Genomic DNA, 72,089 nt, shown 5'->3' on the forward strand with positions numbered 1-72,089 from the left:
CTGACTGAGGGGAGACAAGCCTTCCAGTCACTGTTTCCGATGAAGAATAGACTTGATTCCCTTGAGCGACGTTCTAAACTGCTTCTATTGTAGTTTCGTGTGGTTTCCGGAACAAATTATGTTCCCCCAACGAAAGCATAGAAATTCATCAGCTTGAGAAAAAAATTATGCATTCAATGAACACACATACATTTATATATTTTTATATATCTGATACAAGGCCTGAATTATTCTCATCCTATGACCACACCATTTTTACTGGTAAAGTGTGGTATAAGAAGAGAAGATAAACTCATTCAATGACTACACACAATACATAGTAGTAAAAGAGTGGTATGTGAAGAGTAAATAGACTCATTAAATGGCCACACACATATTAATAATAAGAAAGGGGATATATGGCGAGAAAATGTCATCAATGATGACCAAACGAAGTTGTTTAACTGCAATGTACCCCGACGTCAAGGCGAACTCCTTTACATTTAATGAACGAAAAGTTGCAAACAGATGTTCGAAGAGGACAGGAACTTAATGTTGAACACAAAAATGTTTCTAACCCTTGAAAATGGGCAATAGATGAAATACAGAAGTATAGATATTACTAATATTTGAATAATACTAGAAATTGAAAGTTGGAAGACAGTTGGGACATTGTTAGATATTGAAGAACTGTTGGAAAATTGTTCAGACTAGACATCTATGCAAAAATGATATTTATTTTTGTAATTAAAAAGATGTATTTGCTGAAATTATCATCAGGGGAAAACTCTTTATTGAAAATCTATCCAAAACCCGTTTCGGAACCGCAGTTTGTGAACTCATAATGTCATCCATTCACGAGTACTATACTAGACCTATCCTGCGCATGCCGAGTGAGCTACATAAAATAGCAATGACAGTAACGTGTGAAGCCTAGACGGAATCATATCTCAGATAAGTCCATCATTTTCTATAAGAAGCTGTTACATCTGTTAAATATCAGCTTCGGTAACCAAATATGATCTCTGCAATCGCCTCCAATCAATAAAACTTCTCCTTATCATGCGAAACTTGCGCATCCGTCCTTTGAAATCTTCAGACGGTGAACATGTACACATTGTGTGTAATCAACTGATGTCCTAATTGTAACATTGTTTCTTCTTATGAAATAAATGTGCATACCTAAACAAATATTGTGCATGGTGCAAAAGAACGTTGTCCGTATGACTTCGTTTTCATAGTGGGAATAATGAGTATAATATATATATATATATATATATATATATATATATATATATATATATATATATAGAGAGAGAGAGAGAGAGAGAGAGAGAGAGAGAGAGAGCATATTATCGTGCAGGTTAGAAAATAACGTGCCGTTTCTTGTCACAATAAATGCACGCAGGAAGATTTTTTTGATCAATCGCTTCAGAACTTGATTCACAATAGTAGTGCCAGACTGAGCTTTTGAATTACTCTTATGAGACTGGTATGGTTGTTTAAGCCCCAGAATTGCTAATATAAAGACGTATTGACAAACGAATATTTGTGAATTTAAGAATAACTGTCCGTTGTGCGAGGATCATCTTCCAAAGTTTACCATTGGGCTCATCAAGATTGTTCTTGACATCACTGTGGATGCAATGCTTTAAGTCTTCAACGAATATGAGCTGTCTGAATGTATCGTTATCATCACCAACCGTCTTGGCTGAACACCACGTATCAAACAGTTCTTTTTCTCCTGCAAATTAGACATGTTTTCTTTTTCAGTTTCTTTCCTAAATTTCTTAACGTTTTGTCGATATGTTTCAAGTATGAACTTAAAATCCTTCTAGATTCATCTCTTGACCACATCGTCATCAGCATATTGTTGCACAGGCAGTGAAGTGTGGACTAAACGAGCTATGTCAGTAATTACATTCTGTAACAATAAAGTTCAATGCTCTCTTATCCACTTAAGATGGTCAGCAATTTTCTTAAAATGACGAAACTACTGATCTGCTTGTTTTTATATAAAGGTAGGTACTAACCTAATATTTTTAGTAATATTAAAACCGGTACTTGTGTTTAAAAGCGAGGAATGCTTTTCGCCTGGCATTTCTAACTTTATAAAAATCTAAATTGCATTTCTCTTCATTATCTTTCTCTTTTTATCTGTACCTTTATTTCCCTATCTTCTTCTTTCTCCTGTATCTCCCTTTCCTCTCTGTGAATTTGTATTTCTCATGATCTCTCTCTTATTTTTCTCTTTGTTTCGTCAATCATGTCACTATAAATATAAATTTTCGGCATTCTCTCTCTCTCTCTCTCTCTCTCTCTCGCCGTCTCTCTCCATCTCTCTCTCTCTCTCTCTCTCTCTCTCTCTCTCTCTCTCTCTCTCTTCATCTGGCTCTCTTCTATATCATTTTCATTATTTTTTATTTGCCTATATTCTTTCTGAGTTTGGATTTCCATCATTTCTTATAAATGTGACGTTTTAGTCACAAGTCCAAAATAATATAGCATTATAGATCTTAAATGTGCTGATGTATCAATAGTTGTTTATATATCGATGTGCCCGCATTCTTGCTATATCACATTGATGTAAAAGAATGTCTTTGAATGAATTCGCAATGATCCGAAAATGGTGTTTTAATCAGTACAGGAGATCAATACGTACTTACTACATAACAAACACTTAAATGATGGACAAAACAAGTGTTCTTAAATCATTCTCAAAGTTAGGATTGTAGGATGCTTTTATGTTTTGTTAAGGCCACTGTGGAGATTAATTTTTGTATCGCTATGCTATTTTCTTCAATTTAAAATATTAGTAGCAGCAAAAGCAGTAGTAAGGGGGTTTGATCCATATCAAAGATAGATTAAGTGCATATCATTTACGGTGACTGTTATTTTAAGATAAACAGATGATGACATAATGCATTAAGCACGATGCTATGGAGGGAACAATATATTTTTTTTATTTCTGTACTAATCTTTATCTTATGCTGTATTTTGTCTCAGTTCTCTGAAAAATAATGTAGCAATTTTCCCCTGCATCTTAAGTCGGCCGCTTTGATAAATATCCCGTATTGAGAATGAGATGGTCCATTTAGGAATAGACTCTTTTGGTAAATTGATAGTTCACGTGGTATCATTCTATGTAAAAGCCTGAGTGCAAAACAATATTCGTACAGTTTGGTAAAGGGCGACAACAATTATGATCCGGAAATCAAGATTGCTGCCTGTGCCGACTGCCCCCCCCCCCCCCCCACTCCGACCGACCCTCCAGCCTTGCCTCCTTTGGACATTATAATAATAAATATGCTTAACGCACACTTAGGCGTGAGGGGTGAGGCATCTTTCCTCCCCTAATTACTAGTTCAATAAACCCACTCGTAGGGAAGTAAAACAGAGTCACGACTCTTCATACAGTCCTCACATGAGTGCGTATTGGGTCTATTGGGTCTATTCTTACTCATGGCAGCCTTACACTCAGGTCGATCGGGACCCTATAGTCCCACGATCTGACGACTAAATGAAATAGTGCTCTAAGAGCACAGTAATGCCTGTGGGAGGAGGCTCAATTCCTTCCCACGGGATTAATTAAATAGTCCGTATCGGACATTAACTGGACTCTCAAGCCTTGATGGACGCAAGCGTCCTTAATTCCATATGTCAGTCAGTCAGCTGATTCGGGATGCCCCATTGATGAAAACGACCTTATCGAAGTACCTGTAGAAGGAAAACCTCTTAATACACAAAATTTGAACAAAGGCAATTGATCCAACTCTTGAGATATGTGCATATTTATCCGTCGCACAATGCATCTATATTGTCCTTGGCTGACTTATCTTTGTTTAGATAGAGGTAATATCCCACCTACAAACACGGCAACTCAGAAACTTAACAAATGAAGATACTATTCCTAGATTTGGTAAACAATCACTTCGGGAGGCAAAGATCCTACATCACTTTAGACAGTCTGCAAAAATTACAACTTGCACACCATGAAGGTAAGGAAGACGATACAAAAATTGGACTCTATTGCCCCGGATCAACCATTAAAACTAACTCTTTAGTCTGGTTTTGGGCGACAAAGAGCTGGGAGATTCCTTTCCAGACTCAGACGCACAATCAAGTGTTACTTGTTTAGGCTAGAATAAACAGTAACACAAGAAACAGTGAAAACAACAAGCTTTGAAAAATATAACAAATAATTTATTTCCATGGAAAAATACTGTAAAAATGAAAAAATACGAACGTACGGTTTTAAAAATCAATTAAAACAAAATCACCCAAGAATAATCCACGAACAAGATTTTTTAAGTCCTAATATTGAAATGTTCTAATGATTCCAAGTTCGAGTCCCGACGAAGAATCCAAGATGGAAGCTGATGATGTGTGATGTTGCCTGTACTGTGTTGACGTCTACAGTTCCTTGTAGAAACATAATAATTATTCCCCCGGTCATGGAAATCCAAATAAAATTGTTAAGAAAAGTCCTTGTTCAAGAGTTGTGTATGAATACAATAATGTTTCCAGAGAAACGAAATAATATTCTAGAGTCCAAATAATCTGAAGAAATATTAACACATAACTCAAAAACTGAAAACCTTCAATACTCTCTCTCTTTCTAAACATGACAATTAATACTAAGTATTTCCCAATTTCAGAAATGACTAATTGCGAAATAGAGGATGACGTGATCATGTTTACTTGTAAAGGTCACATAGCTCCTGTATGTCCTTGATAAGAGCCAATCGTTTTATTCAGAGAAAAAGTTGTAAACTTGACCCTCAGTGAAGGCCAGGAACTAAGTCACACATAGGAACAAGTGTTTCTGTTCTTAGGTATGAAAGGAAAAACTCAGGTCAAACTGGAAAATATCAAATTCATAGTAAACAAAATTACTTTACATTGACATGTAAAGAAAATAAAAATATTCATAAACCCACAAACAATCAAATCAAATCAAACAGAACTTAAATCAAATATAAATTAAATCAAATATATGTAACACAAGCTATGCCCACAAACTAAAAGATCCATCTTTGCGCAACCAATACAGAAGCTAGAATAAGCACAGGGAACTGATATATTATATATTTAGAAGTGGCATGTGTTCCTTCACGCGGACGAGATGGAAAATTTCAATCCTGCAAACCCTTCACCCAAACCAATTTGGTAAAAATATAATATACTAAAGCATAAATAATAGTTAACATTTATGCATGCATATATATATATATATATATATATATATATATATATATATATATATATATATATATATATATATATATATATATATATATATATGATGATATAAAAATACACAAGATAACACCAAATTAAGATATAAATAAAAAGTAAGCTAAAGCATACAACTACAACTCTTCTAACAAATAAATCGCAAGCATGCAAACACAAATAACATCAATTGCACTTAAGCATCTTATTTTTTTCATATTATATCATTTTATAAATGTAAACAAGCTTTATTCTACTTCTTCCTAGGCTCAGATAAGAAACAAAACGACTAAACAAATTGACTTATATAGTGCCAGTCCTAACACAAAAATAGCAATACAACAAAACCACACGTAATCACACATCACAAGGACGATAACATCTTTGGCAAAGCCACACTAAACCAAATTAGCATATAAGGGAAGGGGAGAGGAAACTGGTTCTTAAACTATATGTCAAAAGAGCAAGGAAAACTATCCTAAGTTCTAATTAAGGAAGAGATATAGAAACCAGGCTCATTATTTTTATCATGACAGAGGGACTGAAGTATATATATCCATATATTTCTGTGTAGCTGCCAACGTCACGACAGTTGTGATCTATTTACAATATTATCATTTCATGTAGAAGAACCTCGATTGTGTGATACACAACTACAATTATAATTGGTGTTATTGCTTGTACTGCTTCTGATACACTAGTATTATCTATTACAATGAACATTAGTCGATACAATCATAATTCTGTGTTATTGGAACTGACGACAACGTATCCATCGTTCCTGATTTCATAAAAAATCTACGCCCGATCTTAAATTTTAATATAATACATAATATAGGGGCATCGATATATGCGGAGGTAAGATATTTAGGTGCTCGTAAAATATGTTGTCTTTGTAATTATGTAGGTCAGGATATTAACAGTTTTGAGCTTGGTTATTTTAATTTGAGATGAATTTTTCTAGCATATATTCAAAACACACACACACACACACAGACAGATATGATTGATTCATTGATTGATTGATTGATTGATTGTTTGTTTTTTAACGGCGCATCAGCACTTTTAGGCTATTTAGCGCCAAACAAAGTGTTATTTGTATAATCTTTTAAAACTTATAAAAGGTTCTATATCGACCAGCAATATAAAAGAACAAATGGTTGAAATTAAAAACGGTAAGATGGTAACGGTGCAAAATAAAGCTTCCCGATCAACGGGAGATGTAAAAATGATGAATAGGTATTAAAATGGGACGGTATATATATTGCATAAAACTGCACAAGGTGATACCATAAATGTCAGAGTTTAGAGTAAATATTTACGGCTTTCAAGAACTATATAATACGAGTGATGTTTATAGTATCAAAAAGTTCTTTCATGTCATGCACAATGTAATAACGATCGCGCGTAGGTTGTAGGTCAAAGCACTCTATCACAAAGTGCTTGACAGTGAATGGTTCATTGCAAAAAACGCACTCTGGTGGGTCTTCACCTTTTAGCATGTGGGTGTGGGTGATATAAGTATGACCAATTCGGATTCTTGCAATGACTACCTCCTCCCTACGAATGGTTCTGTAGGAAGGAGTCCATTCTACTAAACTTGGTTTGATTGCGTGAAGTTTGTTATTTACAGCATCATTCCATGATGCCTGCCACTTCTGACGTAAGAACTTTCTGATACAAGGTTTAAAATCAGTATATGGTATTTTAAAATCAGATGGTTCTTGAGAAAGGGCCATTTTAGCAGCGCGATCTGCTTTTTCGTTACCTTTAATACCAATGTGGCTAGGTAACCAACAGTATATTATATTGTGGGAGACACTCAGCTCGGTATCTTTTACGAGTATGTTTTTCAATAATGGGTTCTCCAGTTTTCTATTGTGTAGCGACTGGAGTACTGATAGCGAGTCGGAGAAGATGATACTGTTTAAAATACGGTTCTTTTCTATATGTTGCAGAGCAAGGTCTATTGCTCTGATTTCGGCTGTAAAAATTGATGCTCCATTTGGTAAGCGAACTTGCGTTGTGTGATTTCCACAAACAAAGGCTGCACCAGCCTTTTCCTCATCCTTTGATCCATCAGTGTAAATTCTGTTGTAGCTTTTTAAATTCGGTGAGGAGTTCATGGTAAGAGTTGTGGAAGATAGAAGGGTTTGTTTCGGACTTTTTCCCATCGTGTAGCGTAAAACGTACTTTTCGTTGTTTAATTAGCCAGGATGGTGTGTCGGAGATGGATGTTTTCTGAATTTTTGAAAGATCTATATTTGTAGTGTCAAGGCTGGATGATATTCCAAAGGAAGGTATGGCGTTTGGTTTATTTTCGTATAAAGTTTTGTATTTGGGTTGAAAAACAGCCGAAAAAGCAGGATTCAGAGGGTTTGGTTTTAATTTCAGAGCATACTGTGCGGAAAGCATTTCTCTACGATACGATAACGGTGGTTCATTTGCCTCAGCTAGAAGGCTTTCACACGGGGATGTTTTAAATGCTCCCAGAGCCAGTCTTATTCCCTGATGATGAATTGGATCAAGCATTCTAAGATACGATTTTCTGGCTGAACCATACACAACGCAACCATAGTCCAGTTTGGAGCGAATAAACGTTCTGTATAAATTTAGGATGACTTTTCTATCAGCACCCCAGTCAGTGTGCGCTACTACTTTAAGTAGGTTAAGTGCTTTTAAGCATTTAGCTTTTAAGTTCTTTAGGTGTGGAATAAAGGTCAGTTTTCTGTCAAAGATTATACCTAAAAATTTGGTTTCCTCAACAACTGGAATAGGTGTTCCATCCAGCGTGAGGTTCGGTTTGTCGTGATGTTTTCGTAGCTGACAGAAATGCATGCATACCGTTTTTGATTTCGAGAATTTGAAACCGTTTGCATTGGCCCAATTTTGAATTTTGTTTATATTTTGCTGCAGTTGTCTTTCAATTGTATGCATGTGCTTTGACCGATAACATATTAGAAAATCATCAACGTATAACGAGCAATCCACACCAGGAGTCAAACACTTGGTGATGTTATTAATTTTGATATTAAAGAGCGTCACAGATAAAATACTGCCCTAGGGCACATCCTTGTCTTGCTCGTGCAGATCTGAGAGGGTAGAGCCCACTCGTACTTTGAATTCTCTGTCTGTGAGGAAGTTGGATATGAAAGAGGGCAGATGTCCTTTTAGACCTAGATAGTTCAGGTCATTTAGTATCCCGTACTTCCATGTCGTGTCATAGGCCTTTTCTAAATCAAAGAAAACCGCTACTAAATGTTCTTTCTTAATAAATGCATCGCGAATGAATGTTTCTAGTCTAACCAGTTGATCATTGGTGCTCCGGCCATATCGAAAGCCACTTTGGAAAGGAGATATTAAATTGTTAGTTTCCAAATACCAGACAAGCCGAGAATTGATCATTCGTTCCATTGTTTTGCACACACAGCTTGTGAGTGCAATTGGTCGATAGCTGTTGGGGTCTTCGCTATCTTTACCGGGTTTGGGGACTGATATTACAGTTGCTTCTTTCCAGATTTTTGGTACATTACCAGTAATCCATAAATCATTGAAGAGTTTCAAAAGAGATGTTAAAGATGATTCTGGAAGGTGTTTTAAAAACTGGTAATGTATTTCGTCAGGCCCAGCGGATGTATCATGGGTCTTATCTAAAGCCTCCCTAAGCTCCGATAGTGAGAACAATTGATTATAACTTTCCGAGTTGTTGGATGCGAATTTTAAACGTGACTTTTCTTTTTGAGTTTTAAGTTTTCGGAAGGCTTCTGAATAATTAGATGATGAGGAATTTTTTGAGAAACTGTCAGCAAGAATATTTGCAATGTCACGTTTTGAACTAAAGTTATTATTATTCAGTGTCAGATGTCGGAGTGGGTTTTGTTTTCTCTTTCCGCTTATTTTGCGTATAGTGTCCCAAACTTTCTTAACAGAGGAACGACAGTTTAAAGAGGAAACATATTTCTTCCATGATGCTCGTTTACTCTCTTTGATTGTGCGGCGAGCTTTCGCCCGGAGGATACGATATTTACTTAAATTCTCGGGCGTCGGATGATTGTTAAATTTTTTCAAGGCTTCTCGACGTTGCCGTATGGCTTCCTTACATTCCTTAGTGAGGCAAGGTTTTAGTGTTCTTTTACAGTTTGTTGAGGATTTGGGGATAGATTCTTCTGCAATGTCGGTTAAAATAGATGTAAAATGCTGAATAGGATCGTTAACATTGAAAACTGTATCCTCATTCAGCCTAGTTTTACAGAGTGTTTCGAACTTGGCCCAGTCGGCCTTCTTTAAATTCCATTGTGGAATTACTTTATCAATTGTAGAGTTATGATTTACAAGGAAGATTGGGAAGTGATCGCTACTGTGAAGGTCATCAGCGACCTTCCATTCATAGTCCAAAAGCAGCGAAGGAGAACAAATTGTCAAATCGATGCATGTGTATGTACCCATGCCTGGGTGTAAATATGTAGGTGTTTTGGTATTATATAGACACAGATCGTGTCTAGAAATAAAGTCTTCAACTTTGTGACCTCTGTCACTTATATGATTCGATCCCCATAAAATGTTATGGGCATTAAAATCCCCGAGTAAAATAAATGGCGCGGGAAGCTGTTGAACAAGGTCGTCTAATTCGTTTGGTACTAGGTTAGTGTTTGGTGGTAAGTAAATAGAGCAAAATGTAATCACTCGATGTAGAGTGACGCTTATAGCAACGGCTTGTAAATTTGTGTTTAAAGGTATGACGCTATGAGGGGCTCTGTTGTTCACAATAACAGAGACTCCTCCTGAGGCCCTGTCAACATTTTGAGAGTAGTTGTTAAACAGGGAGTAGTTTTTAAGCGTGATATTATCTGTATTTTTCAAAAATGTTTCCTGAAGACATAATACTGCAGAATCATGTTCATTTAAAAGCAGAAGAATATCATGGTAGTTGGATTTTAAGTCCTCTACAGTTCCATTGTATGATGGTGTTCTTCATTACAAGTTTATATTGAAGATTCTGGAGCTAGGTTAGACCTTTCGCGGAGGCAATGTCTTTGATAATTTATCTGGAGGAAGTACGGGGGTGAATTTTTTGTTGTTAGGTCTGGAGCCACCTTGAGGACATGGAGCAGATTCTTCTGCATCCATATCCTCAAAGTCTCCAAACCTATTGTGCAGTTTTATTGGGTCATCAGACCCTTTTTGCTGCCTATTTGCTGTCGACTTTTTCTTACTGTTTGGTGATTTTGATGGTGGAGGATTGTTGAACGTTGTTTGCGTCGATGTTGAGTTTTTTGGGGGTTTGTAATGCGATATGTTCGAGACGGAAGGGGATTCAGGTGGGTCTGTTTGGGTTTGGGCGTCTTTCGTTGCTTTTTGATTGCTCTTTACTATGGTTGAGAAGGATGGGCCGGGGAGTGATGTTCTAGTTTGTACAAGCTTCCTGGCCTCTGGATACGGGATGTTGGATGTGTATTTGATCCTTTGGATTTCCTTCTCCTGTTTCCATATATCGCAATCTTTTGAATTTGCATGGTGTTCCTTGCCGCAGTTGACGCAATGCGGAGTGGCTTTGCACTCGGATTCCCGATGAGAAGGGTCTCCACATCGTCCACATACTTGGTTTCTGGAACAGCGGTCTTCATGATGACCGTATTTTTGACATTTGTAGCATCGGAGGGGATTTGGTATGTATACCTCAACCCTAACTTGTAAGAACCCAACTTTGACAACTTTAGGTACCGTTGGTCTGTTGAAGGTGAGTATAATGGTGTTGGTGTCTTGCAGATCGTTGTTTCGTTTGATACGAATCCTACGAACTGCAGTGACACCTTCACTTTTCATCCCCTCTACGATGTCTTTGTCGCTGACTCCAGCCAAGTCACGGCAACGAATGACGCCTTTTGATGTATTTAGAGATGTGTGTGCGAAACAAGTCACTGGGATGTCATGAAATACCTTAATTTTTTGAATGTTCTCAGTGTGTGCTTTACGTTCGCACTCCACAAGCAGACCACCTGATTTAATCTTTTTAACGCTTTTTGGTTTGCCGACTAATCCAAGTATAGTCTTTTCGATTATAAATGGCGATAGTGCGGCTAGGGGTTTGGTTTCGTCTTTTGATTTGATGACCATGAAGCGAGGAAACGATTCCACACTACATGGTTCATCATCTGAGTCAGTTCCCGTTTTGGTACGCTTATTTTGATTTTTTTGATTTTCCATTTTGGCTTGAATAAAAATTCAGCACCCGTGCTCCCCACCCACCAAGGAGCCCAACAAGGGGACACTTTTGAAGTGCCAGGGATACACAGATGCCATACTCAGTTGATAAAATTACCTTTGGTTGACCCTGAAGTCGCCAATTTCTAAGGTCGGTAAAATTACCCCCCGATTGACCCGTTAAGCCACCGCCTTCTAGGAAGTCTTCTAAGACTTGGAAAAGGGAAAGATAAAGGAAGAGAATTTAGGGGCAACGGTGGTATCAAGAGAGATACAAGGAGACAGATAAAGAAGGTGAGAGAGTAAATAAAGACCTCCTAGGGCTCGGCGTGACCAGCCGATTTGTCGGAACCGGGCCCATCCCGACCACCCGTCTAAGAGAAGTAGAGGCCAAAGTAGTGTATTGCAGGGAAAGCCTCTGCTCAACTACCAGGATCCTTTCCTCCCCCGACACGGGACGCAACCCACGGCAAACAGGTTGCCTCTACTTAGTCGCCTTTTACGACACGTAGCGAGGCACGTCGGGCCAATTCTACAACCCCGGACCCGCAGGGGGACAGACAGATATATATATATATATATATATATATATATATATATATATATATATATATATATATATATATGTGTGTGTGTGTGTGTGTGCGTGTGTGTGCGTGTGTTGAGAGAAAGAGGGGAGATTTGTACCGTCAAGGTGTAAGAATGGACATGCTGCATACACAAAAAACTGAATGACGTACCTTGTATGATTTTACTATGAATGTTTTATAAGCACCATACAATGGGTTTACGTTGTTTTGGGTTGTATTTGATTTCATATTTTCTACATAAGGAGAGAGAGAGAGAGAGAGAGAGAGAGAGAGAGAGAGACAGACAGACAGAGAGATAGAGACTTGGCTAAACAAGTGAATGATGTGACCTCAAGTTATTTACAATTGCGTGTGCTTATGACAGATTACATTCCTGGCTCGAAAAAAACAAACAAAACAACAACAGACTTCTACAATGGCGCTCCTGTAAGATTAGACTGTTCCTTGTTGTTTACTTTAGCTCAAAACCTTACCGATGAGAGAGGTTCGTTGATTCAAGTTACCCTTAACGTTTTGTTTGTACAGGGGCGCCTAGAGAATGAAGTAAATATGACATCGCATTAAATTGCATAACAAACTGGGTGATTAATACACACTATAACTTGTTTTGTATTTTGTAACGACAGTAAAATCTTAACGCTAGAGAGAAAGAGAGATAGAGAGATCCTATTTTTTATTTGAAAATTTGTATCGAATTCCTCACTAGAAAGGTGAAATAATGTATTTTGGTTCGTGTGTATTATAGAAATAAATAACATACTTTAACCATATAATTTATAAGGAATAATGACATGTTCATTGCTGTTAGGGTTGGACAATTTACTATTTGGGGTGGGGTGGGAGTTGAGGGTCCTGGGGAGTTTTAGTAAAAAAGTCAGTCCCCAAAATGCTTGAAAAAATATTCTTGCTTTGATTTGCAGAAACAAAAAGAAGTAAACTATTATCCATGATATTAGTAGAAATAATCATCTTTAGATAATACAATAATTAAAAGGTCGTTGTTCGAAAGAAAATCCTATGCACCTCCCCAAATCAGAAAATCCAACGATTTGTTCGTTACCGTTCTTTGATTTACAACTGTTGATATGATGAGAGAGAGAGAGAGAGAGAGAGAGAGAGAGAGAGAGAGAGAGAGAGAGAGGGGGGGGGAACGAACAAAAAGATTTGTTTTAAAGGTTCACAAACTATGTGCTTAATTAAGGCCTTTATTTGACTTGACTTATGGCCGAAATTTCGTGGCCTTATGCCTCCGTCAAGGGATATCAGGATCAACCTACCAATTACACTGAAAAGGGAAACGGGGAAGGTTTCAGACAGCAAAATGGTTTCTTTTCTACGCTGCCATTAGAGTGTGACCTCAATAGGTTGCAGTCGTAATGGAAGACCAGGATGTTTTTCCTGTGTTTGTTTGACCCTGTTAAACATTTTCAAGTAACTCATATTGATAAGGATCAAATTCATTTTCCCAGGATGGTATTTCTGCTGTGTTAAATAACTTTATAAATTACTTTCTTTCTTTGTTGATACGTTGAGTTGACTTCATTAAACATTTTTAGTCAGTTTTAAACGTTTGCACTGATATATGACACAATTATGAAGCTTTTAACCGAATCTTATATATTGAAGATAAGCTCAATTTGCCATACTTTGCGATTAATCCAGTGTTTTTAAAGGGTGTTAATGTCTATTACCAGATTTATGGCTAGATCTTTTCATTAATTCAGTTTACTTGCAAATACGATTTGATTCGATTCATACTATTGTATGGTAAATTAATTATATTAATTAATATTTTTTAAACCCGTTGAGAACCCCACTAGATTTGTCATTATCAAAGGCATGTGATCATGCAGTCATTGTACCAGGAAGACCAAACAGGAAGACATAACTAAGGTAAGATGACAACAATTTTACTCCCGTTATGTTCTCGCATTTTGACTTGGGCAGGTACTTGCCAGTTTAATGTATCAAATGTTCATTAATCCCAGTCGATTCTATAAACTTGACACAATTTGGGCATTTCAATTTGACGTGTCATTCTTGGATACTATCTAACGTTTGTAAGTTAGTAAAGAAAAAATACTACTGTACTACTATTATGTATGTGACGTTTGCACGCATTGGGGTGGGGTTCTTCCAATTTAATTTAATTAAATTATGATGAAAGTTCCACTCTGGCTCGTGAGGTTAGAAAGTTAAATTACTGACGAGGTAGATTTACAGCTCTGAGCCCCCAGTCAGCAATGCCGACGGTTAAATTATAGAGAACACGAAGATGAAAATTCAATCAATAACAATTTAATAAATTCGATTAATTAAAACGATAACTTCCAATCACTCGTCTTTCCCTCGACCAAGTGACAGTCTAATTCATCCCGTGATTTACAGTGTGAGTTCGATTTTCCCCCGTCCTTGCATCTACTCATCTCTTTCTTTCCCGCTAATTCCTTCCTTCTTTCCGTTCTTCTAACTCCTCCTTTGTCTCCGTTTTCCTCTCTACTATCTCCTCCTCCAATTTCGCTCCCAGACTTCAACTTCTCTTTTCTTCTCCTTTCCTCCGTCTCTCTATCTGAGACTACGGGACCAAACTGTAACTGGTCTGTCCCTCAAAGCTTCCTGTGAAAAACCACAAGGCGTTAACATATGTTTTTATCGAATCTCACCTCACACTATATCGACAATTAATCATCAGGTAAGGCCATCACGGTTTCTGGCACGCATGCGTACACATCGAAATTCCCACACACTTCTTGCAGGGTAAACAATAGCGTAATAACATGGTATCAGCGAATTGTCATACAGACATCAATACATTGCGTCACATCAGCATATACACATATATATTTAATCTCATGGTACTACAATCTGACAACAATCAGACGCATGTCTGTACATTACAAATATTCAACAATGGCAAAATCTATAATCATATGAACACGTGTATTAGTCTACTATAAAATACCCACATAGCGAATTACAATATTAACTCTTACGACGGCTAGCAAGCTATATAATTCTTTAAAAATATCAACTCATTTCTTCAAAATATGCAAACATATTAACAAAACAAAGTAATTCTTCGTACTACGATTCTAGCAATAATGAAGTATACATACGACCTACAATTAAAATGTAGTCGCATTCCACAAAGACCGAACAAATATCCCACTGACCTTATTTGAAGCTCTCTGTATTTAGAATTTCCTGCTCTAATATTTTCCCGCCAATAACGAATGGCTATTCGGAGTTACGCTAACCTCCACTCTGGGTAATTTCTCTTAGCGACCTAATTCTTGCCGAAGACGCGGAGATATCATTCTACCCAAATCAAGGTCTCTCCCCTATCTCGATTCTGATTGGGTGGCGCTGTGACCCTGTCCAATCGTCTTAGCGGCCAGTTCAACCTGTCTGGTCTGTCTGCAGGGAAAAGAATTTAAGACACTCCCACTTCTTCAGGCAACTTCTTTTGATCTTGGACAAACATTTCCACACCTAGGTGATAATTGGCTATCTGTGACTTCGCAACTCCGAGGTCCGGCTCTCCACTTCTAGCTACGGCAATCTTACGTAATGGATTAGTGCTAGCCTGCGGCAATGTTTAACATCAAACAATGGCTTGTCAGAATTACTTTGATTATACATGTTTCAACTGGGCTACTCTGGGTCGGGGTAAACATGACAATGTATCTGTTGCTAACACTACTACTTCGCTGCTGCTACTACTTCTTTTTTTTTTTCTTTGGTTTTGATTATTGAGCTGTATTTATTTAAAATTTGGTGATACTTGTATACGTGTTTAAAGCACAGTCACTAATATTCATTCATTTGTACTCGCCATAATACCATTTTCCTTTCGGCATATGTTTGAGTTTTATTCATCTTGTATGAAACCATACCTTTAGGCCATTTTCAATTTCACACAATATCATATTTCTTCCATCATCATCTCCACCACAAATGTAGTATTTTCTGTCACTATGAATGAAGATAATTTTGGTTTCTTCAACATTAACTGCATTTGGGAGTAAAGACTTGTCTCCTTGAAAAATATTTACACTGGAGTTCAGGCATAACACATTAGGAATGAAACTCCAAAGCTTTAGAAGACATTATTTGCCACAGTTCATTGTCTTTATAAACACATTCATAATGGTAATATTGAAGACACCATACATAAAAGTCACAATGCTGTCGGTCTGACAAAAACATTTACATTTGCATCTGGTAGTAACAGGGGTGTTCACGATCGATTGAAAACATGCTGTTTGTCGTTTGCAACCATGGAACATCCAGTTTAAGTTTGTATTTCGTGCTATTGGGGCATTTAATCTCGTGGTAGCCATCCCTAGAACATTCACAAGAATCATGCCATTTCGACTAGCCCTAAACTGGGGCTATCTTTCTCTGATAATCAATCCACTGCTCACAAGTTTAAAATTTACATGTTTACTCTGACATAATCGTGAGCATTCTATGTTTGCTGTTATTTCATGTTTAGTTCCACAGGCTGTTGCGGCATTATAGAAGGGCATCTTATTCCTATGAGATGTGCAAATTGTTTTTAATATTGTCAGAGATGGCTGTGAAATGCTAGTGTGGCATAGACAATAAAAACTAGTACCTATTATTCTTCATGTAAGATCTCTGTGCCAGAAGAGACTATTCGATTGGCCCCTCGTCTTCCACTCAAGATATAATGCTTGTTCCTGGGAAACAGATATGTCTATAGCATTATACTTCTGTAACATTTGCTCGTATGATAGATCTGAATTACTTTTATCCTTACTGTATATGCAAAGGTCAATTGGCCACTCTGCAAATAATGACTTAGGTTTGAAGTTCTCTGAGAACTTGCCTCTTAGTAACAGAATGGCAATATACAGCACATTTTGATGAAGTTCATCCCAAAATAGGTTCTCCTCATTTGCTGTAGGCGATGGTATGTCTTACGGTGCTTGCTTATCAGATACAATGTACGCACATTGATTGCATGAAAGTTTTCTTATTTTACTGCAGACTGTAAGTCCATATATTTAAGTCGTCTATATGGTGTGTCAGAGGTAGCTGAAGTAGGAAACATTCAGTATACATATGCTTCAGTCACCGTAGGTTTCTTGCATATTCTTGCACCTGTCTCCAAGGCAAACAAAACTGCGACAGCGTGAGTACAACATTCCCCGATTCCTGCCATGCACGTGCAATGTGCTGATTCGGCACTCCCATCTACACCAACAATAACCCATAGCCCTTGGGTTTTCTCCTGACTCGCATAGAGTGGGTCACCTGGAATTTAGAATGAGGGAAACATTACAAATTATAATATAGTATGTTCAATATTGCGTCGATACCGTAGTTTTTTGTACATGTTGAATGTATCCACACATGTACACGAGGAATATAGACATGTATTGTCAATCAACCATTATTAAACAGGGGTTGTTGCAGCAAACTCGCAAAGGGATAAATAGTTCGAATACAACTGAAAATTATACTGTTCTTTTAACTGATTTTAACTCCATAAATCTATCATCACAAATAACCTCTACTGCAGTAATAAAATGAAGTTAACTGAAATACGTTATAAAAAAAAAAAAAACATAAGAAAAAATGTAAGTGAAAGTACCTTTGCTCTCAACAAATGAACACCATTTATTTCCTTGTGCAGTATTTCCAGCCGTCTTGGAAAATCTTGTATGCATACAGAGACTTGTAGGTCTTTAGCTGATCATTGGTGTGCGATGGTTCTTGAAAAATCAAAAAATGAACGTGTACATTAATGACCTCAGGCTATATCGTCTGATCGTTGCTAATAGCTTCAGCAGACAGATTATATGGATCAATTTGTATTTTAGCTGTTTTTTGGATCTTCACAAACGTCACCAACAAGTGAACTGAGATAAGAAGTATGGATAATAACTTTTGTTTATTGTCTTCTCCATCGTAACTATCAAGGTATCGATTTTTGTTCGGGAATCAAAATGAGGCGCTTGTTTAATCGCGTTACATTGTGGGAAATTGTGTACTACAACAAGAAAAGCAACTATTATTACTACTGCGACACTTACTACTACCACAACTACTGCTACTCAAACTGTTGATTATATTGTTGCTTAAAACACTGCTATCTCTGCAACTATTGTAACTACCAATACATTCCGACTTCTTCTGTGCAGTCTGCTGTGCGCTGCAGCTGTTGAGCGTAACAGCAGTTTAAGAGAAGTTAAGAAGACGTAAAGCGTATGATATGAATGTGATATATATGTTGGGTTATAAGATGGAATCCGTATGATATGAATGTGATATATATGTTGGGTTATAAGATGGAATCCGTATGATATGAATGTGTTACATGTGCATCATAAGTAGCCTTGCTGTCAGTTTAGGACCCCGTCAGTTCTGGTTTGTGCATTAAAACAGAAAATTCATCTAGATTATCTATGACGTTCATATAAGCCAGATACGAGTTGCACATTTTTCATTCACATATTTCTCGACTTTTTTCACGATTCACGTATGTTGGGAAACATATTCCACACATGAAAATCATACATTTCAATTGTTTGCGAAGATTTCCTGATTATGATGCTCGTGATAGTTATCTTTTTCATAATTATTATGATCACAACCACCTAAGAAAAGAACATAGAAGATTCGCGATCTGAGGGATACTTTTAAAGGCATTAATATTTAATGCCACTGTTTTTAATTCATCTGTCCGACCACCACCAAGACCTTATGCTACAATGAAAATAATCTGACACAGCTGATTTAAAGTGAGTGTACCATTGATTTTACTGGTGTATGTGTGATATTATATCGAGGACAAAACATAATTATTTCAATGTCCGATATTATTATATGCTCATGTTTTTCCTTTGTTAACTTTGCATTTTCAAAATCTTGCAATATGTTTTCATGCTACACTGCTTCATACGACAAGACACGTGTGTAAAAAGATAGTATCGTGTATTAGGAACCATTATGTAAATAAACAATGAATACTCGTGAAGTAGACGCTTTAGCAAATGGCTGATTAGGTTCATTTGTGAATGAACTAAATGAGACAAAAATAGCATGAACAACAAAAAGCATATTAAGGACAAGGGCTATGGTTATCTATCAGTGACGTGCCATTTTACAAGTCAGTCAAAACAACAAATTCGGGAAAAAAATGCTGCAGAAGGTTTGGTAAGAAACTAAGAGCATCAGAGCTAATATCCAAGACGAGAAAAAAGGTATATTATTTCTGATGGCTAAATGGTCTGTCACATAACAACTGCTTTGCAAGTTTTCCAGTTTAACTTGTTTGATACAATGTTAGGCTAGCGATGGAAGCCATACATGTCAAAGCTTGGGTCCCTCCAACAGCGAGAATGCAAGTGACTGGGTTAAATATATGTCTTCTTTAGCTTGTATTAAGAATGGCAATAAATATAATTACATTTATGCACCTTGAATTTCCTGGAAATGTACTGTCTTATTCAGTTCTACAAATCCGAATGCCACGACCCAAGTCATTCGTTCCAAAACTTAATACATACATCCAAATTGTATTGCAATTTTGACTACATTTCCGACTGAAATGACATTCTCCTTAGTGCACGCAAAAGAAAATGAATTTGATATTCCACGGCGACTTTTCGATAGTTTCAACTAAACGAATTCATGTTTCGCACATTATGATCCTAAAGAATCAATGTTATAATTGAAACAGAGGTGCGGTTGATCCTATGCCAGTTCACAGCTCAAATCTCACGTGTGTTTTACGAAATTGACTCAGCTATAACAAAAATCCCAGTTCATTAAGCAGACAGGCACCACTTTAACAAACGCGAAGCCCGATTTAAATCAATTTGGCTACTCCCTTACCCCGTGAACACGGCATTTGGAAATAAAATTTTAAAAAGTTATATCTGATATTCAACTTGAACTTTATTCCATTCCTTTTAAAATTATATTTTCTGTATAGACATATTTTTTAAAATTACTAAAGGGCGGAGACCCTCTGAGCGCGGGGCCCGATTGATCCGAATCGGTCCAATCGGCCTTAGGTCGGCCCTGAAAGCAGAAAAGCAAAATTGAGCTGGATCAACATAAAAAGAAAATCCATCCATTCCAGATCAACTGGAAAAGCTGTTTTAATATACGTTAATTCATAATATGACTCTACATTTCAATTTTAAGTTGACCAAAACAAAAATGTTTTAAAATAATGTCGAGCGTGACGTAGTTCAATGTTCGCTTGGCAGTGCTATGTGCGCATTAATATTGTCACCATGTATTGATGAATCGACGGTTATATATATATATATATATATATATATATATATATATATATATATATATATATATACGGCATAAATTAAGTTACTTTTTTATTGTGGTGTATTCGTTTTATTATTACAACTTAGGTAGAAAACCAAACTTAGTATATGAAACAAATAATGCACTCTCACGGTCCTTCAGTATTACTCAGAAAAATTCGTTCATATTTTCCCATACAAATGTTTTAACGTATAAGTACTATATTACGCTTGGAAATGGAACTCTCTTTGTTTTCTCATAAACGAAAAATGCAGCACTTTCTTCCATTAATATTCCTTTTTGCTATATTTGCATCACCCTGCAATATCAATTTTACTCTTTCTGTCTGTCTCTCTTTCTTTCTCTCTCTCTTTCTCTCAAACCTTAGTTATACTAGCTATAGCTGAACACGGTACATTGAATTCATTATTATGAATATCGTATATTTATATTTCTCCATAAATTGTTAAGCGCGAGTCCAAGGCTCCCATCCTGGTACCTTAAAGTATCTGGGGTAACAATAAAACGGTCGGCATTTCATGATTGAAAATGTGTGTAATTACCTATGTGCGCAACTCACGGGTGACATACGACAAAAAAAAAAAAAAAAAAAAAAACCTCTTCCTGAATTAATATTTATGTAAATAAAGTAAGATAAGCTTTGTATCGGAATGTACACTTTATGATATGGTACTTATTACCTGCTTGCGTTGGTGTAGACGGGCGTGTTTCAAATGGGGCACACCATTGTCAGAAGAAGAAATAATCATTTGAGCTATGTCTAAACAAGTGAATGTTTCTTAAAAATCTATCTTTTTGCATTCCGCGTAGTCATCTTAAAAAGAAAATCAAGAAATCCAGATCTGATCATATTTTGGTCACTAAAATTTAGAGTGAAATGTTTCGATATTGTGATACCTTTAGTCTGTTCGAAAGGCGGACAGTCCATCTGATCGTTGCCACATCTACATCTCAACAACTGAATTAATATGTCTCTCCAAACGGTAACCATCTGGAGGAAGGATTATTATACTTGGTTGTTTCACCTGCGGACCAATATCAAACTTTACAATTACAATGAAGTTTATTATTTTACCAAATATTTCGTAAGCAGACACCGTTAAAGAAGCAATCGATGCAATGTATTTTTATTTACCAACCTCATGGTTATATAACTTACTGGGAATGGGGTGCGTATAAGTGATGGGGTGTGATATGGTTGGTGGACGAGGGCTAAATGTCAGATGCTAGAGTAGGGGTTGAGTGACGTAAGATGCAATATCGTGGCATTTTTCCATAGAAGATTATATAGTATTTGGAATGATAAAAGACATGCAAACGGTAGCCCTTTTGCTCTTCCGTTTGAGATTAACCTTTTGAGACTGCCCTTTTCTTCTGATACCAAGACCGTAAGTCGAGCTGTGTTCTATTTAGTTTTGCATCGGATATTATTAAAAATATAATTTTTATCTATCATCATTCCTATCCATCATGATCTTGTCCTGATCCCACTTTGGGTGATTTAAACTTTAAATCTACGTATGAGCAGTACAACATATTCGTAAGAATCTTTCAAGGGACCAGTTATATCATGAGAACAACCACACACACACAAAAAAAAAAAAATTAAAAAAAAAGAAAATAAAGAAGATGGACATTAACATTAAACTGCAGTTAGCGACCGGAAATTGATGTGATCGATGGTTTATTCTGCAAATTTTCATCCAATTCTAGCAAAATATTTAAACTTTGTTTAAGGGATGATATCGATTTCATGCTATTGTAGACATGAAACACAGGTTCTCCAATGACTGTTTCGTAATTCTCCACTTGAATAAAGCATTAACACCGAATGTTGGTTACCATATTGAACAAAATAAACAAAAATCCATAAACGTTTCAATGTCAGGCATATGCATATTTGATGTTCATGTTATAAGTATACAATGAGTCTTAAAGAAAAGAAGAAATTCCACCACTCTTAAAAATAAGTTTAGCAGATCGTAAGTAATTGGCCCTGGGGCATTTACCTGAGGAACTGCAAGTATATTCGAATGAAAGAACTGTTGCATGTAGATATATGCGTAATAGAAAAAGCGTTGGATATGCGTAATAGAAAAAGCGTTGGATATGCGTAATAGAAAAAGCGTTGGACATGCATCTTCGAAGACAACGTTCTATCAGAGGCGTCGGCCTTATATGTTCACATCTTCAGCTATCTGTTTATTATGTATCTGTGTTATGAATTTGGGCCCATTCTTTATCAAAGTTACCAAGGCAAGTGCGACCAATCAGTACTTTATCTCCGTTGTGCATCACAGTCAAAGTCTCTGTGCTGGAGCTTACATTTAGTAATGCACTACGGTTTAATGAATATAATTGCACTAGTATTACTGTATCTACATTGATTGGCCATAGTTTATTTGCATTAGGATGACGTCATGTAAAGTGACATGTAATCGGAGAAATAAGATAGGAACTGAAATCTGTCTGAGATCTACCTATAACTATTAATATTTCATCATGTGGGACCTATGTGCTGTCATTTCAGTATGTGATCTCTAATTCAGATTATTTTAGCTGGAGCTATACGATATTCGTATTTCGTAATTCGTTTTATAATTTTACCTCAATGCATTTTCAGATACGTTGGGTGAAGGTGATGACTAAAAGTTGACCAAATGCTGTTTTCTTCTCGACGCTGTCACGAGTTGCCAAGTGAGCTGTTATCTCGTAATAACCACAACTCATCTCTTTTAAAATTTGTTTCATAAGTGTAGTGGAATGGAACACATATACTGTTTAGACTACAAGAGATCCCATCATCATCATCATTTCTAACCGAATGGAATTGACTATTTGCATGCAAAAGAAAACAAACAACAAAAAATGCACCTTGTACTGAATGGTCCTATGTGACAAACTTGTCGATAAGTTCAACCTGATATCCCAGACATTACTGCGTCGCCGTTCGTCCATTCTGGCTAGATGTGAATGCACCACATCATCGGAGAGACGCATTAAATGCAGATCAATTTGTATCAAGCTGGCTTCTTACAATTTGTCTGAAACGTTATATATAGCACAGGAAACTTAAAACTGTTAAGGTAAAGATTGCAAAGGAAAGATTTAGGAAGAAAAACTGTTTGAAATAAGGTGAAGACCTGATCCTATTTGATTCAGATAAAACACGTGTTATCATTCTTGTAAAGATATGGTTTAAAAATAAATTCTGAATATATTAGTATAGTAGTATTCTTTTAAAAGACCAAACTATTTTCTGGTGGTAATTTATCGTGAAATTTCTTTATTGACCTAATTTAAAAGCCTTCTCAGAGAGTGAAGTCATTGCAATTGACAATAATTTTTTTACCATCGTTTGACACTGACATGACATACATTCCGGCTCAATATTATACTTCAGTAGGTATGCATGGTCAGTTACGTCCTTAAAGAAATCAGCACCATGTCATCTTATCATGTAAATTTGTTCCATTTTGCTTAGTTTGCCACGTGTGTGAATAACCCATTTACAAAATGTGTGAAGTTACTAAATTAAATGTACTTATTAATAGTGATCTATTTGCTCTTTCAATACTCTCAGTTTAAATCAAATATTTTTCTCTGATGTTTATGAGCAGATTGTGTTTCTGTAAAATTTGGTTACTGTAAAGGTGTCAAAGTTAACATTGTACAATTATTTCAGTCTGGACATTTGAGATATCTGATTATGGTTGTAAATTCTTCCGCACAAATCTAGACTTTATCAGATAAAGGGCCCATGATGGTGCTGCAATAGTCATTCCATCTTTCAAACCAACTGTCGACAGGAAATTATCGCCATAAAAGATGGCTTTGATAAATTTAAACGTCAAAAACGTGTCGCTATGCTCAATTTTGGCGTTTGGGTTAAGGGGTGAGGTCAGTTGGATTTGGAATACATTCACCATAACGAACGTTGGATTTTTGGCAAAAATGAACTATATTGCTTCTGCATGATAAACTAATTTTGTTTCTGATCGTACGAGGTTTGGTATTTGGAATTAAAGACCCCTTCATATGCAGGATGAGATGTATTTCAGGATCATTTGGTAGTGTACGGAAGAAACAATTCTGTTCGTCTAAAATACGAGTGTTCATTATTCTCAGTATATATATATATATATATATATATATATATATATATATATATTTATATATATATATATATATATATATATATATATATATATATATATATATATATATACATACATATATATATATATATACATATATATATATACATATATATATATACATATATATATACATATATATATACATATATATATATATACATATATATACATACATATATATACATACATATATATACATATATATATATATATATATATATATATATATATATATATATATATATATATATATATATATATATATATATATATATGTATGTATATATAGCGTGGAGATGAAAACTGCTTAAACGCTAGCGAGCTCATGTGTGTGCATGTGGTGAGATTGTACTAGGCGTTATGGCGGAGTGATTAGTTTTAATTGTCCACTGGAACCCGTGGCAATCTTCTTCTTTAATACTATTACTACTACTACTAACTATTATTATTATTATTATTATTATTATTATTATTATTATTTAAAGCTTTTGAGGAAGAAAACTGTGGCCAGCGCACACTCGATTAGAATGGGAAACGTTCTCGACAAAGGTTTGTCAATGTCACACTTTCATTTGTTTTCGTAGTCTTCAGTCGTGTTATATTTCGTATAGAGCGTGTTCAGTGAATATATAGATATAACGGTACATAGATGGAGATGCACATATGTAAAATAAGTAAATATGTAAGTAAAAACTACTTATATAGGTAGATATAACCACACAGACACACATATATACATATCATATATATATATATATATATATATATATATATATATATATATATATATATATATATATATATATATATATATATATATATATAAACTGCAGGGTGCTCTGGCAAAGGCTGAGGAAAGGGCGTGCTCTTCCAGTGCCGAGCTATTAATGTCGAGGGAGATACTATTCTAAAGCGCAACTATACCTGGCGTGCGTCAGCAACAATATAATTGTTAAGTAACCGTGGAAGGAAAGGAAGGCCAGAGTTCAGTATGGGCTAGTGTTCACGAAACTGCCAAGAAAATCGAGTGTGTTTGTAAAGGAGGGAACATACTTCAGTTATATTTGCGCAGGGAATTAACTAGCATGGTTTATACTCGGTTGCATTAAAGATAGAATGCATATCGTATGCCGCACAATTGAAATGACACATGCACATTAAGCATGAGTATGCGGTACTGACGGAGATCTAGCCTCGTTGCTTCAGGAATCACGAAGTACTGCAGGCGGCCTTTGTAGACATGGGACGGAAGAAAGGGCAGCAAAGAGGTTGGACTATAGTTAATCGGCTTGGTGCTATCAGGCTTATGTAGCGGGAAGATCTATTTGACCTTTTTAAAGAGGTTCAACACCGTGAGCATATTCCCATAAACTTGGACCGGGCTTGGTTATGAAGCTTCCGAGAAGTCAAGCAAGAGTCTGATCTGGAAGGAGCTGAGCACATCATTTTAACACGTTTCGCATTAAAGAGAACGGTCCACTAGAGCTTAGGCATCTCAACAGCATGTAGGTAATGTGGTTTGGGCATTCGCATGCGGGTAGATAGGTCGTCCACCTCATCAAAGGTTCACACCAAAGACTGGATCTCGAACGGTTGGATCGTAGTGGCCAAGTTCGACAAGTGTGGGTAATCGCTTATACTGGAGGGAGGATTGTCACAATCACTCGTGAAGCAATGCATAGGTTTATCATTGGCATTGACGTACACTACTATATATAACTTCATTCACTGGAAACTGTGAGCTACGGCCTGTACGAACTACGGAAGCCCGACCCTAACAACCTGACCCCTCAGGAACGGAGATTTCAACTCACCTCCTTTGCACAGATGGTGCAGAAATACTTTGGAAAGCCTGAAACAGATTCGCGGAAGGAAACTTGAGGATTGAGAGAAGCTTGTTTGCAAAACGGGTACAACCGTCAACGACGTTGTCGCCTTGGAAAAAAATTGGTTGCGACATCTACAAAAACGGGAACTACTATAATGTGGACAGACATTAGAACGCATCGTCCAAAACGCATAAACATGGTCTGAGACCCTCCACATTGCTAAGACACGTTGGGGAGATTTTATTTTACTAGGACAACGACAGAAATGTCTTCCAGAGGACCATAAGACAGGAATGAGAGGGTATAAAACTGGATCCCAGAATCATGGAGCAGTTGTTGCTGTCAGATGGCCGGTTCTTCAGAACCTAAGAGAAGCACAAGCAGATTATCAGGGTCTGCGGAAGGGTTTGCGATGTTTATGCTGTGGGCAGACCAGCAAAAGAACGAAACGTTGGGAAACTCACGACTACATCCAAGATAACATGCAAATTTTTTTATGGAGGGCTCTTTAATAATCACAGCGACTGTACGGTACAGCTGATGAGACTCGTGCATCGCCGAATGTTATCAAGGCGGCTTTCGATCTTGGGAGAGTGCCTCTGTGCCTCAAGCACAACGTACAGGTTTCAGTCTTGCATGAAGTCGGCTCGGTCTACCACCGCAATCTCCGCAACGTTCTCAGGTGGCCGAGATAAGTGGGGAGTGTAGATCACCTTTGGCTACGACCAGGCCAGGCAAACACTCATCGCAGTGGAGCTGAATACTGTAAAGATGTTTGGATTACCGTGCCAGGGATGAGACCCAACTGGCGCTGTAAGAGTACGTGCAGCTAGAGTTCAGCGCTATACATGGTATGGAGATGTGAAAAGTTTTTCCCGTCTGCTATGGGTGGAGTTCATTTGAGAAACGCTGGAATGGGGTAGACATGCATGCTCCCTCCCTTGGCATTTTTAGGTCAATACCTCTCCAGTGTCACCGGAATAAAACCCTATCACATCCATGGAGCTATTGCTTAACCACGTGATCGTAATTATCGATACAGTCTCTGCGTAGGATATGAACATATGATTGGATTGGAATATTGACTATGTCGTCACTCCGTTGAGCTTCCAGAAGCATACTGCCACACACAGGGGCAGAAATGTTCAGGGTCAATAATGTACTACACCTCAAGAAACAGCAAAATATTCGCTGTGCCACGTGTAACGTCAGTCTTGAGCGCATGGATAACGCTTAGGAACACTCAAGGAGCATGTTGAGATTTACCTGTTTGAGTTTCAACAGCAAAAAAGGGGTGGGGGAATCGACACTAAGCGGATCCAGACGATAAGCCTATAGGTAGGCCACTCTCGTCCATGACAGCTGATATACATCTGTATGTTGAGTGACTTGCAGGCAACGTCGCAAATATTCTACGGTAGAACGTTAAGCATATATTTACCAATGCAGCGAAGTGCGTTTTGGGAGCATTATTTTAATAATAAGGCATTTTATAGTCACATTATATTGCGGTATCGCACGTAGATTAAAACATTTCCGGGACATACTTGATCGCAAACAGCTTGGTGGTCGTTGTACGCTTGAATCAGTCCATACAGTTCGGCGTTAAAGCTCTGAAACAACACCCATAAACACCCGGCCACTCTTAACCTCTAGTAAGTTGGACAACTTTAGAGGCTACTCCTCGCAGATACGTGCCAGCTCATGGACGACTTCAGAATTCACTTGTGCAAACAAAGGCTCCTCCTCCTTGTAATGAATGCCGACATCAATCACGATCAGCTCACATTTTTGCGTGTGTCGCCGAGCCATGTCGTATGTAAGAAACAAGAGTTCGGACTGGAGGACATCTTTAAGGCTTGGAACATTAACAAGTCGCCGAAAAAATTGCATGATGGCGGCAGGCACATCTGCCACATGACATGCTTCTTAAACCGTTCTCTGGCAACATTTTCTGAGACTTTGGATACTTTTGCCATCAGTGAGATAAATTCAGCACCTTTACAGTAAACTTGAGGTCTGTAGAATATTGCTGAGAGCTTTGAATTCATTACGTTCTTGCAATTTGCCGTTTCCTCGGCTGGTGATATGTAAACATGCAGCTTCCGTATTAACAAGGCAGCAATAAAATTCGTACACTTGCAAGATTACAATATATAGGGACCACATAGCTCACGCCGACGATACACTAGATAACAAAGATCAATTGGCTTTTTTTTTAGCTCTGCCGAGTGTAACGTAATCGAGCTAACACCCTTTGAGACTGAATTGGTATTTAATAAATAACAAATACATATGCGAGTGCCAATAAAAAGATATATTATTCTCGCACACTAATGATGAAGTAACATGACATCAAAATAAATACAAAGGTACATAATATGGATCCAATGGAAAACCATGATGAAGAACAGATATAATCATTTCAAATGTTCAATAATTATAAAGTTGTCTCAGATAACTAAACACTACCATGCTTTTTGTCTCTATGGTCAACCAATATGCTGACCTTTCCCTATATAGTCAAACACTAATGGCATTCTTATAATCAAACCCTATTATGAAATTCTCTTAGTCAAACACTATAATGAAATTCTTATAGTCAAACACTATAATGAAATTCTTATAGTCAAACACTATAATGACATTTCTTTTAGTCAAACACTATGACCTTCTTATAGTCAAACACTATAATGAAATTCTTATATGTATGTCCAATGTTTACTTGACATTGCATATGCCCTTTGACCCGCTTCCCGGCTTGGTCACCTCAACCATCCAGACTTTTCAAATACATATTCGTTGGCACTTTCCTGGCGGTCTTTCATCACTACTGCAGCGGTCTCTGGCTACACCTAGTCAGTCCGCACACAGTTATCCACACCTAGACACTCATACCTAGTTATCCAGAACTAGTAATCCACGCCTAGTTATCCACACCTAGTTAGCTGAATATGAAAAGAAACAACTTTCCAAATAGTCTGCTTTCTGTGTATCTAGATTAAAATATCTGAGCACTTCAAATGGATTAATGCTAACACACCTGAAATATTCCTTATGTACGACTGTGACGTACGAATGGCTTACCAAAAATATAGAAATATGATATACTAAATCTCTAATACATACATAATACGTCTTCAATATTAGTTATAATAGCAACAAGATAACCTACCAACAGGAGTATTGCATATGTGTTCATATCCCTGTTAATAATCCGAATCGTACCATCTCTCGCTACCAAATTACATAAGCCTTACACTCTTGATGAATTAAACTAGAAGTACGATAAAACAACGCAAACGTATAATACAACATTGAATGTGTTTTGCGAAACTGAACATTAATTAAAAAGAGTTGATTAAAAAGAATATAACTCAACCAACTCGTTGGCTCAAACTAAGTAAGACATAATGGCGATCCCGCCCCGACAGCTAAACACATAAAGAGCTTCCCTCTAATGGTTGTGTCAGTCAAGATCCCTAAGTAACATATATAGTCGCGCGCGTTAACCTGTATTACGCACGTGCCACGCAAGCAATGAAGGCGTCACGCGATGCAAAGAACAAGTATATTTACAAGATAATATGGCGCGCAAAACACGTCATATACTGGAATTTATGGTGGTCTAAGCAAGCCATATCAGGTATTTCGTAACACCGAGGGTGTAAAAGTCAGACTTCTTAGACTCGTTGGGGAGATGTGAGAGGGATTCTTGTTTCTCACCTGTCACCAAGTAATCCTCGCGTTTGTTTCTCTGCATTACTTGCTAGGTGCTTTTAGCAAGTTGATGGTTGAGAATCCGTTCAATAGGGTAATTGAGACTCTTGTTACAGTTCCGATAATACTCAGCCTTCGCAGAATGGATATGTTACACTGTGTTTTTCGATTCAGTAAATACCAGTGTTCTAGCAAGAGCTCCACCAACCATGAGAACAACCTCGAACATTTGGCAATCATGATAATATTAGCAGGAATGAAGCATTAGTTAAGTGTCATGTTCTGTGTTTAAAGTAGAAGTCACGGCGGCAAATAGCAGCCTTTCTTTTTTATCAAGGCCTTTTTTCTTTTATCAAGCCTATGGAGACGACCTTGTTTCTGAACTTAAAGCCACCATGTATTGCTTTATGATACATGACTGCTTGGAAGCCTTCTGGCCTACGGTAGTGAAAATCCTGAAATTTTGGCAGTAGTATTCTATGTGAATTGGGTCAATCTGTTTAATAGTGGTTGCTAGTATCTGTGGAATTTGTCGCTCATGCGGTACCGATATTTATGTTGATGCGTCGGTGTGGAGATTCTCTGAATAAGGCGCTCATGACGCTAGACGCCAAATATAGGTCAAGCAACGGAGTAGAAGATGAAATAACGCGCTTTGGATGCAGCCGTAGAGCCAGTGACGGGATAGGCTTCCATTATTGTTTAATCATCGCTATGTTCATCCAGCAGAAAAGCTAGCCGGCTTTTAACCTTATCGACTACATCACGTCCTGAGACGGCAACCATGACGGTTGAGACACTGTTATAACTGGCGTATTGATATTCTGTTATAACTGGCGTATTGATATTCTGTTCCGCAGTCACTCTCACCTCTCCTGACCTGTGGAACGTGTGGTCCTCCCTTTAACATCATATCAATGACAAGGGCAAACCGGTCTTGATACAAGAAACCAACATCAATCAAAAGCGATTCCGCGTCGTTTTGAAAGCTCTCTAGCCATTACGTTTAGGGCCACGTATCAGTTCTCATATCTCGACTTCCTCTGGGCCCAAATATAGTTCGTATACCCTAGATCTTCACCTTCACCTCATTGTTATAGAAATACCCAGCATTGCTGAAGAAATTAGCTTTTTGCGTCGCATCCTTAAAGAACATGAATGTATAATATAGGTTTTTCGTTGGCGTTTCTGGGTTGGTGTTGCCTAAATCGTCTCTTGTGTTCTCCGGCTCGAACACCGACGATATTCGCTTTTGCTTTCTGTTACGGCCGGCTCATGCGCGCGCGTTCTGTGTAGGTAATATGGTTGTACTTCAGCGAGCTATATGTGATTGTGTAATTTGATCCTTTATCAGTGTTCCAGATTACCCTGCCGTTAGTCGTTGAATGTCAGCTTCAAAGTGCTAATCAGACTGGTAATTTGGAATATGATCACTTAATACCTTGAATTGGAGTGGTACAAATAGGCGGATTTCGAACCATAGATTCAGCGGCAAGGGAATCATCGACAGTACTGCCAGTGCCAAGACATATTTCGGCAGTTTTGGTGTCTTTTATACCATGGTAGACAACATTAGTTGGCTCTTTTACCTTCAGCCAGAGTTGATTGTAAATATCCCAGACGTTAACATTGCCAATGCAGGCCAATTCGATTCCTGGAGCTTTATACTGACTTTCTTATCGATGGTGTTGATCAGGTTTTTAATATATTGTTACAGATTTAAACTGGTGCTGCTTTGCCACCCTCCAAGGCAAATTATGAAGACTAACCCGGTGGTGCCCTGCACAATGTCATGAAAATCTGACAATAAGCTGATGATTTTGGTTTGATAGTTCTTGGATTAGATGTTACGACAAAGGTGCTTCAGGCTACCTTTACACCAAGCGCGATGGGGAGGGAGCAGAATGGATTGTTTATTTATTGAAACATGCTCTAGGTGATATTGGAGAATGCGTATACTTCTTTTACATGCAAACAACGTTGACGGCCTAATGCAGAACATAAATGAAGGTGGCTTTGGCATTGAAATGACAGTCTTTGTGATCTTGAAGAATATCTCTCCTTCGAAGTTTAAACCATACTTAGCACCGATATCAGTGAGACGGGAGAGCTGCATATATAAATCCATTTTTGGATGATCGACAGCGAGCTGCCAACAGCATGAAGGGCTGATGATGTAAACCCAAGGAATATCGCCTACCCGAGTTCGATGCGCATTGCAAAAGTGTGCGATCTTCAACTAAAACACTATTGCAATGCAGGAGGGCACCCTTGTAGCCAAACATAAGACCGAAGTTGGACTGAGTTAACGAAGGACAACGGCACGAGGAAATTATTATTCATGTTCATACTGCAAAGGTAGTAGGGACTGATTTCGTCCGAGCGAACACCACAGTTCATGAAGTGACATCACTGGATATATACACAGGGTCGTAGAGAGCGATCTCGGGCCCTAGGTTAAGAAACACCCGGGCCTCTCCTAGTTCTTGTTCAAACACTTTTGTTCTTTTATAAAATAAAAACGTGTTGTTCGGACCGTGCCCCCTTACTGGCCCGAGCCTCGGAGATATATCCACGGTTGTCCCCTTCTTGTCGGCCCTGCATCTACACAATTACAGATACCAATTTCATATCAGAATAGAGATCCAAAGACGTAAAGCACTAGGAATCGTCAGCACAAGAATATGACGGCCACACACTGTTGGAAATCATCGGCGTAAACGTGGAAGGTCAGAGGCCCTGAAACAGTCTCTCAGATAAGCTTGTGAAGTTTTCAGTGCTCGATAGCACATCACGGTAGAAAACATGAAGCTAATCTGTGTGGAAAACAATACGAGATTAAGCGGGGATGAAAGCGAATAAGAGAAGTGCATGATAGCATTCACAATCTAGTAGACGAATTCAAATAACATCATAAGCTGCCAACGCTAGCCGACCTCCAAGCCAAATTAACCAGATAATGATTACCATCCACATAATTCCCCACGAGGATATAATCATCATAGAGTGGCTACGAACCCTGAATCTCAAGCAGGTCATACGAGTTGCGTCAGATCTGCGGTCGGATTTATCGTAAGTTTGATTTTGGTCCCTTTCGCAGACGTGAAGGAATAATACCAAATCCACCCCTGCACCTATAATACGGTCGGGAGGCGTACAAGAACGGGTGAAAAGAATCGCCGACTCTGCCTGCATTTTTGGGTTCATTGTGTCATTCTTACCAAGGATCGCGGACAATGCCTTCGGCATTTCGATAGCGGTCACATTTTTTGTGGCAATACGATAATGATACCAGTAGAAGGGTCAATTAATGTCGTATTGACCAATCTCAAGTCTGAAATGCTACCTGTATAATAGGTGATATGCACGATTTAGGTAAGAGGTCCATACATAGCGTCTACACAATGAACCAGATTACACAAATTCAGCTGCTATGAACTCACGATGCAAATTTTAGAGGAAAAATACAAACACCGGTTGTTATGCTGGGGTGCATTGCCACCCTATAAAATACAAAAACACTACTGTTAAAACACTATGAGTACACATGGTCCATGTTTCTTTGGTGGCATCGCTGAAATAGTCTACGCACCATGCACTTTGTGTGCCATCGGGTTTGCCACTTCGGCGGAAACTCTTGGCCACGAGGCTGACAGTGTTTGCACGGACAATGCAGACTTATGTACTGCCTTAAAAGTTGTTTACTTAATATCTGCCATTCGTAAATTAGCTGGCGGAGTTGCGGTAATAAATACGCCAGGTTTGTATCGCTGAAATTCAACGCATAATTTCAAAACATAGATGGATTTACACTCAGCAATTACAATAAAATAATCACCGTCCCTGGCGCCCGTTTTTACTTCCGTCATCTCAACGGGAGTCGTATTACATCCCGGCTTAAGTCTGAGACGAAAATCTTAAAACTAGATTTGTCGTCTATGTCTGTAACCAGAGAAGGCATTAAGGACTTTGATATCAATGTCAATACACAGCTGACGAGAGTATCAACCACTCATTCCATCTTCGGCTTTCGCAGTGTGAACTCATGCAGTATAAATCAAAGCACTCGGTGAGCAACCAGGCATATACAAGGAATACTAACCGTTGTTGCCACTTGCCAGATATAAAAGTGACCGCTAACTATTGGCGCAGCTTGCAGAAAATGTGCCTGACATCGGCAAGAAATAAATACTTGCCAGTATGTCACGGCGAGATGCACTTGTCTGCAGATAAGCTATCCTACCAACCTCCCCCGAATTAATAAATTTTCACATCACATTGCCCATGGAGTAATAGAATGTCATTGTACGAAAAGTTCGACGATCCTCAAAGCTTTGGTAACAAAATATCGGGTGGATGAATATGTCCTGTACACAAAGGCTGAGCAAAAATGTGGTCTCTACAAAACGTGTCGGCCTGCATTTAAAGCTGTGGACGGCGTCGAAACCGCACTAATGGGCTTGTCTCTGGGCAGATTTGTGGTGGGCATTGAAATCATGTCAACCATCATTGCAGTCCTTGAGATCACTTCTTTGTGCTGTGGTCTAGTTTTCATTGTAGAAAATGTTATCCGCCGCCATATCACCGTTAAAGCTAAAATTCACGACGAAATGCGAGTCGTAGCCGAAGCCAAGCTCAATATAATCTCCTACCACGTGTTTAAGACGACGCCAAATCATACAATCTCGAGGAAGAAGTTTAAGCTCATAATAGACGTACAAATCAAAATAGGAGCACGCGGAACAGCAAGTCTCGTGAGAAGATCACGAAATGTCTCGCTAAAAATTCATATTAAGCTGTGTTTTAGCTGTCACAACAACATCAACCACACAGACTGTAAGACCAACCTTCTGATTCGAGACCTACCTCTTCCCCCATGAGCACTCAAGCCATATAATGCAGCGTGTTAATAAGAGGTATACAAAAGATGCGATGTTAATACGGTCAAATTTAGAACCTACACTTTAATGATTTTGAAACAATGGTAGTCGCCTCACGCACTATTAACTTTATTCTCGATGGCATTCATACAGACAGTCGAGGTATGTAATGCTAACGTTACATGTTCGTTCCAACAGCTGGCTTTGACGCATATATACCCACCCCAGCCATAATGTTTCCACAGCCAAAGTCGCCAAAGGCACTACGACATCAATAAGAAAATACACGGTGCACATTTTAGCCAATTAGCATGCTACGCTACAGCAATTCTAACTTTTCATTGTAAATTAATTTATTATGAAGCGTTTCCACAAACAACCTCTAATACCTAATTAGCGCATATTAAAGAATATTATATATATATATATATATATATATATATATATATATATATATATATATATATGTGTGTGTGTGTGTGTGTGTGTGTGTGTGTGTGTGTGTGTTTAATAAATTTCTTTTGAGTTAGAACGAAAGCCACAACATTTCACTAACGTGCATATTTGTATATTTCAGCACTTATCTCGAATGTGCCACACAGTGTACCGACACGAACAGGCTGCGCACATTGTTCAAGAAAAGTTCGTCTGGTCAGTTTCAAGGACCTAAAGCCCGGTGACCATGTATGTCAGGGAGGTCGCTCGTTCTTGCGATACTTTGGTCGAGAACAGAAGCATTTATATGCGCACCACGCCATCGTCAAGAGTGTTATGTGTGTGGAGGGGAATGAGTATGCAGCTGTGATTACATTTATTCATTTCTACTCATCTCTTTTTGATAACAAGGTAAAGATTCGAGAAACAAGAGAAACTAGAGACCTTAAGCTTGATGAAATATATGTTGTCAGATACAGATATCCCAAGTTTCAGCCACAACAAATATTAGAACGAGCCCAGAAGGCCCTAGAATATAACCCTGAATACTCGGTATCTTTCCTAAATTGCGAACATTTTTGTAACTGGTGTGTTACTGGAGAAGAATTCAGTAGCCAAATCAAGCAAGTCAAGAACGTAATAAAGAATCTATTGGGCTCCATAGGCGGACCTGTCGGAAAAATAGCAAGAGCAATAATACAGTTCACCGGAATAACAGCAGATGATCTGTCAGCTTTGACAAACATATGTGCCCGTCATGTACCAACTGCCGTTCAAGGATTGTCTCTTATCGTTTTCTTAGCAAGAAATGTTATATGGTGTTTGACGCTAAACTCGAAACTGAAGGCAGGTCATATATGCAAACTCTGCTACAACGTTGAATTCTCAAATAGTTGGCTAATGTTTGGGCTATTTTCCCTACCAACAGTTCTAAGCATCATAGCTGGCTTCGTCATTACATCTAATGTCACACTGATTGCTGTCCTCGTAACACTCTCGGCTATTTCGTTAACAATACTTTGGGGCGGATCACATTTTCTTCGGACTTTGAGGTCTCCATTTACAGGACAAACAAAAAGGGTTGTGAACCTAAAGGAAATTCACGAGGGAGACGTTATACAATATCAATATTGGGGTCATAAACATGAGGCAATTGTATCAATCGTAGATAACAGTTGCACCATAAAATCTGGGAAGATCAACATAGTGCATTACTCCTTGAATACTTTGTTTTCAAAAAGAGAAATAATAGAAGAAGAGCTTGAAATCGATTTGGATAAAAAGGAAGTCTTTAAACTTAACTATGCCGGGTACAATGTCTTTCCCCCAAAAGAAGTAGTGCAGAGAGCACGTCAGAGAGTGGGAGAAAAGAAATTCTCTGTACATGGAAATCGTTCCTGCCATTTTTGCCACTGGGCCAAGGTTAATGAGGTATTGTATACCCTACAAGAACCTGGCCAAGAGAAGCATTCTTTATTATATTTACCTGAAGGTCAACAACGGGTATATTGTGACCAGTCTGTTGACCGACCACATTCAACATCCCTGATTTCTACAACATGGGCTAAGGTAAATGCAGACATCAGCGCCGGTGACCTGATACAATTTAAGTATGGTATACGATGCCACAAAGCCGTGTGCACAGAAGTATTTGCCACAGAGAAGGATTTAAAGGTCGACATTCTTGTCGTACACTACCAATACATAGGATCAATTAGAAAACCAGAAGTAAAAGAAGAACGAATGAAATTTGATTTGTCAAAAGATGACATTTACATTTACCAATATCATCCAGTCCATCGATACAGCAGGAAAGAAGTGATTGAGAGGGCTAGGAAAAAAATAGGGGAGAAAAAGTACAGCTTGCTTTTTAGGCGCTCCAAACACCTAGCCGATGAAATCGTTTTAAAGGACAAGGAAGAGGCTATCAACGATCCATCGGAGTTAAACGAGGGTGATGTAGTTTCTTTTACATACTGGGGATTCCGTCACAAAGCCATTCTAGTTTCAATTTCCCCAATTTCATGCTCTTCAGAAGGAAAGTGTGATATTACCGTTATTCACTACTCTTGGCAGCACATATTCGCAAAGCGAACAGTAGTTGAAGAAACACTTCAAATTGACTTGAAAGCTAATGATCTTCACAAAGTTAGTTTCACTGAGTACGTCACATATCGCGGACAAGTTGTTGTTCAGCGGGCAAGAGAACGGCTTGGAGAAACAAAGTTTGATCCTTTCTCCAATACGTCAAACCACCTGGTGCATTGGGCCAAGGTAGATATCAGAAGAAGGGCGGGGCTTCTTAGGTTCAAAGAGACGGATGCAATGATAATGTTTCATGATCAGGAGTCGAAATCAACCGTCCAAAAAAATGTTCAGCCTGATCAACCAGCGGATATTACCATATTTCCTTCATCCGGACAAATGGTGTCGCATATGCTTAAGACTGAAGTAATGGTATGGGAAGAATTTGTTCCTGGACACATCATTGAGTACAAGTACTATAGAACTTGGCACCAAGGCATTCTGACAGACGTATTACCCAGACAATATAAAATCAAAGTAATTCACTACGGGACGGACCATCTTTTTGCAGTAAGAACAATCAGAGAAGACACTATTAAGGTGAATCTGAAAAGGGATCGCTTCTACATTTACCATCCAGATCCAGATTATGCCTACACTCCACAGGACACAATTAGAAGAGCGAAGGCAGGTCTCCAGGAACAGACGTGGAGTATAAGAAATCTGTCTGTGGACTTTTGCCGATCATGCGTACTGAATCCATTCGCAGAAGAAACAAAATCACAACTGCATAAGGAAGTAGTCAGGACATGGGAACAGTTCGTTCCTGGAAGAATTCTTGAGTTCAAATACTACGGGATATGGCATCAAGGCATTCTAACAAACATTGCTCCCACAGAAAAAAAGATCAACGTTATTCATTATGGAAGAGAGCATCTGCTGTCCACAAGAACAATCACTGAAGACATAATCGTGGTAAATCTGAAACGAGATCTGTATTACATTTACCATCCAAGATCAAAATACGCATATACACCAGAGGATGTTATAAGAAGGGCGAGGGCAGGATTAAAAGAGCAGACGTGGGGCATAGGGAATCGGTCTGATGACTTTTGCAGAGCATGCGTAATGCCTTCCTTCGCAGAGAAAACAAGCACAAGATTGTATAAGGAAGTAGCTAGATATTGGGAACAATTTATTCCAGGACGCATCATTGAGTACAAATACTACAGAATATGGCACCAAGGCATTCTAACAGAGGTTTTACCTAGCGAAAATAAAATCAAGGTCATACACTACGGAGCGGAACATATATTTGCGACACGAGTAGTCATGGAGGAGGTGATTGAGGTGAATCTGAAACATGATCTGTTGTATGTCTATCACCCAGACCAAGAGTACGCCTACAAAGAAGAGGAGGTGATCAAACGAGCAAGAGATGGAATCGGAGAGCACATCTGGTGTAAAGGGAATCGGTCAAATGACTTTTGTCGATCATGTGTACTGAATCCCTTTGCAGACGAAGGAAAGTGGCTGCTGCATAAGGAAGCAGTCAGATCTTGGGAACAGTTTGTTCCTGGATGCATTGTTGAATACAAATACTACTGGATATGGCATAAAGGCATTCTCACAGATGTCTTACCTGAAGAAAAGAAAATCAAAATTATTCACTACGGAGCCAAGCATCTGTTTGCAACCAGAACGATAATGGAGGACGTGGTTGATGTTGATTTGAAACTGGACCGCGTCTACATATATCATCCTGACCCTAATTACGTTAATACGCAAGCAGAAATACTTCAGAGGGCAAGGGCAGGACTTGATGAACAGACCTGGAGTGTTGGAAATCGGTCCGATGACTTTTGTAGAGAATGTGTACTGAAACCATTGTACGGAAATGCTGATTACTTACTCTGTAAGGTAACAGTTAGATCTTGGGAACAGTTTGTTCCGGGACGCATAGTTGAGTACAAATATTATTGGATATGGCACCAGGGCATTTTGACAGAAGTCGTGCCAAATGAACGGAAAATCAAGGTAATCCATTATGGAGCAGCCCATCTACTTGCCACCAGAACAATCACTGAAGACACGATTGAAGTTAATCTGAAGAAGAATCTCTTTTACATATACAATCCAGTTAATGAGCATCCCTACTCTCCAGAGTTCGCCATTAGCAGAGCGAGGGCGAGACTTGGAGAACGGTCATGGAAAAGGGGAAATCGCTCCCGGGACTTTTGCAGAGACTGTGTAGAGGATGCATTCGCCTGAGAAAAGTTGTTCGCCATAAGATTGTTACAGATTATGTTCAAATTCGGATTTGTTTGCATTGATATAATAACCTAGCATGTTATTTGCCCAAAATCGCACCAAATATGATGACGAAATGGGTTATTCCCAGTATCTGACATGACTATTTTCACGTTCGGTTTTAATTAAAACCAAAATTTGATCGATCGGACCCGAATCGTATTCGTAGACTCTTATACAAATAGTAGCGATTTTGAAGACCTTAAAATCTGTGTCGACATGTTCCATTAGAGACCTTTTATATATATTATCGTAACCGGCAGAAACTGCATGTCAAACCGTGGGATGCGAAACCACGTTTTGACATTGTTTACAACGCGAAATAGTGGACTAAATTAAACGCCAGGGAGTGAAATATATTTGGGAAATGGATTTCCATCCCAGAAATCTAAGGCTGTTTTGCCCTAGGTCATAAATGTTGTCATTTATTGCTGCCGTTAAAATTGCGGTAGAACATATATTCAGTCGTCGCACGGCATGACGGGAAATCTAGTGTTTTGGCTCGAAAAAGGCTCGATTGTGTTCACGTGTGTATAAAAAATAGGCATGAAGCATATTTAAAATATATGAGGAAAAGATTTTTGTTTTATTCCTAAGTTTATACTAATTATCATTATTCAAACCCAGCGATTGAAATTTTCAGTTCAATACATTGTACCGTTATGCACACCGGACAAGATCGATTCGCCTACAGGCATATATATATATATATATATATATATATATATATATATATATATATATATATATATATATATATATATATATATATATATACATATATATAGATAGATAGATATAGATAGATAGATAGATAGATAGATACATATATATAGATACATATATATGTATCTACCTATCTATCTATCTATCCATCTATCTATATATATAAATATATATATATAGATATAGATATATATAGATACATATCTATACATTTAGATACATATAGATATACATATAGATACACACACATATATATATATATATATATATATATAGAGAGAGAGAGAGAGAGAGAGAGAGAGAGAGATAGATAGATATATACATACATGTATAGATAGATATATAGATAAATATATATGTGTGTGTGTGTGTGTGTGTGTTTGTGTGTGTGTGTTTGTTTGACCCAGGTGCGTTTTTGTTATGAGTGAATGAGTGATCGATCAGTGCACGAGGCGCATGAAGGGGATGATGCCGTCGGCGAAATGCACTTAATAAATGCACATGCGCTCGTCGTATCGTCTCTGGATTAACAACACCTTTTCCACTGTGTCTATGCCTATTAAGACAAAGCAATTCATGAGAATTGTGGTATCTGGAAGTTTAGGGTCTTCGTGTCTGGTTAGTTGTCGTTTTTATAGTATCGTGTTGCTATATATTGAAATACCGGAGTGCGGCTTGTGTATCGTATTTATCTCGTTTTTTTTGTCGTATTGTATATTTAAGAAGTTATTCTGTTTTTTGTTGGGTTTTTTTCCTGTTTTTCTTTTGTCTTGTATCTTGTATCGTTGACGCTATAAAAAAAAAAAAAAACAAGACCGAGGGTGTTGTGTTCGTTTTTTCTGTACAACGTCCGGCTCACACACAAACACACCTTTATATATATATATATATATATATATATATATATATATATATATATATATATATATATATATATATATACGTGTGTGTTTATTTGGGTGTAGTGGTTGCTTTATGTATAGACCGATGTTAATTTTGGAGCATGACGGATGTACAATGGATTGGAATTAATGTTTTCCTTAACATTTTCTTTAGGGACGATTATGCGATGATAAAGTCTAGTGTATGTTTGTCTCAGTATGTGCAATATGATTGAGATACTAAATGTCGTATGATGGAATGCTTTATATGTTCACTGAGATAAATGTGCAATGTGTTGTCGTATTGATATTGCAAACACAAGACGATATTCTGGGCTTCATATTGCTTCAGTTCAGTACGTGTAAAGACGATTTACACGTTAATGATTATTGTGAATGGAAGACGCGGGACACATGGCTAATCAGTTCCATGAGAAGAATATACAGTGTGAATACAGTTTTTAATAATTATCTGAAATTCATTCTATTAATTCCTTTATGATCAACTTTTGCGTTTTTTTTTTTTTTTTGTTGTTGTAAAGATGGACTTAGCCTGTGGTGTTTACTGTGCAGATTTATCTTTCGCGACTGATATGGTCACTTGTGGTAAATTATACTTCAAAGATTACCTTATTTTGTATTTAGACAATGCATGCTTTTCGTTTATGATATTACACAAATATCATTACACCAGCCAGCCTTAATCATGTGCGCAGCAAATGTTTGCACTTTAGTTAATACCGAGTATTCGTTCAACTAAGCAAGGTTTGCCGAAAATAAACCAGGCAATAAGAGAGTGGCAGTTAGGATGTCCTTGTAACATAGGAAAGAGCTGAAGAGAGTTTAACTGGTTGAAATCAAATGCTCAAGATCCTGGCTTATTAACGCAGATACCGTTTTACTGAAATACAAACATCATTTTGGCGAAAAGATGTATGCTATATAATGTTTATATACAAACATAAACCTATTATCTGTAATGGTGATGGGTATTTAATGTCCGCGTAAAAGGTCATATTTCGTGCGTTGTTTGACGGTCTGCAGTTTTTCTGTCCATAAATTATGACCACGAAGGCGGAATATCGTTATTCTAGGAAGAACACATGGTTATTTGTTTTGCTTGCTTTTCCGGATGAACAATACGCATCCGTTTCTATTCTTAATGGGTATATGAAGATTGTATCATGGCAAGCAATGTTCCACTAGCAAGAATCCCGAATGGAATATATCGTGTAGCCGGTAAACAGATCTTCATGCCTCCCTGTAATAGGGACAATAAATCGAGTATTTATAATCGTTGTTGTATATTTAACAATTCAGTTTTCTTAGTGCGTGTCTTTCAGTCTTCTGCACAAATTATCATCCGCTTTTCGATAAATAATCTATTAAACACTTGAATGTAGCCGCTGTTGTTTTGTATTAAGCAGATCGGTCATAGACTACAATTTATTTTGTCATCATCCATAATGCAGAAGGTTGTTGCCTTGTGTGTACTAATATCAAGGGTCAGACCAAACTTTAGGGTTTGGTTTGGATCCAAGCATTTCTATCTAAAATTGTGATCTTTTAATGACATGTGCCTATTTGTTACCATGGAATGAGGATGAAGGCACCATTCTTTATTTTGTGATGCCTTTTTGTCGAGTTGGTGCTAGAAGTGTTGTGGAAGTGCACAGGTAAAGTAAGCATCATATATTGTCAAGAACTATGTATTCATTGACCAGGAAATAAAATCAACCGTGTAGACTTTAGATCAATTGTCATTGAATACAAATGCAGGCCAACACCTGACAAATATTAGTACGTGTTAATGTACTATAGTGGTACAATAACCCTAGAGATAATAGTGTCATTGGAATGTTGATGCAAGTTCAGCTTCGACAATTATATAAGTAAATGGTTTGACCACATATAATCAGCACCAAAGAAATGTATAAATCCAAAGTAACTTCCGAACGACGGAAACAAAACGGGAAAACATGATCGGTGAATGAGATACGTGACATTCTGTGCACCAATCGTAACACCGTTTCTTTTATCATATAGAACAAAAGGGGTTATTACCTAAATGGTGCCTCTTATTCAGATGTTCAAGGTTGAAAGGGCAAATTGTCCATGCAGGGTTTCAGGATATGTAAAACGAGCGTATCTAATTTGGTTTGCGCTGAGTTGTGATCATTTGGTATTATTCTGAGATTGATTGAAACACAAAACTATTTCGTAAATTATTAAATTGAACTGATAATAAAATAAATGTTATCTAAAGTGTCAGCGAAATACTGGATTGCATTTAACAATAAAAAACCCCGTCCTACAAGTATGGAAATTGAAGAATGCATTTTCTTACAATTGCATGTTATGGAAAATTCTATTTTTTTAAGTCAATCAATAGACTTTTTTTTAGTTCTCGAAGAAATTGAAGAAGAAAGAAGGAAGAAAAAGGAGGAATTAGAAGGAGGAAGAAATAGAAGACATTGTAACAAGACGAACCGGGTTGGGGTCAAAGTACAATGAAGAAACTGAATAGTAAACGAAAATATGAGGTTTCTTGTATAGATGAGAAAAATCATACTCCCCAAACTCGTGCTCATAAACTCCAATAACTCCATTTCGAACAATGATGCGCACAAATTTAAACTGAACGATATCTGAAATCATAACGAACAATGATACGGTTCGAACTGTATGATGTAATATAAAACAAACATGAACAATTCATCACTCAAATGATACGTGAATGTCAAAACAATGGTATGGTTTCACTCAAACAGTGACAATGTTTCACTCAAAAAGTGATCGATAACTGGTTTTATAAAACACTGTGACATTATTTCACTCTAATAGTGATAACTGACGTAATTTCAATTGGGACATATCTTGCGGAGTCCAGTTCATAACCACAAGGTAATTTGAACCGGATGGTCAGAGCTACTGTACCACGAATGGTCCGCCCTCACGGTCTGCCTAAGGATCCGTAGAACCATTTTCGTCAGGGCCAACGTGATCATCGATAGCACACCGGGTATATACCATCCTAAATTAGCGCCACTGCTAAAACACCTTCAGTACTATGCGGACAAAAATACAGCATAGGTATGTCACTATCGCCCCATTCTTTTCAGCCCTTTATCCCTTTCAGCTGAAAATATACTATCTAAATTCGTGTAATATCAGTGACACGGTCATATACAACATGCATTGACGTACGTGATGCATGCGCGCAAGTGGTGTTTTTAGCATTTTCTTTGATATCATATCATCGGGGCTGCTGTACAAGGTTATCATAATATCAGGGTCATATGTTAACCTGTATCTCACGAGAATCTTGCAAAACTTGAATTAACATAATCTCGTTCCTTAATTCAGGCAATATTACTATTAATACAATCCTTTTATTTAGTTATTTACAACTGAACTTGAAAACAGACTATAATAAATCTAACATTTCATTACACAGTTCGGAACTTTCAAAATATTATAAATATTAGAAAACTAAAATACAATTCAATCCTAAATTACAGATAGGAAAATACAATTCAAATATCCCTAATCTGGACCGCTTACTGACAAGACTTTCTGCAATGCAATGTTTGAATGTACTATTGGCCTATATATACACTGGCTATGTTGCCATGCACGGCCTGTGCGCTCAAGGAAAATCGGTTTTCCGATCGTAAGCACTTCGCTCGTGCAACATGGAGTGAACCAAACTCACTACATCAAAATGATATATGATACAGATAAACAACCCTCGGGTAAGGCTTTATACAGAAACGTAAGCCGAGTTCATCCTATTCAAATATTCACAAAAAATACATATACACAAGTCCGTGATAAAAATATTTAATTTATTGTCTATCTTGCAAGTTTTCCATTCAACTAGCTTCCTTTATCTTAATCATTTCTTCCAGTGTTTTAAGTGACCGAGTGGTCTAAAGCGCTCACCGTTACGGACATCTGCCATCTCACCTCTGTCTGCCTCGGTTCGTGTCTCCGGTTCTGCCAATGTGGGTATGTGAGAAAGCTTGCCGGAAGCTTCTCGTGGGTCGGTGATTCTTCCCGGGGTTTTCCCAGATTTTTCCTCCGCCACTGATACTGGCCGCCATGTATAGCCTATATTGTGCTGAAAAATGGCATTAAACCCTACAACATCAAAAATATCCACTGGTTTCTACTTGATTGTGTTGGCTTTATTCATTCCTACCCATAAAGGAGACCTAACTCCTTAATGAGGGCAGGATTTATTGGCGTCTTGCTTCTTCAATCATTTGCAGATTGTACACACTCTCTCTCTCTCTCTCTCTCTGTGTCTGTCTCTCTATGTCTCTCTGTCTGTCTGTCTCTCTGTCTGTCTGTCTCTCTGTCTGTCTGTCTGTCTCTTTCGTTCTCTCAAATACACACACGCTAAATGCTATGCTATGTATATATATATATTTTGTCCATGATTACAAGTTGTAAACAATACGTTTTGAGTAGCATGGGTTTCAGGTCAGACTTCTTTACAGTTAGACTAGTTTTTACCCTAGAAAGTCTTCTCATTTTATTACAATATAAGTCAAGTGAAAATCTGAATAAATTGGTACTTGATAAATAAAATAACTAATTTATGTTTTAAGATCAGGTTGTTGAAATCCTTAACAGTTGTGCTCGGATATAATTTGAGTGAAGACATTTATTTAACTTGTTCATTTGGAATTATTAAGTGCTCACTAACCCTGGATTAACACATTATCTTGGAATTCTTGATAACTCCTTCATAGGCATTCTCTTTTGAATCAGTTTGGTACATAACGACATTCGAGACTACTGGAATTTATTCGTAAATTTCTATACGTTTGGACTTATGTTACGTATATTTAATTTGCGTTGTGTGCTTCACCTTTGTCAATAATTGAGGGTAGGAGTTTGGGTCTACCTAACGTAGTGTAGTTTTGTTAATATGTTTACTTTGATTTTTGGTCAGGGATTTGGTTTTGCTCTTGCAAATTATATGGCATTCCTGGTGTTTGTCATATTGTTAGCTAAACTGTAGGCAAGCTACCCTGGCCTTGTTTACGAATCTTATGTAAATTTATTTTGAAAATGACCTAAGTCAGCTACATTGTTTGTGTCATAAGTCAGGTGACATTCTTTGTATAAGTTTGAAGTAAATAACATTTTTATTCCCAACTTAACACCAATCTTTGTGGAATCAATTCTAGCTGTGCTCAGTTATAATTTTACAGGATTTATTAATTTAAAGTATTAATTGAAATTACAAAGTGCTTATTGACGTTTTGAACTAAAACACAATTTTGGAATTATTGTGGATTCATTCAAACACATTCTGCATTATATCACTGTGATTCATCAAGAACATTGGCACCTCATGTGATCCAAGACTATTTAATACACGTAAGCGCAATAATGCTGTTCCGGAAAGGCCATGCATTTATTTGCGGTTGTTTAACTCAAATAATGGTGACGCTTGTTTGAAGGATTATAATGTTCGATTGGGAGTGAGCGGTGAATGTTCTTGTACAAAAGACCTAACAGGTATCGAGATTGCCGATAGATCCTTTAGCTCGTCCGAAGGGGTTGGGCTGTACGAAATCGTTCCGTAACCGTTTGTCATGAGCGGTGGATTGGACGTATGTGAGATGGCCGTCTGATCGTCCTGAGTTAAGAACATCGTACTTGTCGAATTCATAAATAAACATCTCGTTCACGTGCTTTTGTTTTGTTTTCGCTAGATCCATTTCAACCCGTTTCTTTATTTTTCTATTACACAAAAATCCTGTAAAGATCAGTGACTTTTTATTCGAACGACATGCTCATGAACACACACCATAAAGGATGGGGTTTGATTTCACTCCACACCAAGGTAGAAATGAGGTACATTTCCACCCAAAATCAGGTGAACTCAGTGTGGAACTTCATTTTACAGTTGCCTCTGTGAACACTGTGAATGGGATCTTGTGCACAAAATTATATAATACTCTGGAAATCCACATTTTAAGAGAAGTAAATCTGGACTATTAAAAATGGAACACGAAGCTAATGAAATAGGTAAGAAAGATATTATTTTGTTATCCAAAGTGCACTATTTATCAATTTTATTTATCGCGTGCAGTGAATGCCCAGCCATTTAACAGCGTCATCATTAGCAAGGTGCAGAGCCTGCAGTCAACCGGGGAACTTTATCAGCAGACAGTTGTTCGCAATGTGTGAAATGGACTGTAGAGCACCAAAGCTACATGAAGAGTCATCGGCCTGTCCCCATCGGACACGATTGACTGCACAGCGACCCTGTCCTGTCTGGAAACGGTTAAGCGTGGACCACATATGTTGTGGCAGGTTGAAGCACGGAGGGCTGACATATTGCTCAGCTGCGACGGAGTCGTTTACAACATATGTTGACGACCACTCATCCCAACATGCCGAAATAATCGTCATATCCTCCAGCAATGGGCCTAACATGATTGGATATCTGAATCCAACCTTATTGATGGATGTGAGGTGATGTCCATGTACAGTGAAAGTTTCCCACTGGTATAAAGCTTAGTTAGCAGTTTTATGGTTGCTTCCTGGCGACACAAATGTGGAGGAGAAATGTTGCTGAGTACCGGAAGCCATGATAAATGAATAGAACGTAGTGTTTCAGATATGCGCATTGTTGTGTTGAGGTGGACGTTAATTAGCTTGGTTTGGGACGATCGAGCCCAGACAGGAGCGCAATAGTCTGCCGTTGAATAACAGATAACAGGTGTCTGAGCATTAGCGCCCCAGGTTGAGCCAGCCAGTTTGAAGAGTAGGTTGTTTCGAGTGCTCCGTTTTTCATTTGTTTTCTGCAGATGGTTGTAGAATATCAGTGATCTGTCCAGAGTTACACAAAGGTATGTTGGTGTCAGGTAGTGTATTATCGCTACCAATTGAAGACGATGCAAAGCTCATGGTTCACATTTGTTTGTTAAGGTGGACGACGCTGGAGACTTTCTTTGTTGTGCTTGGCTGTATGCGCCTTTTCTTGAAGAAGTCCGTCCTTACCTACAGGTCCTTGTTTATTTCCTCGTCCAGCTTTGTAAACGAGAGACTTCGGGTCACGAGAGCAAACTCGTCTGCATACATGAACTTGCGCGACTGTGTTTCAGGTAAGTCAGTGTTATAAACATTGAACAGACTTGGCGAAAGAACGGACCCCTACGGGAGACCATTAGTCTGATGTATCCACTAGCTTCAGTTCTCTCGGATGCGCACTCTTTAGTACCTGTCGCGAAGTAATGATCGATAGTCTCAGCTGTCCAGCACTGCAATACTCAGGATATTTTCAACAGCAATCCAGCATGCCAGACATTGTCATGCGAGGCTCTTAAATCAAAGAAAACTCCAGTTTGTTATGGTTCCTCTGAAAACCGTTTTCAACAAACGTAGTCAGGGCAAGGACTTGATCGCAAGTGCTGCGCCCATACACGAAGCCTGCCTGTTCAACAGTTATGATTTTCTTCAAGTCAGGACCGATTCTTTGGAGAATCAGGTGCTCAAGTAGCTTGCAAAAGACAGAAAGCAAGGAGATTGGCCAAATGATCGCCGCGTTATGGGAATTTTTGTCAGGCTATTGGATCTCAATAATCTTTGCTTGGCGCCATAAAGTCGGCATGCACATGTCCCTAACAAACCGGGTGTATAAAGCAACGATCCATACCGTTGTCTTCGGGCCAAGATGCTTGAGAAACTCAGGGTGAATATTGTCATAATCTGCTGTTTAGCCTTATTTGATAATGCATAGCACATTTTAAAACTCTGTTGTTGTAAATGTCTCTGAAGTATTTCGATCCAGTTCATCTACCAACCGGAGGCAGTATTGTCGCCATTCATCACGTACTTGACGTCGGTGCTCTTTCTCCTGGGTGATTTTGCCACTTGTATTAAGTGGCTAGCAACACTTTTGGTTTGACAACAGGGTGGACTTGAACTGGCGTTTGCTGACAGGTGCCAGGTCGGCGAATCAAGCTCTACCATTTCAGGCTGGAGCCCGTCAAGTTGAGTCATCCTGTAGTTTCCTCCCAGCCAGTGCGTCTATGGGTTCAATTTGGTGACCTGCTATATCCGGTCTCCAGATACTTCATACTCCTTCAGAAGAACCTGACATTCTTCATCCAAAAAGTATGGATAGACTGGGCGATGGCCACGAGGGACACACTGGGTTGCTGTCTTGAATATGACTCTTTGGAAGCGGTGGTAAGCTTCCTTGATTGGGATGCAGATAGATAGTATAGTGACTATGCTACGTTCCAATATGTCATTGTACTTCGTCTAATCTGCTTTGCGGAAGTTCCAACGCCACTGCGAAGAGCTGTCGGCAGTTAAAGTCTAATATGGATAACTATTGGCCTGAGCTGACTGAGTGTGAAGTCCTCTATAATTATTTGGCGTAATGACTGAGGATGGTCACCAAAGGAGCTTACCCAAAAGAAGTTGGGAGAGTAGTCCTTTTGCCATCTTGCAGAATAAAATGTCCCACGCTGCTTGGTGTCGTGGGTCATAAGAAGATCATTTTTCATTGCCCACTCTACCAAGTGTTCCCCGTCTTCATCTGGGTGCGAATGTCCCCATTCATTGTGCTGACTGTTGCAGTCGCCAATTTAGACGGTTGTGTGTTTGAGAGGTGGAAGCATATTATTGTCCCACTGGGTACTGGACAGTTTTTTTGTAGACATCAGTAATCTTGCACCATCCAATATGGACCACTTCGCAGAATCTGATGGAGGACACTGGAGAGGCACCAGTAATGTCACAGCGTGCATGCATTGTACAGCCTAATTTGGAGTCTAGCGTTGATGCGATGATGTCAAAGCCTCCAATAGTGCATCGTCCTGCTACCTGGTTTACCTCGTGAGTCTCCTGCAAACAAATATATCAACATTATGACGGTGGAATATAGTGCTGATGATGGTTCGTTTTGGCTGCTGAGAGACCCTCGACGTAAAGTTGGAATACTCGTAGTGCCGGTCCAATGGCTTGAACGTCAGAGGACATTGACACGTCAGGGGCTGCTCTTGATACTGGCACTTAACTGGAATTCAGTGATGAATTCGGTAGTTGGATCATTTTCCAGAGGATCAGGTGACTCCAAAGAGCAGCAATATACTCTAAGTGCTGAAGATGACGTAGAGAAAAACACAATAATGACAACAAAATGATCAGAGGAACATCTCTTAGATGTTATGCTTGTCACTTGGCTTAAATAATAACATCGCGGACAAGAAAACATTATTATGAGTTCTTGTAATTAAAATGTGCAATTATATTAACCAGATCTAAGCTACGTGGTGCCAAGTTTGCGCGTTTTATTATATCAAAATGGCTTAATAAAGTAGTGAATATTCACGTGCTTATTCTTAATAAAATTACAGTAAAAGTATAAAATTAGTATAGCATAGGTTAATGAAAAAATTAAAACTGACAGAGGGTGAAACAAATGACAAAAAACAACAGCACCAAACAAACATAGAAATCATATGAAATGTTGTTCATTGATAGATTAACTATCATTAACATCTATAAGTATTCGTTGTATAAATACTGATGATCGAAATTCGAAATGAATTACAGATACGGCAAAGAAGATTACATGTCACAGATTGGTATTATGTACTTTAATGTACTTTCGTCATTCAACATTTCAAATGAATATTTGCATATTTCACATTTGAGTCACCTAAATCTACGTCATTAAAGAATATATTTGTCTATATAAATAAGCAACACATACAGGCATATTAAAAATGCGTCCAGAAACAAATTAAGCTATACAGAATATCAATATATTGATGAGTTAGATAGGACCTTATCTGAAGGAGGATCAATAGGACCTTATTTGAAGGAGGACCAATATGATCTTATTTGAATGAGGACCAATAGGACCTTATTTGAAGAAGCACCAATAGGACCTTATCTGAATGAGGACCAATATGACCTTATCTGAAGGAGGACCAACAGGACCTTATTTGATGGAGGATCAATAGGACATTATTTGAAGGAGTACCAATAGGACCTTATCTGAAGGAGGACCAATATGACCTTGTTTGAAGGAGGGCCAATATGATCTTATTTGAGGGAGGGCCAATATAACATTATTGGAAGGAGGACCAATAGGACATTACTTGAAGGAGGACCAATATGACCTTTTTTGATGCAGGATCAATAGGACATTATTTGAAGGAGGACCAATAGGACCTTATCTGAAGGAGGACCAACATGACCTTATCTGAAGGAGGATCAATAGGACATTTTTTGAAGGGGGACAAACATGACTTTATTTGAAGGAGGATCAAGAGGACTTTATTTGAAGGGGGACCAAGAGGACCTTATCTGAAGAAGGACCAATAGGACCTTATTTGAAGGAGGACCAATATGACCTTATTTGAAGGAGGTCCAATAGGAACATATTTGAAGGAGGACCAATATGACCTTATCTGAAGGAGGACCAGTAGGACCTTATTTTGAAGGAGGACCAATATGGCCTTATCTGAATGAGGACCAATAGGACCTTATCTGAAGGAGGACCAATATGACCTTATCTGCAGGAGGACCAATAGGACCTTATTTGATGGAGGATCAATATGACTTTATCTGAAGGAGGACCAACATGACCTTATCTGAAGGAGGATCAATAGGACCTTATTTGAAGGAGGACCGACATGACCTTATTTGAAGGAGAATCACTAGGACCTTATTTGAAAGAGGACAATTAGGACCTTATCTAAAGGAGGACCAATATGACCTTATTTGAAAGAGGACCAATAGTACCTTTTTTGATGGAGGACCAATATGACCTTACTTGAAGGAAGACCAATAGGACCTTATAAGGAGGACCAACATGACCTTATCTGAAGGAAGATCAATATGACCTTATCTGAAGGAGGACCAATATAACCTTATTTGAAGGAGGACCAATAGGACCTTATCTGAAGGAGGACCAATAGGACCTAATATGAAGGAAGACCAATAGGACATTATTTGAAGCAGGACCAACATGACCTTATTTGAAGAAGGACCAACACGCCCTTATTTGAAGGAGGACAAACATGACCTTATTTGAAGGAGGACCAATAGGACCTTATCTGAAGGAGGATCAATATGACCTTATTTGAAGGAGGACCAATAGGACCTTATCTGACGGAGGTCCAATAGGACTTTATATGAGGGAGGACCAATAAGACCTTATTTGAAGGAGGACCAATAAGATCTTATCTAAAGGAGGACCAATATGACCTTAATTGAAGGAGGACCAATAGGACTCTGTCTGAAGCAGGACCAATAGGACCTTATCTGAAGAAGGACCAATATGACCTTATTTGAAGGAGAACCAATATGACCTTTTCTGAAGGAGGACCAACCGGACATTGTTTGAAAGAGGAAACAGTGTATGACACCTTTTTCGGCAGCAGTCGTAATTATTATAACGAAAGAAATAAAACTTAATAGAAAATGTTTAACTCTCAGTTGCATAAAGTTCTTCATTTCCAAAGAATAGATAATTCTTCTATGACAAGGATACAAAATATTACAACCGTGTATCATGATAAACGAATTTTCCGGAAGTGTTTCCAGTGTTGATGCTTCTTTTAGCTAGTAAGATAATCTACTGGTTCAATGGACAGATTGTCAGGAAGTCGAAATTGTCAAGGGCGATATGGATTACAGAATGCACATGGAAGGTATATTGAGATTATTGCAATATGTTAATACGGGCAGGGCTCCGAGGGGACAGTACGAAAAATGTTATTCAACGTTATAAGCTCGTTGGTGAACTTAAAGATTCCATTACATACATGTCCTCAGAACGCCACATCGGGATGAAAAAAGGAGTAGACAAGGTCAACGTGTACCCAGAGTAATTCGATGTGATGATGTTATATAGGTATCCAGAAGTGCTACAGACAGACCAGGTCGTGTTATTATAACTTGAGATACATTTATGTACATCAGAGTAAATAAAAAGTATAGGTTATCCAGTACTCTTTAATGCACAAGAACAAATTGACGATAATGTAAGTAAAATAGTAGACCGGCGGTTTATTTGAACCCTGACTTGCCACAACCACCCTCTCCATCCCTAGTTTTCGTGCTTTCTTCATTTGAAGCACTTATCGTATGCTTTCCAATAAAACATAGGGTGACAAGAATGGCGTATACTAATGTACTTGGATACTTCAGCCTTGGCAGGGTATGGTCAGGATTGCTTGTAAGATGAAAGCAAGCACGTTTCAAACATGCTCATGTTGACAGTAATTAATTCAAATGTAACAGTAACCCCGTTCTGGCTCAATACTATACATATCGATCCTGGTTTTGACTAAAGAAAGTTTGCTAATAACCTAACCATTTTACTTTTTGAATTATATATTTAAAATAAATTAAAGAGCTTACATTTATTAGGAATATTTTTTCTGCTAGAAGGTTGTTGGAAGAGAGGGACTCTTTTGAATAGAACTGAAACGGTGAGTAATACTAACATCGATGTGCAGAAATTATACGTTTCTTGCCTCCCTTAATAACTGAACTTGCTCATCACAGGCAGTAAATCCATTATTAGAAAACGTAAACTGTACGTAGGATGATTTTGTGCAAAAATCACCAAACTATTTTTTATTAGCTTCTTTTGAGATCTTGTAATTAATTTTGCAAAGCGAAAAGAAAGTCAAGGAAATAACGTAAAGAACTTTGGATCATTCAACATAAGCCTCTTTTCAAGTTCTCACTAATTTTCATTATTATAGTTGTTAAGCGTTGCTGACTTAAATTTGAATAGATCCACTACTAACTTGAAAAAATGCAAAATAATATTGGAACATTCTTCTTAGCTCCCCGAGTTTGACATTACAAGTACCAATCCATTATTTTTCACAAGAAAAGAAAAAAAAATAAATAAAATATATCAATGATTTTTCTGCAGATTCGACAAGCCTGACAATAAAGAATTTAACTAATGCAGCAAGGAATGTTTAAAATAAATTGTATAATGTGTTTAAATCAAGGTTTATAGTTTATAATTTTCTAGATAAACTCCTATTCTGTTGTCATACGTGTATCAGGTTGTGAGCACTCGTGATACTTCCACAAATGCAAATTACATCCCGCCGATGTGCCTCGATTCGTCGTACTTATACAAGGTACGCCGAAAGTAAAGCAGCATGTGACGAACAAATTAAGATAAAGGGTGTTTTATTTGCACAACATATTGAAAATGGCAGAATAAGGTAAGAACGTTTTACTTAGCAGGATTTATCTACATTTGGTAATATTTTTTATTTATTAAACTTGCACTTAAAGAATAAGAAACCATATACTTCATACGATAAGAACAATTAAAAGGTTCAATCAGTGAACAATTGTGATTTGTTGTAGTTGTGAAAGACAAAACTGAATCAAGGCTTTTAACTTCGACTTATGAAAATAAAACTTTTGCATATTGCTCGAGGTTAGCTTATTTTCATAGCATAAGAGCAACTACATGTATCAGGCATAGAAGCAGCGTACCCAATATTGTCCACTTACATCTATCTTCATTCGTAGTGTTTTTTTCTTTGCGTCCATTATTTCATTAAGTTCATCGTAGATGTGATAAAAATACTAACTTATATAGTTCATAATCTGGATTTTGCATAGGCGTACTGAACATGTGTTATTATTATATAATAAAGTTTCGAGTCAATGAAAGATTACAATAGAATAAGACACCGTCTTACAACCTGACTGCACTAAACATTTTCCAAAATTCAATTACCATAATCTCGTTTTCATTTCCAACAGTGACATGGGTCTCGCTGAAACGATTTCAATGTACATTTACATAAATATTATTTGATGCTCCACTATACCTCCTCAGTTTTAACCAGATTTATATATTATCTCTGTATCTGACAGAACTATTATTATTATTATTATTATTATTATTATTATTATTATTATTATTATTATTATTAGAGTAGTATAGAAACGTGGTCAGCATTTTTAATTATCTCTAAATTTTAAATATTTACGCAAAACACTAAGATCTAGCTAGACAATAATTTGTTGGCTTAACCTCATCCTCGTATCCCACCACCACCACCAATGAACAGCATACCACCAACACGAAACAGATATCATTATGCAAAATGGGTCACATATATGAGGAATATTCCTCTTATGGCTACCTATATGAAATTTGGTCAATACAATAATTAACCACTCCCACCAACCAATAAAACTCTCGCAAATCATCACCAAGTGGGAACATAACAACAAAGTTTCGTAACATACGTATGGTAGGGCAGACACACGGAGGAAGTAATGACGGTACAAACATCATGCAAATCATTAATGTTGGAAAAATTAAATTAATAAATTAAATGCACAGTAATCAATGCCCGAGATCAATAAGTTGACCAACAGGTACATACATGAAATGTTAGCAATTGAAAAGAAGAATAAGGTAATGATGATGATAGTGATAACTATGACGATGATCATCATCATTTCCTTTTTGTATTGTTGTAGTTGTTGAAAGGTACATTTACGCACATAAAGGCTGATATAGTGCCGAGGCGATGAGATTAATGTACACAAACGTATCTGGGCAGGATTGGAACATGCAGTCTTGTTATAAACATAGTTTATTTCATATATTGCAAAAGCAAAAGGGTTGGACACAAGTACTTAGAACTATCAAATAGTATTTCCCGTAATAAGTATCAACTGACACATGGTGGGAAAATTAAAATGATACCTGAATGAGTGCGAAAACAAATATGAACAAAAGCAATGATTGGTTGCGGTGCCAGATTATAAAGGGATAAGAGAGGGAGAGAAACAATGGCTGAATGAGACTCGCAAACGCATATATACAGATATACAAATAGATGGATAGTTTTTTCTTCCTGAACTGTTCAATAGTATTCATGGGTGATTACATTTAATCATATTTGAACGGTATTGTAGTAAATTTAGAGTATGTGCACGTGGTTGTAGTGCCCCGTTTTAAGCAATTCATAGATTTGTGTGATTACTTGTTTGATTATTGGAATTTGGCGCCATGGAAATATTCCTGGCCCGAACTAATGAGCTAATCAATAGGAGCAAACGTCACGGAGTGAAGTGTTAGTGTGTTTCCATGATGTCCTGGTTCACTAGTAGTGAATTCCGACCAGAACCGAATGACTGTCCCTGTCGTAAAATAGTACATATTAAAATCTAGTGGTATACATTGGTAGCGTGACTGCAAGGACAACACTTACGGTATTAAACCGGTAAATTACACAAGGGCATAAATAAAAAAGGACTTGGCAGAGACCGTTTATGTCGCCATGCGGGCGAATATGGTGCAGTTATATCGGCGAAATGTGCCTGGAAAGCATACATTGACTGGCCTAAGGTGGCGGAGTTAAAATAGTTCCCATTGTTAGGGAGTACTCGTATATGTTCTAAGGCGTGAACGGTTGGTGGTACGGAAACATAATGAAGCCAAAACACGCAGATGTACGGTTGATGGATAGTTGACAGTTTGGTTTATCTGTGGTCTTGCATTAATTAGAGGAAAATTTAGGTATAGAATGGACACGTCGGGCTTTCTGATTTACAACTGAGGTTGTATGGAAGTCTTTGGAAAGTCGGGGAAACTTATGACTTCTAGCGAGAATCGCGCCAGGGTTTGACAACCGCTCGGTCAAGTAAATACCCGTGTGCGTGTAACAGTATTATAACTTTTTTCATTTGCGATTTAGGCATCCTAACCATTGAGTCAATGCTGTTCCGTAAGAATAAGAGGGGATTGATGATGACTATAGCCAATTGTAACGACACTATGGTCTTAAATTAAGTAACAGTTCAAGAAAACCAATAAGGTTCGTAAAATTCAACAAACAATTTAATTATTTAATTTATAAAACATTAAACATTTAAGAGAAATTTACAGTATTGCGAATTAAATCCAAATGATCCTAAAAGTTCTTTAACAAGTTCAAGAGTATAGTGCAGTGCTGTCCACCTTTTTGGACACAATGGGCCACAGAAAAATGTTTTCTTGAAGCCGAGGGCCGCAGCAGAAAACTTCGTATTTCATGATCCATTATAGCAGATAAGAACTACAATCTCCACAAACGCTATTTATAAGTACAAATGACCTATAAATATGGATACAAAATAATAACCCCACAATTATTGTGTCTCTCTCTCCCTCTCTCTCTCTCTCTCTCTCTCTCTCTCTCTCTCGTGTCGTGTCGTGTCGTGCCGTGTCATTTCACCGCGTCGTCAGCTCTATTTTTCGGCACTCGTCATGTTGCGAAAGCAAATTTCAATACTTTCCGTACTTATAGCGAAAATAAACAAAAGCTGATGGAAAAAAACTGTTACTAGTTTACATTTTCAGTGCGTTTTTAATATAGCTGGAATATTACGGTGATAACTAACATTTGTCTTCATCTTTCAACAGATTGTACAATCACCGCAGACGGCTGCGTTGCAATGCCAGGCGCCAACTCTCGATTACGCGGTTGCAGCATTGCTGGTATGTCTGTGATATTTATGGCCTACAGGGCTTGTAGCCATCATAAAGGCTCACGAGGTATTGCTATTACTACTACTACTACTACTACTTGTAATAACAAACCCCCATTTTCGCAGCATATATCATATATAAATTATGTTAGTATGTTTTTACAAGATAAAGTGTCACTTCCTGTTGTCTTAGATGTTACGGTCCTTTTGCAATAGCATTATATTTCAATGAGTATTGATATCATTATTATTACACGATGGTTCTGGTTCAATAGGAATCGGGGCCCCGATTGGCCTAGTGGTCTAAAGCATTCACCGATACGGATCACTGCCATCTCACCTCTGTCTGCGTCGGTTCGAGTCTCGGATTCGACTAATGTGGTTATGTGAGAAAGCTTGCCAGTAGCTTCTTGTGGGTCGATGGTTCTTTCCGAGTTTTTTCCGGGTTCTTCCTCCACCATTAATACCGGCCGCCATGTATAGCCTATCTTGTGCTGAAAAATGGCGTTAAACCAACAACAAATCATTAGGAATCGTACTACACCTCCGGTCATAGTAGTTATTTACAAATTAATTACTGTCTAGCAGAGCAGATGATTATTGAATCTCTATTTGTATTCACACTGCCTTTGTTATGTAAGGCATGTAATAAAACGATCAAGTCTATATTCTACTTAAATTTCGTTTGTATTATTCAATTTTTTGTCATTGCAGTACCGTTTATTTTAATTTAGCTGGTTAGATCAATTGGTATCATGCTCATTTGTGTACAGTATGGATGTATCCAACTTAGTTTTACCCTCGTCAAAATCTGCTGCCTAACCGTGCACCTTAAAATCTTGCCTATGATTCTGAGTCTACTAGCAACATAATTCTTTAACATCGTATTCATCATTGACAAGTTTGTTTATCCAAATTAAAAAGGTTTGAACTAACGGAAGACAGGTCTGGTTTCGAGATGAAATTTGTAAGGTTTATAGAGATTAAATATGCCATAGCTATATATTAACTGTGCCAAATTCGAAAACCCGTCATGGGTTACGATTCATATTAGACCGGTGTCAGACTATAATATTATCTCGTTCAAATCTTGTCTGCACAGAATTGCGGCCACATTACAACGCCAAAAACTTCATTTCTCTAAAGTTTGGGAAAATATGTCTTAGCAGTTATTTCCCGATTGTGTTTGTTATAATGCAACTTGTATGTCCGCGTTTTATGGTGGATTTACAAATTATACAAGGCACAAAATGCTGAAAAGATGTAAAAATGGAAATGATGACAAAACCTACGATTTTATTAATAATATATATCAGTGGAGAAACAAAATATCCCCATGGTAGTGATGCACATTTATCGCTGCAATGACGATATCACTATTGGAGCTACTTTCTTTTCCTGTTTAGGCAGTATATTTCCAATAATGTATGTTTTTTTTTTAAAATCTGTATTTTCATGTTTAGGTTATTTCATGTTTCTTGATCCTCCGAATTTTCTATCTTCCTACTTACACCCCCCTCTCTCTCTCTCTCTCTCTCAACATCAGAATTAACAAAAGTTCGGATGTGTTAGCCATTACCATACTTTGATACAATCAATGAGGAGGCTCCATCAAGAAATGCCTAAAGACGAACTACAATCAATGAGGAGGCTCCATCAAGAAATGCCTAAGGACGAACTACAAAGAACATGTATTAACTATTTATAACTAGTTTTCCACAGGAATCCTGCACATTGACCTGCTAGTGTTTGATATTCTGTGTCGCCCATTCACTACTATATACATATTACACTCCATGTACAACGGTACACATATTGATGAATAACATTTGATTAAATAAAATAATACATTTTTTAAGTCACCTTTACATATCTCATCATAATCATAATAACGTTTAAAAATGAGGAGAAACGTCGGTAGGTAATGAATGTTGATTTCAAGTTTCGGTCGCGAAATTAATACTTGTTGTTTGCACCGCATCTTACCGAAGTAAACTACACTCTGACCCAGCTACTTAAAAAGTCACGTTTGAATGCAGAAATATACAAATTAAATAACTCATTTCATTACATGTCGGCTCACAATCATTCATTTTTTTCCTTAAAGATGCCAAGATCTGAAATTTGTCTCATAAATCCTCCCCATGAAGCTACCACAGAATCCGCGCAGAAATATTATTCGTTGCATCACTGCGAGCAAGACATTTGTTCATTAAATAAGAAAATCTGCCAGTTTCGTCACAGCTGCCAAAGAACACACCACAAGAAGCTTTCAATATACAAGCTCGATTTTTAAAATATCGCTTCTTATACTTACTGTGAAAGATTGGAACTGCTTTGTGTCGATATGGTAATCCAGCATTTTATTCAGTAGATATAACTACATAGATCACTCTTGAAGTTGAAACGTGTATGGTCAACCGTGGCTTTGCCAATATTGACAATGGAATGTACCCACTGCACTCGTGAATTATTTCCCTAATCAGCGCATAAGTGACTTTCCAAGAGAAATAATTCTGATAATTCACTCAAATGAAATTGCAATATTAGTTTTTCACTCTAGTCAATGTGTATTAATTACATTTTGACCAAAGAATTTAATCACCCGTGTTAATTGCTTGGCATAGTGGGAATGCATATATACATACAAATCAACAGAACGTGAACGGGGAACAGCTGACATTGTATCGCGGGATACAGTATGAAATATATGACTTCAGTCTTTTATACACTTTAGTAATATATACTCCTAAGCACAGAGATGTGTTTGCTTCGAGCAAATAAAGGGTATATTTCATCGAGTTGGTGACAACTAAAATATTTTATCCACTCGATGAAATATACTAATTATTCACTCCATAAAAGTGAATATTCTCCGTCTTTTACAAAAGGTCATTAAAATGTTATGGTTTATTTATGAATTCAGTTTAATAATCGCAATATTATCACATCGCTTTCTCTGTTTATATAAGGAGCACCGGTACCTCAATAGGTAGAGCGTCGGACACATACTCAAAGGTTTGCGAGTTTGATACCCTCCCAGGCCAGCCAGGGTCGGTTGCCTTGGTGTATCCTTGGAAGAGGCACGTAGCGTCCATTTCCTTGTTTATGCAATAGGTCATGTGTTCATATTACTACTAGCATGTCGTCAAAAGAAGCTAATAAAGACAATATGTTTTCACTGGAACTTGACCCAGGGCGATGTTCAAGCTGAAAAGATCTATCCACTTTAAAAAAAAGCACTGCGACTGTTTTAAAATATATTGTTACGACATTGTGATCTTAAAATAAGTTTCATAAAATTCACTGAATAATTTATTTCCCAAAGCAAAATGAAAGAAGTGAAAATTTAAAAAGAACTTAACAGTATTATGAATTAAATCCCAAATAGTCCTAGATGTTGCATCACAAGTCCAGACGTGTGAAATTCCAATTGAATTCCAGTGGTAGTCGAAATAAATTCCGATACTGAATTTGTTGATTTGCTTGTAATCTCTATCTTGCAAATATGTCAATGATCTGGGGCGTGACAATGTGCTAGTAGCAGTGTGATGTATCACTATCATATAATCAATAACGTTTTTGTCTGAATTCACCCTAATTCCAAATTAATGATTCTGTCCAAAAATATTAATGAGCACTTTGTAATTCCTGTAAATAATATTTTGAATAAATCAATCCACCCAGTGAAAATTGAACACAACTATAAGATTAATTCTGCTTCAGATGTAAAGGCAAGAATGAGCAATATTTCAAGTAAATAACATAATAACAAAACATAAGACAGTATTAGAGCCAGTATGCTTGACAGTCTCCTTTTAAAAAATTCAACGTTGTCAACAACTGTAGGAATTTTCAGGAGGAAAATTTACGTCCAAGACCCAGATTCAAACATGCATGTTTACCTCCATTGATATAGATATGAATATTTAATTCACACTGATAGAGAAACATTAATTATGTATTATGTTCTTTACCAAAGGTCGCTGCTAAGGTACACCGTCAAATTGATTTTAGACAATGTGTGTATAACATTTTGAGATTGGTGTATTATTTCGCGCAACAATCACGAATATTGCCAGATACAGTGTTTCGTGTGTGTGTGATTTGGATTTTTAAAGTGGCTTTAACCATTTTTCAGTCATATCGCTACGATGTCTGCGGTGTGGCAGTTTACAGTGATGTCTAGCATTGGGGCATCATACAGCAGACATGTAGCATGATGTCCCACCCAGTCACATTATCCTGCTAACCTCTTAATGCTGAGTGCCAAGCGAGGGATCTGTTAGTACCATTTTTTATGTCTTTTGTAAGACTCGGCCAGTGTTCGAACCCGCGACCTCCTTTGTCCGAGGCGGACGCTCTAATTATTCGGCCACCAGAGCGGTCTCGGGGGAAAAAAAAGAAAAGAAAAAAGAAACACAAAAGACACTGCTGATATTTGTTTTAATACACTATTAAAACCGTTCAGGTTATTGTAATTAAATTATATCTTTGCTTGAATTGTGTACACATGCGAAGGCGCAACGAGGTAGCAGGTGGGTGGGAGGTGGGGTGGTGAGAGATGAAATATATATGAGAGATTTTAAAAAATAAGTGTATTAACTGTTGGCCTAAAGTTTACCTTGTCCCCATTCCACTGGTGTATTTTAAACAGTCGTTCAATCATTTGGATTTGTGGAGATTTTACCTAACAAAATAAGGTTTACACGTTGTTTATTAAGACTATAGTGTTAACTTTTGTTCAGAGAGAGAGAGAGAGAGAGAGAGAGAGAGAGATATTTCCAGACATTTTCGGGAACAATGATTCTTTTATCTTAATCAGTTCCATAAGTGATGATTATGATTTAGGATTGATTTTAAAAAGTATTTGTATGATATTGAGTTCTTTCCTTTTCCTTTCTTTTAACTTCCAGACTTATTATAATGTCATGTATGAATGAATATGCACGAACTATTAGTACCTTTATTTTTGGTATAACATGACTCATTTGAAAATTGCAGAATTATGGTCAGCATCTAGTACCCTCTTATATAAATATTCCTAATCTACGTACCATCTGGCCCATCAGTCTCAGTTTCTACACTACCAATTCTAGGACTAATGTCAGGCATTTTGAAACTATACACGATTTATGATGCCCTCTGTCCATAAGGTAATCTCACAGACACATAATGCGATAACTTCTAACTATGGAAAGGCACCTCTACGATATTCACTTGAAATACGTACCAGGTTTTATTTAATATATACGCCATGAGAGTCATGTCCCGGACATAGAATCTCTCGGCATGCTGGTCCATTTTCATAAATACGTTACAAAGACAATTGAGCAGTCTGGTCCAGATTATCACGGTGTCTATTATAAAAGAAGGTTTACCATGCCTGGTGCTCTTTGCCCTAGGTATTGCTTTCACATGCTGGTATCTGGGATTAGAGTTTCCGTTTTGGAATTTGACCACATTACTCGATCAGATAGTGTTTTCTTACGAAGTATATGATATACGTTAATTGCCATAGTTCTTAATCTGCTAATGAGTGCAGGGGCCCTTTATTGTTCCATTTTGTTAGAGTTTACTTTGTCTGCACTTCAGTCATATTTCCACATGTTCTATGCTTAACTCTTTTAAACCTTCGGTCAACACGTAGATTTGAATCACTATATTTACGAAAGAAGTAATTTATTTAATTTTTTTAATTACCGGTTTTAGAAATTAATTAAGAAAAGAAACATACATGAAATAGGATAAAATCAGTTCTGAACTCGTACTGTTCCGCATATGCAAGAGTGTGTAGATGAATACGAAAATAATGCTTCATAAATCGAGATAGGCATTGTGCGTGATAGTTAGTCGAAATACCATCTCATACAAACATACATCTCCGCATTACCTTCTCCAGAGATAGCACAGTCGTATTACGTAAAAAGTGATAAATCTATAAGGATTCAAAATTGCCTTAACAAAATTTATTTAGATAGGGCACGTTTATTTATATATGCATGCATACATACCTTCTATCATTCGTCCTTGTATTCGCTACCTTATCTCTGTATGCTTGTACTAGTTATTGATTTTAAGATGTATTTATAATTTCGTCCAATGATGCTGCAGCATGCGGAGATTGCCGCAAACCTCGCCGCCTACAGAGTACTGCAAATGGTACGGGCAAGTGTCATCCTGGGGTTCAGCCATCGTATTACTCACAGTGTGTGTCGGTGTCATTGTTGGCGTTGGTACCTCGTGATGAAGAGGAATAACACTGCATACTGAACATATGAAAATGAAAATATATACCATACAAAGCAACGTTCCTTTCTTCTGTTTCGAAAGTGGATGTAATAACGTATGTCAAGATACGAGCGTGGGATGTTTAGTTACGTGTATTACGATGCAAGACGTTAAGTACTTTTTCATGTGCATAAGTAGATTTTGTTTCATCTTTTCACTTGTTTACAAAGTATTTAAAACCTTTTATATTTAATGTGCTAATATGCCACAATGTTTTTGGCTGCATACAAAGTGACACATTGAAATGCAATTGTTGAACATGGTTTCGACCTTTCATTATTTCATACGTGAATAATTGATAGAGAAATGCAGGCCATCCAGAGAGTAAAAAGTTACATGATTTCAGTCAGTATAGAGGACAATAATTAGCATGAGAACTTTGCATGAATATAAAATAAGTTACTCAACGTCTAGAAAACTCTGAGTTTGTTGAGGGACACGTGACTTGCAACAATAAAGCAAATTACCCACACGTGTATTGCGTGCTTAGATCCAGTATTGTCTTCACTAACTGATGTTATTAATACCTCTCTCATCCGGGGAATTTCCATCGTTTTTCAAAACTGCCATTGTAAAGCCTCTGCTGAAGAAACCAACACTAGTCCTTAACGATTTAAAGAACTACCGCCCAGTTTCATATAAATATTCTTAGAAAAGGTTGTTCTATCCCAGCATGTATCTCATCTAAATTCCAACAGTCTTTTTAGCAATGTACAATCTGCATATCGCCCTTGCCACAGTACTAAAACTACTCTTCTAAAAGTAGTTAATGACATTCTCTCTGCTTTGGATAGCGGACAGATTGCAGTGCTCACCATCCTTGATTTGTCTGCAGCATTTGACACGATAGACCATGATATATTACTTCACCGTCTCCAGCATGCATTTGACATTCATGATACAGCCTTACTGTGGTTCAAATCCTACTTGGTCAACAGGACACAAATTGTATCTGCAAATGGAATACACTGCAGCCCAGTTGATCTATGTTGTGGTGTTCCACAGGGGTATGTTCTTGGACCTGTTCTCTTCATTCTGTACACTCAGTCGCTCTCAAGTGTCATAGATCATCATCCAGTGTATCACCATTTGTACGCTGATGACACCCAAATATACAAATCTAGCCACCCAACTTCAGTTGATGCTACCATCCAAGGTGTATATCGGTGCATTTCTGATGTGAAATCATGGATGACATGTAACAAGCTGCAGATGAATGATGATAAAATTGAGGTCATTCTGATCACAACACAAAGACTTTCTCATTCACGTCCTTTACCTCAAACAATAAATATCAGCAACACCAACATTAAATTCACACAATCAGTACGAAACCTAGGTGTTACTCTGGACAGTACTCTCACATTGCACCAACATGTCATGAACATATGCAAGGATGCATATCTTGAGCTGAGACGCATCAGCTCAATTCGCAAATATCTTTCAGTTGATGCCACTAAAATACTTGCGTGTTCATTAGTACTTTCAAGACTGGACGATTGTAACTCAATTATGTCTGGTTCATCTCAATATCTACTCCAGAAACTTCAAAAAGTTCAAAACACAGCTGCTCGGATCATGCTTAGAGTACCACGACTAGAGCACACCTCCCCGCTGCTCTGTACCCTACACTGGCTGTCTATTCGATCCAGAATCAAACACAAAATTTGTTCTCTGTGCTACGTTTCACTGTCGGACTCTAACATACCTATCTGACCTCACCCATGTGTATACACCAGCAAGATACTTACGCTCCTTTTCTGACAATCGTATACTCATTATTCCCACTATGAAAACAAAGTCATATGGACAGCGTTCTTTTGCATACCAGGGCCCAGCAACGTGGAATGAATTGCCCACTTAACTTAGATACAAAGACACAGTGATCACATTCAAGAGGGCTCTCAACACTCACTTATTTCGACTGCAAGAACAAACTTAAAGACCTAATAATGTTTCCTACCTGAAATATTCTCAGCATGTTTTTTTAATTTTTAATGTTTTTCTAATTTCATGGTGTTTGTTTTTGTGATAATATTATTATATGTTTTTTTTATTATCTTATAGGTGTTGTCTAATGCTGTAAAGCGCTTAGAGCTTCTAAAGATTAGGCGCTATACAAAGTCCTCATTATTATTATTATTATTATTACCTATCTCATCCATGTCGTCGTTACAATTCCATAAATATTGACAGAGCGATACCATTATTTTATTCTAGCTATAAAGATCATTAATTGTTGACATCGTCTTATTTAGTATATTGTTATATTATTGTTTTATTTCCAGCCTAATGAATCTGTGATTTCTTTGATATAAGTGTTTAGCACAATATGTTTGACTTTTATAATTTAAAAGAATTCACTATACCTCATATCGTGGATAAGGTTATCTTTTTCTCATATGATTTATAGTAAACATCATTCCCATTTTTTGCATGATTATAGCTAAACCATTTGAATATAATGATTTGGTAAACGTCATCACATAATATTATTGTACCGTCTCTTTTCTGCTAATGGCAATAAACATAGCCTTCTGTTAGATTTTGAAAGTGAAAGTACACTCACTCAGTTAGGCCAAACCTAGGAGTCAATTTACAGAAAACTTCAATTAAAAGTAAACATATATATATATATATATATATATATATATATATATATATATATATATATATATATATATATATATATATATATATATATATATATATATAACATAACGCCTTCTATATCTATCTATCAATCAGCCTATCTATCTTACACCACATAACGCCTTCTTCATTCAAAGACGTTCATCAAACCTCGGTCATTATCATACACGAATGAATGATTTAAATAAGAGTAATACATGTCCGAATAGCAGCGGGGTGTCGGGACATCAGCGTATCATCTTGCACGGCAGGAGAAACCTGCCTCGTAATTGCACCAGGCCAGGCCACCATTATTATTGACTATGGTACCTTCCATTTCACAATTGCAGTGAGTGTTATCTCATCGACAGTAACGTCCCGCACCCCCACCAATCGGGAAATCGGCAGTACTTGCTCCTTGCAACGAGGTATGAAGAACAGGGAAAATACGCAATTTTGTGTCTGTAAAAACAATGCTATTGTGGCATTATTACCCTTGTTGTAATTGCTCGCTAAAAATAAACTGAATTAGTTCCATGATCGTTCCTTTGACTACGATACTCACTCAGTTTGACCAAATTAATTATATCAATCTGTCAAATCCTAATTTCGAGCGTCAAATCTCAAGAAGAAATCAAGATTTGATAGACTTAACTCATCCACGGTCAAACTCGAGTCCCTGATGTGCGATCACACCCTCTAATATAAACTAAAATCAAGTTAACAGCTTAGCGAAAGGGCAATAATTAACATAAATTTAGTTTATTTTGGCGCAATGGGGGTGTATGTTTTTTGATACCAACAACGCGATTGCCTTATCATATTAGTTTTTGCTTTCATGTGTAATGGTGCTGTGTGGCCGAGATGGTTTAAGCGTCCGTATATAACTTTGTTGGTTCGAATCTCATCAGGGACAAAACAAATTGTTTTTTTTTTTTGACGCAGCAATAACTCCGCTAAAATGTCATTGACTTCTTCTGTCTCCTTGTTTAGTCTCTCTGTTTTTTGAATTTCTTCACCGTCACACTCTTTTCCTCTTCTTCCTCCTCACTTTCTTCCCTTCTTCTTTTCTTCTCCTGTTTCTTTTTCTTCACCTGTCTGCTTTCTTCCTCTGAAGAATCCCTCTCTTCTTCTGAAGAATCCCTCTTTTCTTCTGACTCCTCTTGTTTCTTTTTTGGGCAATCTGGAGACCAATGTCCTTTTTTTTACAATAATAACATGTATCTTTACTTTTGTCTTTTTTAGCCCCTGTTTTTTTTTTCTTTTTTGACGGTCTGGACACTCTGAAGACCAATGCCCTTTCTTCTGACAGATATAGCAAGTATCTTGACTTTTATCTCGAAAGGAAGGAGAGTAGTCCGTGGGCTGGTCTGAAGAGAATTTTCTAATGACCCCTCGCAAAGCTCTGACGAAACGTTCGATTTGGTTAGTCTCTTCCATCGTTGTGCTCGGCTTGAGAGTGAAATGAATAGTGAAAGGACAAGACACACACCCTTTTATATACGCTGGTCTGCCATGACTATAAATTAGTCTATGGTGTTTAAACTTGAGTCATTTGACGTTTTGCACTCAAGATGAAACGATCCTATTCATTCGAGAAGAAAGAAGAAGAAAGTAAGAGGCAGAAACGTGATCTATCGCCTCGTACCAGGGCTGAAATCTTGGCACAAATTCATGCCAGTGATTTTTAAGAGGGCATGAGTGAACCAGAATCCGAACTCTCTAAACCAAGTTCAACACCCTTAGTCAACCCTGAAAAATACTATTCCATTCGAGAGACGGAAAAGAGCTCCTCTAGAAAATTTAGAACCACGGCTTACAAATACACAGTGAAGTTTAAAGATTTCAAGGCTGAAGTGCCGTTAGAGATAGCAGAAGTGTTTATCACTGGGGTGTGGGATTCTTGGCTCACCGCACTCAAGCGACAATGTCAACCCAAAGAAGACGATCGCTTGAGATTTTCCATACAACACGACGGTTTGAAATCCCCTGTTTGGATCGAGTTTAGCACCCCTGCAGAATTGACTGCTTCCAAAGTCATGGACAAGATTCAACACATAAAACAATCTAATGATCAGTTTGACATCACCGATGGTAAAGCCGCACTGGACATGACCCACGTCTCTCCTCCTCAAGGGACTGGACACAAAAAGATGTTATTGGTGGACGACCTTCGCAACACCAAAACAAGTCTCGTCCGAATTAACAACACTCAAGACCAGATGTGTTTAGCCCGTGCCATCGTGGTTGGACGAACCTATGCCAACAAGAACGACACGGATGAATGGAAAAGAACATGGGAGAACATTCGAAAATCGAACCGAGCCAAACAAAGACATACCCTGTGGCATTCCTGAGATGCAAAAATTGCAAGATGCCTTAGCTCCACGATACACCTTGAAAGTGCACCCTCAAGAAATGCGCGGTCCTCTGTTGTTTCGAGGCCAAGATTTTAAGGACGGAAAGTACATTCATGTTTATTATCACGATGACCATTTCGATACCATTACCAGTATCACTGCATTCCTGGGATACAGTTATTACTGTGAGAAATGTGATTATGGTTTTAATAATCGAGAGCAACACAAACATTGTGGATCGAAATGCCGAGGATGTTTGGCCTCTCCACCCTGTCTGAGCGAAGAACCAGTGCCTTGTTCAACTTGTCTGCGCACGTTTGTCAGCCTGCCTGTTACCAACAACATCTCAAGACGCAAGGTTCACAGCAGAAATGTGCTTGTCAACTCCTGAGATTGTGCCCTACGTGTGGACAAGGCATACGTATCAATAGTACCAAGGCACACGTATGTTCAGGGAAAAAAAATGTCACATTTGTCATCACATCGTGGACTTGGAACACCAATGCTACGTGCAAAAATACCAACCTCCACCAGAGAAAGAGGACGGTCGCAAGAAGAAAGGCAATTTCATCTTTTTCGATTTCGAATGCATGCAAGAGACCGGCATTCACATCCCTAATTTCTGCGTGGCTCATCGAGCGTGCGAGAAGTGCATTCAAGAACCTATCTACAGTCATTGCCCTCACTGCAGCAAGATTCCTGGAGGGCGTGAAAAAATCTTTCGGGGACCGAACACGTTAGCCGATTTTGCCCAATGGGTCTTAGACCCCGTCGACAAGACGTGGAGCCAAGAGGACATCGAACGTTACGGAGATTGTCATCGTCATGCCACGGTGATGGCTCACAATTTCTCCGGATACGATGGACAGTTTCTTTTGAGGTACTATACGGAACAAGGCACCGAGCGTCCTAAAGTGACTTTGAACGGAGCCAAAATCATTTTCATGCAAGTGGGACAAGTACAGTTTAAAGATTCGATGAGTTACTTGGCCATGCCTTTGAGTCGAATGTCTAAAACGTTTGGAATGACAGAAATGGCTAAAGGGTACTTTCCACACTTTTTCAATACGGAAGCCAATCAACACGCCGTTCTAACCCATTTACCTGAGGCTCACTATTACGACCCCGACAACATGCGTACCGAACAACGAGAAGCTTTCTACGCTTGGTACCAGGCTCACGCCTCGGACCCTTTCGACTTTCAGGAATAAATGCTAAAGTATTGTCGTTCCGACGTGGACATTTTACGACGTTGCTGTGGAAAATTTTGAGAACTGTTCATGGAACACGGAGGGGTCGATCCTTTGAAAGAAGCTTGCACCATTGCCAAAGCGTGTTCCTTAGTGTATCAACAACGATTCATGCCTGAAAACACCGTGGCTGTCATCAGCCCTCAAACGACCCACTTTGTCAAACGTCAATACTCGGTCAAAGCTCTACGTTGGTTACATTACTTGTGCGACAAGGAAGACAAGTGGATTCAGCATGCCCGCAACGGAGGGGGCGAAAAGACCATCGAAACGTATTCGGTCGATGGCTGGGGCTTAGAAAACCCCAAGATCGTGTACGAGTTTAACGGTTGCTTATTTCACGGATGTCCCGTCTGTTACCCTGACCGTAGCACTAAAAATCAGTTTTTACAACGAACCATGGAAGACTTGTACCAGGACACATGTCAGCGGCGCTTAAAGTTGGAACAGGAAGGATACCAAGTGGTGGAAATGCGGGAACACGAGTACGATCACCGTATGAAAACCGATCCCGAGTTTAAACGCTTCGTGGAAAGTTCGTGGAAGGACCAATGCCACCTGTTTACTGTTCCAAGCCGACGAAGAGAAAGGAGAAGAAATGTTCGCTGTATCCCTTCGTGTGCAAATATTGTCGCTTTCCTGTAGGGCACCCGCAATTGCTGACGGAACACATCGACCTGAAAAACATTCGACAATAAGAAGGCTTGATCAAGTGTAAAGTTTTGCCTCCCACGAACCTATACCATCCCGTCTTACCTCACCATTGTCAAGGCAAACTGATGTTTCCATTGTGCCGTACTTGTGCCGAAACGTGCAACCAAGACCAGCATTGCCATCACAGCCAGGAAGAACGTGCCTTGACGGGAACCTGGGTCAGCGTAGAATTGTTCAAAGCTCTGGACATGGGATACCAACTGTTAGAAGTGTAAGAAATTTGCCACTTTCCCAAGACACAACAATACCACAAAGGTGACCCCAGTCAGATAGCCAATTTCGCCGACTACGTGGATGCCTTTTTGAAACTGAAGCAAGAAGCCAGTGGCTATCCGTCCTGGTGTCACACTCCCGAAGACCAAATACAATTCAAAGAGAAATACTATGAACAAGAAGGCATCTCTTTAGACCACATCGAGAAAAACGAAGGCAGGCGATCGTTTGCCAAAGTGATGTTAAATTGCTTGTGGGGTAAAATGGCACAACGACCGTGTTTACCCAAGACGGAATATTTAACAGAACCTTCCCGCTACTTCCAGATGATTCACTACAAAACCAAATACATGAAACACGTGGACGTCGTTCGAGAGGATTTGATCTTGGTCAATTACGAAGAAGATCTGGACTTTGTACAAGACGACCCTTTTGGAAATGTCATCATTGCGGCTTACGTGACAGCTCATGTTCGCTTAAAATTGTACGAATCTTTAGAACTGTTAGGAGAACGCGTCCTGTACTTTGACACGGACAGTTGCATTTACATCCATCACCCGAGTCAACATCACCCTGTAATCGAAGGAGACTGTTTAGGAGCCTGGACAGACGAGCATCCCGACGACAAGATTCTAAGTTTCGTCAGTGGTGGCCCCAAAAATTACGGCTACGAATACCGGGACAAACAAGGAGAAGTGCACACGACGTGCAAAGTGAAAGGACTGACTCTAAATTATCGTACCAGTCGAGTGGTCAACTTTGGGGTATTGAAAGAAGCCTTGCAATCGGGAGAGGATGGAAACTTTAAAGTGACCA

General features: G+C 38.0%; 1 protein-coding gene and 1 long non-coding RNA gene across 3 annotated transcripts; one reads left to right on the forward strand and one right to left on the reverse strand.

Annotated features, from left to right (window-relative positions):
- The first annotated feature begins 13,819 nt into the window (after positions 1–13,819).
- LOC149776769 (uncharacterized) lies at positions 13,820–40,268 on the forward strand. 2 transcript variants are annotated; one of them, XM_089941440.1, is made up of 4 exons: positions 13,820–13,898; positions 22,954–23,027; positions 24,976–25,039; positions 35,497–40,268. In XM_089941440.1, the coding sequence occupies exons 3-4, from the start codon at positions 25,018–25,020 to the stop codon at positions 39,648–39,650; spliced, it is 4,176 nt and encodes a 1,391-aa protein (XP_089797566.1). In that variant the 5' UTR covers positions 13,820–13,898; positions 22,954–23,027; positions 24,976–25,017; the 3' UTR covers positions 39,651–40,268. The 2 variants fall into 2 exon arrangements, with proteins under 2 accessions (XP_089797566.1, XP_089797567.1); XM_089941441.1 differs by lacking the exon at positions 13,820–13,898 and having other exon boundaries at positions 22,954–23,042.
- Positions 14,282–22,943, reverse strand: LOC149776770 (uncharacterized). The gene is made up of 3 exons (XR_016416115.1): positions 17,629–22,943; positions 15,179–17,288; positions 14,282–14,621 (listed from the first exon to the last, which is right to left on the reverse strand). It is a non-coding gene; the product is annotated as an uncharacterized LOC149776770 (long non-coding RNA).
- Positions 40,269–72,089: the final 31,821 nt, after the last annotated feature.

This window comes from Sinohyriopsis cumingii, chromosome 18 (genome assembly GCF_028554795.1).
Source record: "Sinohyriopsis cumingii isolate HCF-2022 chromosome 18, ASM2855479v2, whole genome shotgun sequence".
NCBI classification, from domain to species: domain Eukaryota; kingdom Metazoa; phylum Mollusca; class Bivalvia; order Unionida; family Unionidae; genus Sinohyriopsis; species Sinohyriopsis cumingii.

Bases quoted from the DNA above. Each gene is read 5' to 3' on its own strand.
- LOC149776769 (XM_089941440.1), top strand. From the start codon at position 25,018: ATGGGAAACGTTCTCGACAAAG. The intron at 25,040-35,496 runs GTTTGTCAATGT...TGTATATTTCAG, and splicing joins GGGAAACGTTCTCGACAAAG to CACTTATCTCGAATGTGCCA.